The sequence below is a fragment of the Bactrocera neohumeralis genome, chromosome 2 (genome assembly GCF_024586455.1).
Source record: "Bactrocera neohumeralis isolate Rockhampton chromosome 2, APGP_CSIRO_Bneo_wtdbg2-racon-allhic-juicebox.fasta_v2, whole genome shotgun sequence".
Lineage (NCBI taxonomy): Eukaryota > Metazoa > Arthropoda > Insecta > Diptera > Tephritidae > Bactrocera > Bactrocera neohumeralis.
The window spans coordinates 56,174,054-56,233,037 of NC_065919.1; the positions used below are offsets into that span (position 1 = coordinate 56,174,054).

At 33.9% G+C, this 58,984-nt stretch overlaps 4 protein-coding genes across 13 annotated transcripts in view; 3 read left to right on the plus strand and 1 right to left on the minus strand.

The window, feature by feature from the left end:
* The first annotated feature begins 587 nt into the window (after positions 1 to 587).
* LOC126753623 (signal transducer and transcription activator-like) lies at positions 588 to 9,008 on the plus strand. The gene is made up of 12 exons (XM_050465223.1): positions 588 to 803; positions 4,578 to 5,224; positions 5,288 to 5,373; positions 6,112 to 6,238; positions 6,300 to 6,417; positions 6,891 to 7,110; positions 7,173 to 7,430; positions 7,514 to 7,699; positions 8,003 to 8,087; positions 8,146 to 8,225; positions 8,296 to 8,326; positions 8,509 to 9,008. Exons 2-12 carry the CDS (start codon positions 4,644 to 4,646, stop codon positions 8,618 to 8,620), a joined length of 1,884 nt encoding a protein of 627 aa, XP_050321180.1. The 5' UTR covers positions 588 to 803; positions 4,578 to 4,643; the 3' UTR covers positions 8,621 to 9,008.
* A 3,443-nt stretch (positions 9,009 to 12,451) lies between these two features.
* Positions 12,452 to 41,142, plus strand: LOC126753578 (signal transducer and transcription activator-like). 9 transcript variants are annotated; one of them, XR_007666172.1, is made up of 13 exons: positions 12,452 to 12,814; positions 25,670 to 26,372; positions 26,949 to 27,866; positions 27,943 to 28,028; positions 29,346 to 29,490; positions 29,562 to 29,679; positions 29,750 to 29,969; positions 30,059 to 30,322; positions 30,381 to 30,566; positions 30,730 to 30,850; positions 32,962 to 33,099; positions 35,522 to 36,136; positions 38,548 to 41,142. XR_007666172.1 is itself a non-coding variant. In XM_050465144.1 (11 exons), the coding sequence occupies exons 2-11, from the start codon at positions 26,248 to 26,250 to the stop codon at positions 34,359 to 34,361; spliced, it is 2,214 nt and encodes a 737-aa protein (XP_050321101.1). In that variant the 5' UTR covers positions 12,452 to 12,814; positions 25,670 to 26,247; the 3' UTR covers positions 34,362 to 35,613. The 9 variants fall into 9 exon arrangements, 1 of the variants encoding a protein (XP_050321101.1); XR_007666194.1 differs by lacking the exon at positions 32,962 to 33,099 and adding an exon at positions 33,725 to 33,805; XR_007666178.1 differs by lacking the exon at positions 38,548 to 41,142 and adding an exon at positions 33,725 to 33,805 and having other exon boundaries at positions 34,331 to 35,613.
* Positions 41,143 to 49,551: 8,409 nt separating this feature from the next.
* LOC126753625 (fatty-acid amide hydrolase 2) overlaps positions 49,552 to 58,984 on the plus strand; it is a 62,013-nt gene continuing 52,580 nt past the window's right edge. The window contains exons 1-2 of one of the 2 annotated variants that reach the window (XM_050465239.1): positions 49,552 to 49,728; positions 49,886 to 49,928. In XM_050465239.1, the coding sequence (XP_050321196.1) occupies position 49,728; positions 49,886 to 49,928 (44 nt within the window). In that variant the 5' untranslated portion in view covers positions 49,552 to 49,727. The remainder of the gene's footprint in view (positions 49,729 to 49,885; positions 49,929 to 58,984) is intronic. The other variant, XM_050465251.1, reaches the window with a different exon arrangement.
* LOC126768089 (succinate--hydroxymethylglutarate CoA-transferase-like) overlaps positions 57,550 to 58,984 on the minus strand; it is a 1,800-nt gene continuing 365 nt past the window's right edge. The window contains exon 2 of the mRNA XM_050485979.1: positions 57,550 to 58,981. Within this exon, the coding sequence (XP_050341936.1) occupies positions 57,717 to 58,981 (1,265 nt within the window). The 3' untranslated portion in view covers positions 57,550 to 57,716. The remainder of the gene's footprint in view (positions 58,982 to 58,984) is intronic.

Consider the following 58,984-nt stretch of genomic DNA (forward strand, 5'->3'; position numbering starts at 1 on the left):
GGAAAGAAACTACCGCTGATCTCCGGGAGCACCTCTCAAAATAGACGTTTTGCGGTGGCCACTATATCTCTGACCTGGATCCTCTGAAAAAACGAAACAGATTTCGTTAAAGTAATGTTAAATCTAGAAAATGGTGGTTCCCTCAAAAAAAATCGATTTGTGACCAAAATTTCGGTCTTAAATTGTTTATAAAAAAAATATTTATCGGTATGAAAAATGTTTGGATTAATTACTAAAAAATATATTTAAGAAGCTCGTGTTAAAATTTGAGACTAATCGGTTTAGGAGTTTTCGAATAATGTTGGTCAAAGATTTTTGAAACATCATTTTGAGAAAAACGCGTTTAAAGTTTTAAATGCACTTCCAAGCACTCTGAAACGTCTTTTTAAATTTTAAGAAAATAATATAAAAAAATCGAGTTTTTGAAAATTCTAACTATATATAACGCCGTAACCTTTCGATAGAAAAAATACTCACTATTTATGTACATAAATGCACATATTTTCCTGTTGAGTGTAGCATTACATTTCAATGCTACCCTGGCATATTCTTACTGCTAGCCGCAAGTGCTTAGCATTTTATTATTATTTATTTAGAGCCGGCAGTGGCAATCGCACAGTGATTATCGGACGTTGATTCAGTGAATAAAGAGCGCTAATTTAGCGCGCAATAGTTTAAAAAAATATATAAATTTTAATAAATTTTTTTGTGCTAGCTAATCACAACAACTACTTAGTAAACAATCTTAATATCGTTTAAATAAAAATAAACTCGTTCATATTAGTTATTGGTAGTGTTACAAAGTGAGTTGACTACTGTGGGGTATTTATGTATGAACGTATGAATGTAAATAATTGCAATGTAGTTTATGCTTATAGTATAGTCAAAACCTGAATCGTAGAAGTGCGATGCATTCAATTTTATGGTATGTGCATACATGCATATAAATGAATAGATTATTATTTGCAACAAATGGCTGTAATCATGAGATCCGTACGATGTTTCCCGTTCATTCTTATCGCTTAAAAAAATAAGTGCACAATTAAATTATACATGTACGCGTTATTAATAATCCAAAAATAGTGAAAATAAAAACAAATTATTTTTTAGACATATGTACGTACATATATGTATATGTACATATGTACATGTTTAAAAGCTATTAAAAGGTATATGCATTAATTAAAGTTGTTTTACGATAGATTGAAAGTAATCGCCAGCGACTTTAAGCAATGTTGCATACATACATATGTATATACATATCACATATCACCACCTAAAATGCAAAACAACGTATCATGAAAAAAATAACTGGTAATCGCTGTCAGATATAATAACCAATATATAACTATTTTATAACCAAAATTCTGTTTGAATATGAGTGTTTGATAACCAATTTATAACCAAAACTCAAATTTTATTTCAATAGGAGTGGTTTCTATTATAACGTTTTTCCTTCGCGCGTAAACTTATGAAAAGTGATGTTACGTTATTTTGCATTTTAGGTGACGATATATTGTTCGAATGCACGTATGTATGTACATGTATGTATATATATATTAAAATGAATCAGCTTATACTTATTATATGTACAATTGTCTCCAATATTTATTATGTCTAGCAATAACAATATATAACCGAAATATAAAGTGATTTTTAATAATTTTTAAATCATATTAAAGTTCCAATCGTAAATATGCATGCAAGTATTATTATACGTATGTACATATCTTACATATTTAGGCGTGGGCAAGCTTGTTATAAACATTAACCTTACGTAGACATATCTAACTGGACAGATAAACAAATGAGGATTGCACCACGATCTAATGTCTTTTGTGCCCAAGAGTCTCACTGGATGCAAAACTTACAAATATTTATAAACATTTCATGTTCTTATCGTGTGTGCTGTGCATGTGTGTGTATGTGCTCACTAACAATACACACATATGTAAGTAGACTCATTTTCCTGTGAAATTCGCAAGAAATCTACAGCAACAGTCACACATATATTTTTAATGATTGTCTAGAATATTTTTATGACGTGTTTTTATTGTTTAAGAATATTTTTTGGCTCTTTAGATTATTTTTTTATCAAATCAATATTATAACATAATTAATGGATTTTAAAATAAGGAGTGCTTAATTAAAATAATAAAAAAATCATTTGTGTGTTAAGTTTGTCCTGAAGTTTGTATATCCAGAAGAAAACGTTGGAGGTTCTATAAAAAATATATACATATGTATACATAAATGAGCAACGCGACGAGTTTAGTCGATTTAACCATATTCGTCTGCAGTGGCGTAGCTACAACTTCGGGCGCCCGGGGCCAAGGATGTTCTGCCGCCCCCCTTTATTTACCTACCTACAAGTTTCATGAGGTGGTTCGAACAAAAGTGAATTTTTACAAAATATCTTCGATATTAAGTATATAAAATTTAGGAACTAGAAGCAAGAAGACGCAAATTCTGAAGTTCCAAAATTCTCACAATACGGTTTTTGAGGAAATTGGTAGTAAATTTAAAAGACATCTTATTAAAAGCCATAGAAAAAACCCATTTCCACAATTTGCAGGAATTTTTGCCCGAATTGGAGTTTTTAAATACCATTTTTGAAAATTTGCAGAAATAAAAGTATTTGTTACATTCAAAGCATAGGGTAACTGTGAGAGTGACACGTCGCTAAACAAAGCTAGAAAAGTGCATCTTTAAGTTCTATCACTATTTTTAAGAAAGATATAAGCCAAAAGATATAAGTAAGACAAATTCAAAGACTGAAGAGTATTCGAGTAAAAATTAATATTTTTCATTGTTATTCAGATTATTACATTGTGAGTGTACAATTCTTTACCTTTTATAATAAATTTTGTAAACAAATTTGTGGAAGTATTTTTCTGAATATTAAAAAACAGCGAAGATCGTTTTGCCGCCCCCCAAGGCGTTGCGCCCGGGGCGACTCCTATTACTTTCCAAACAAACATATAGCTTCCATACAAACTGAACGATCAAAAGAAAGTACTTGTATGAGAAAACCTTTTTGTTTGACAAGATATCTTCACGAAAATTTACAAGGATTATTGTCCAAGGCAATCCTATACTATCCGAACAAATTGTTTTTATTTCACAAGATATCTTCACGACATTTGGCAAGGCTTATGGGCCAAGCTAACATTACAATTTCCGAAGAAAGTGTTCAGATCGGATCATCAACCTATATCATGTAGCGTTTATGTAAACTAAACTATCAAAATACGATTCTTACATCCTATGGAGTACATAGTATATGAAGAACTCTTTCATTGGACAAGATATTCTCACGAAATTTTAAATTTTTAAATCGACCCACCGTCGATTTTGCAATTACTTTCGATGAAATAAATTACAATTCAAGAAATTTAAATTCGATTTCTGTTTGTACAATAAATTTCATAAATTGAAAATATTTGTTTCGGCTGATATGATTGTATGTCAATTTTCAAAATCTAACAAAACAAAAATGCGTCAAAAGCATCAATCGACAAAATTTTGGGTTAACCCCACCACTAAGAAGTTGATTATCGCGACGATTATTAATATTCGTGTGCTATAACATATGGACATTTAATTAGTTATTTGTTAATGTTAATAATCTTTGACATTTATTCAAAGCATTCAATGCGAACGAAGCCGCAGGAAAAGCTAATTTCTATAAAAATGAGCAGACAAAGATCTTTACCAATTATGCTATCAATAAACACTTGACTTCCCCGACTTCTTTAGCTGATAAACAACCATAACAGAATCTTCGTCGAGCTTTAAAGTCCATTTAATTTATTGATTTGAACCTCTACATTTGGTTGCTTAAAATTGTGTTTCTTTTCCTCGTTTCTAAGCGCAAAAAGTCGTTGCTTTCTTGTTACGTTACGAAGGCGGTTCAATAGTTACTTAACCTCACCACCCGCGCCGATTCGATTGTGACACAAACAGTAATTTAATATCGTATGGTACATTCTGACTTCTACTGATTTCGTGCGGAAATGGGAATGACCGCTAAGCAGTTTGTTCTAAAATTATCGTTCATAGTTTGTGGTTCAGTTTTGCTCCCTTTCCTCGATGTACACAACTTTTGTGATTAAAAAACACAATAAATAAAAAACAAACAAACCTTGAAAACTAATAAACATTGGGCCACATGTAATCTTTTGTAACGCTTTTTACTATTAAACGCCGAAACTTAACTTGAACCCACGATCCCTTGAATGGGAACAGCACTAGGTTGTGCAACACAGAATTAAGAGATAGTATTGTATTATAACACTAATAACCTTTGTGGTCATTTCAAGTAACCACAAATATTCCCAAAAACACAATTTTTTTTTAGCTAGAAAACAGTATTAAAAAAAATATATACATATCTTATGTCAGCTATTTGTACATCATGGTTTAAGCTATTTTTGTTATCAAACATTTTTTTGAAGCGTAAAAAATAAGTTATCTCGACACTTTTATTCCTAAAAAGTATATGAATGTGAAGTAAAATGCAATAGATTAGAAATTTCCGAATTTCACGAGCTCAATTGTTTACACGATTTTTACAGTTTTACATTCTGAGGTTATCGAATTCTTGTTTGCAAACGCTAGGGCTAAACTTCTAAAAAGCCACTATGGACGTAAATATGAGCATGTCACCTGGAAATGGTGTGATGTTGCCGCCATTGACGGACGATGATTTAATGCCGTTATATACAAGTTTACAAAATTTAGCCGATGGCATCGCACAAATGCGCGTATCACTTTTGGCATTTCAAAACGATCAAATCATCGCCAACGATTTTTTTAATGGCTACCAAGGCGGTTTGGAACCACTGGATATTCCCTCAACAGGCACATTATCGTTAACAGAGCGCAAAAATGTTTTAATTATGAATGTGGGTAATCTACTTAGAGAATATGGTGTCATTCAGGACAAGCTGATCGTTGCATTGAAAGTTTGGCAACGAAAACAGGCCTTGGCTGGCAATGGTGCGCCGTTCCCTACCAATTTAGATGGTATACAATTTGTTGTGGAGTCCTTAATGGATCGCATGGCAGACATTACATTATTTATAAGTAATCTGCTGCATTTTGGAGATGACCCAACACTTAATGAGTTCTTGACACATGCACAGACCTTACATAACATACTCATTTTTTCAACATTCATCGTCGAAAAGCAACCACCACAGGTGAAGAAAAAGGGTTCCAAGTAAGTAAATATGTATGTGGTTAAACAATGAATAACAAATATACTATTTCATGGTACTTTCAGACTTCAGGCAACTGTGCGCTGGTTGATCGGTGATAAATTGGGCATCAATTTGAGCAACCCAGTTGTAAAATGTGAAATACTCTCAGGTAAAATTTTTATGTGTGTTTTTTACGTAGAGTTAATATCGGTAGATATGATTAAAGATCTTATATCCGATAACTATTTTAGCGGTGTGAGATAGCTTCTGTCGTAGATCTTACAAAACATACATATATACATACTTTTGGCTAGATAAAGGATACATTTCTTCTTATTTCTTTGTTCTTTTAACATTTCGACATAATTCTTAATTATATTTACAAATTCTAAATATTTAGTTTGGCTGAGACCAAGATAGAAAGTCATGAGTTCGATGACTTTTAAGATTTTGATAATAGAATATAATTCTTCCCATTCTCTATCCATTTTAATTCGATATCATCAGTTTGGTAGAACTCTTTATGACTACTAAAAACACACTTATCTAGGAGTTATACATATTGTAGATTCTAGCCAATTTACCTACATAGAGATAAACAGATGAGGATTACACTGCGACCTAAGGTCTAGTGTGCCCAAATTTACATACATAGGTATATAGACTTTCAGCATCTTTAGTATCAAAAATTTAACATCACAAACGGTCCGATCTATCAAACTTCCAAAGTAAACAATGTACTTTTCCTTGTAAACAATATCTTTTTCTGTCAAACTAAATTCAAAAAAGAAACCAAAAAAAACTGTCGTAATTTCCTTTTCAATAATTTTGTATTCAGTATACTGCATATTTAAATATTTACGCATGAACTTGAAGTAATGAATCTCCCATTTCACAATATTTTCAGAGGCTCTAGCAAAACGACTTACTATTGAGAATATTCATATGCCACCAGAATGCAATGGCAAAATGACAGGAAATGAGTGCCAAATGGAATTCGATGCCAGTAATAGGAGTTTTTCAGCAAATTTTTCGTACGAACATAATACAGAATATTAGTTTTCTATGTTAAATTACTATATGTGTTTATTACAGAAATCTTATAATCCACGACAACAAACGCTCCGAGAAGAAGGGTTCCGAAATTGTTGCAGACGGCAAATACGCTTTGCTCTTTTACACAACCGCGGTATATAAGGGATATGCGATAAATGTAAGTTTGCCCAAAGCATAAATTATATTTGAAATGATGCATTTTCGGAATTATTAAGACTTTACGAATATGTTTCGAGATCAAGAAGGGTCGTAAGATCATCCATCCAACTCAAGTGACGACACAATCGTTTAAAATGTGAAAATTTACCATTAGAGAGGTAGGAGAGGTTCGATCGATTTCTTAAACAGCGACCTACGCGCTTTGCTTGATGTTTATGCATATGAAGACGTCATTTCGAGATCTGTACCTAATAATCTTAATTATTTGCACTCGAACATATATGAGATATAAACATAAAACGCCAACAGACATCTTACTACTTGGGAAACTTGAACAAAACAGCCTACTTTGACGAGAATAGTATAGCTAAAGAGAATATGATTTTTCTTTTCACTTAAGTTTTATAAAACTGTGTATGATTTTCATTCGCAAAAGTTACTTTTGTATTTGCATCTTCATTTTATATTTAGTGCTGGGCGCTCAGTCTACCCATGGTTGTTGTGGTGCACGATAATCAAGCACCACAGGGTTGGGCCACAATTACCTGGGATAATGCGTTCTCCGAAATCGAACGTGAACCATTCAAAGTGCCAGAGCGAGTACATTATATGAAACTGTTGGAGACATTAAATTTGCGATTCGCCTACTATACAGGTCGTCAATTGACTGCAGAAAATTTGGAAGTTCTTCGTAAGTTGAAATAATCGAAATGCACATAATTTTTTAAAATTAAACCTCATTTTAATTGGCAGACAAAAAACTCGTAGGCGAAGCTGTTCAGCCTAACGAGTATATAAGTTATTCACAATTCTGCAAAGATAAGTTGCCTGACTGTGGCTTTACGTTTTGGGATTGGTTCTATGGCATAATGAAATTGACAAAGCTGTATTTCCAGCAAATATGGAAGGATGGACATATTGTCGGATTTATAAGTAAGTTTAAAACCAAGGAAATATTATCGCAACAAGCCATGGGGACTTTCCTACTTCGCTTCTCGGATAGTCAAAAAGGTAATAACGCTTTCATATAAATCCATACATACAGGCATACATACAAATATATTGAATGCGTAATTTGAAATCATAAATTTTAGGTGGCATAACTATTGCCTATCGTGACTACTGTGGGAACATAATATATTTGGCGCCGTGGAATTGCGCTAACTTGCAAATACGTTCCTTGGCTGATAGTATACGAGATTTGGATGTTTTAAAGGTCGTATATCCCACCATGATGCCCAGTAATATTGCTTTCTCTAGTTCACCCACAACGCTAAATGGTAATTATGCGGATTCTGCATACTATGTAGATATGATTATGCAATATTTGGATCTAAAAAAACTAAATGTAACGTTACAATAAAAAAATACTCAATTTATTCGACTTACGTCGTGCAAAAAGTTATAGTCGCCATAGGTACAAGCCTTATATATTTTTCCATCATTTGTCACAGTTCTGACTTCTTTTGGGCAGGCTGTCTGAACCAATTTCTTACTACAACTATACCTTTTTTAATAAGAAAAAATATATAAGACATATGTACATATGTATATGTATATTGAATTTAAATTGTTTTTCATAGTTTCGGCAACATCTAAAGATGGTTATGTAGGCCATGGAATAAAAGTGCAAATTACCACCCCTCCCACTTCTAATGGCCATCAAACGTAAGTACTTTATATAAATCCGAAAAGTACATAAACGAATTCCTTAATTTTACCCTAGTTCGCCTCAACTTTCTGAAGCTACTGTTGCAGACAATGCCAGCATGCAGAATATGCAGAGTTTCCCAATCGAACAACTTGGTAAAATATTTCATTATCAAAAATGATATATAAAATGTATAATAAAATGTATACTATTAAACTATTACAGAAAATGATTTAAATTTCTTCAATCATCAAACGTGAGTTGATTATACCATTTTCTATCATCTAACCAAGATTGCATGTGTTTTGATAACCACACTTGAATAAGATCCCGAAAACATTCCCATACAGGAAAATTTTATGTATCAATATGAAAAAAACATATTTTTACTTTTTAATTTAACTATTTGCAAATACTTTTATGTGTTACTGTCAATAGTTTCAATCGCAATGAATGGCAGGGCTTGGATATCTCAGAATCAACAGCATCGACAGATGACTTTTCCTTAAGCGAAATTATGTCTTCTGGATCATCAATGATTGGAGTTTGAGCTCCAAATAAGGTTCTTCATATATCTATGTACATATATGTATATACAAGTACACAGATATTATCAAATAGATAGATATTAGAAATTGTTAACAGTTTTTAATCACTTTTTCATGAGTAATTTTGCAAAACACTATTTATGAAAAATACTTGTATAGTAGTTAGTTTTAAATCTTATACATATAAAAAGTTTCTATATATTTTATAACATTAATATTTGTACATTTTATAGTTTTTTATATTATTATCGTATATGTTTAAAAAATATATCGATTATACATACTTGTGTAGTAGCCAGTTTTGTAGTTATATTCTTTTTTTTTTTATAAATGTTTATTAACTTGTATATTTATGTATTATATAATTAATAAAAAGTATAATCAATTGTATTAACTCGCTTATTTAATCCATCATTTAATGATTAAACATCATTTGGGATTTAGGACGGTTCTTTTACATTCTAAGTGTGAAATTAAAAACAAAAGTTTGCAAAGTTACATCCTTCTAAGGTGAACTCACTCAGTTCAATGAGCTTAATTAGTTTATTTCAAACCAGCTAGAAATGATCGGAGTACTATCAATTATTTCTACATGTTCTTTGACCTACCAAAGGCAAAAGTTACCAACATTTTGGGTAAAATTCATATTTTTTTACTCTCAGGTCATTGTATGGATAATATTTCCTAGCGATTTTGTTTTAGGTTACGAAGAAGACCGGAATCACTGCCCTAGTGGAATACCTTTTGGTTTGTGCTGTCGCATGTAAATCGTAAAATATTAAATTTTTTTCAAATATATCTTAACCCAAATGATACAATCCTCTTTTTATTTCGCAAAAAAGGCCTTTTCAGGCAATGACATCAAAATTCAACGTAATAGTAAAGTATTTAAAGTTTTTAACGCATTACCTGTGCACATGATGTGATTTAGTGTAAATGGCTAAGACGTTTTTTTCAAACTTGAAACTATCTCACAATCTGAAGAAACATTAACTTCCAAATAGTGTGTAGATATGCAGCTTTCATTTTAATGAAGAAAGACACAGTACAACAAATACACAAATGGTTATAAACTTTTCAAAATTCACTATTTTCTCTCATCTCTACCACGAGCATCGGAAGCAAATGTTTGACATTTGAAATGGCGGCGGAAACTTGACAAAGCGGCTTGACAGAGTTACCAGTATTTTGAAAAATATAGTAAGTTGTTCCCATTCTCTATCTAAATATTTGGTAATAGATTGTTAATCGTTGATTTTTGTTACCAATTGCTTAATTTTAGTGTAGCGAAAGAATTAATAACGTTAAAATTTATAGAACAAATATTTTATATATATGTACTTAAAATATACCATAAAAAATATTATTGTATTCGAACTAACTAGGTATGAATCACAACTCAACTGATCTGGCAGCACTAGTTTCCGCCGCCACTTCAAATGTCACGTAAGTTTCCGATCAGCTTGGAAAAAATTGAAAATTTGTAATTTCAACATTTAATAGCAAAAACAAAACTTTGCAAATTATTGAAACTTATACTACATACACAGATATGTACAGATTTGCTAGCAAATATCATTTATAAAATTAATAAGTTATATGTGCTTGGACGTGTTAATCCTAACCTCTGGAATAATATTATATATTTTTAATTGCTCCCGACATATTTTCCGAAAGACAACTTCGTTTGTTGTAAAGTCAGTCTTAACAAAGAGTAACTAATTTAAATGACACCAGTATTCTTGGAAATAAAATATTATTATATATTCGAAAGTCCTTTGATTCGATATAAGATGTGTAATTATTTTACAATAATTTCGACATTCAAAGGCAAATAATTCCATATTGAGGATAAATTCGCAAAATAAAAAAAACGAAGACTAGTTGTCTATGTAAGCTTACTGAGTAAAAAAAAAACGACTCTGTGTTGGATGAATTTTGATTTTTAATATTATATGATATAAAATATACACAATTTTGATATTTTTTTGTTGTTCTTCTTTTATGCGAATTCCGTATTAACCCGCAAACTTTGAGGCATTAACTTTTGTTGATTTAAAACTAACGTCAAGTCGAGTTTTTTTACGAAAAAACCCAATTAAAAATTTTGAAATTTCCAAAAGATATGATGATTTATTGTCTCCGGTTTTCTTTAAAGCAGTGTGGCAGTGATTTTCTACAGAAAGCAAGGCAGTTAAAACAGAAAGGAAATACATAACTAAACTCAATAATTTTTTGATTTAATCATTTCCTTCTGTTTGAATTTAATTTCAATCTAATATACATAAATAGTATTAGAAAAGTAATTGAAAACTTAATTGTTGCTATTCCAACAAGAACACTCAAAAAAATTAATTCAAAATTGGTCTATAAATGAACGTATGTATGTATACATACATATATGTATGTTTATGGACCCTTTATATGTAGTACATATATAAACCTCAACAAACTTAACAAATATCAAGAAATATTTATGGTTTGCTTGCATGTTTGTATGTATGTATGTACATATGTCTTCTATGTATTTAAAGCTAATATTTGCGCTCTAACCTTTTTCCTGTGAAATCAACAATCAATTATTTTGTTGTATTTTTTTGTTTTGTTTAGCGCCATTGCTCGTTTCACATTGGTTCGTTTCCAATATTTTCATTTCATTGCGAAATTTATTTTTCAATACCCGGTTTGCCCACAATTCTTGTCTATCATTTCCATCCATTTATTACGGTTGATTTTCTTGTGCTGTTATTTTCTTGCTGTGTGAGACTAGTTCTCTAACTATTTATTACTAGACATAGAGACATATTAATGTTATCCGCTAATTTATGCACAATACAAATGCACAGCGTACATGTGGTGCTTAGTGCAAGTTTTGTGTTAAAGTGGGCGGTGAACAGTCTAGAGAATTGCACTCCAAAGCGCAATTAATTAATAAACATACATGTCTGTATATGCGTATTAAGACTTTTTTCTGTGAAATATAAAATAGAAACCAAGAAGTCCCCACCCTCGTTCAATAAATTCAAATGTTGACGGGTCCATAAGGAATTGAAGCTCGAAAGATTGAATAACTAATACTGTAATTGGATAAAAAGAAGTGTTTAAGGTGTAGACCAAGCGCTTTTTTTTACATTTCAGATGTTGAAAAGACAATGTAAAAGATTTCGATGTACTATGAAAATAATAGGAAGCTGCTCATATGTCAGAATCGCTGATATTGGACCACCAAGAATGATAGAATAGAATGTATTCTATCATTCTTGTTGGACCACTAAAGCATATACTTAGTTGCCATGCTGATCGGTCAAAATCAAGTCCTTGTATAGAACACTGGTTATTATCCAAGGAAGCAGCGCTATAATCTCCGAAAATTTATTCAGATCGGACCACTGTAGGATGTAGCTGCCACACTGGCGGAGCACAATTAAGATAAAATATGTTTTAATTGCCTTCCATGCTATAAGAAATGCACCAGTGAAGGTTATTTTATCTTTGGTATGGCTAAAGTAAATGATTTTATGCCATTAAATAGCAAAGTGCTATATTAATACCCTTCACATAGCTTATTTTACTATATTACCATATCGACTCGTTTTATATGAATAAGTCTTTATAAAAACTGTAGGAATACAACATTTATTATGTATATAAGTTGAATTTCAATTTATTAAATTGAAGATTGGATTTTATTGCTAGTAAGAAATGAAATGCTTATTGAATTTGTTGTAAATGAATGCTAAAAATCTGAGTATTTTTGGAGGAATTATTGTGAACGGTATTTTTATTAAAAATATGGAACGTGGCAACATTCTTTAATTGGCCATTCACAATAAACTAGTGTAAAAGATATCGATTGCGTTTGCAAGTATTTTCGTTGGCTCGAAAATTAATTTATTAAATTATATTCAAGTGCATTATACTTTCAACAGAGTCTAGCAAACATATTATAAACCGGTAGTGAGTGTTATTTGGAAGGGTTTTAATGTGGTGCATAAGTCTGAAATTGCATTCCTTGAAAGCTGATCAACGTGTTGCGCTTTTCCTTTGTGTGTTAAACAAAAAATCCTTGAAAAAGCATTTGCCGTAGGCAAGGGCACGTAGAATCATAAGCGCACCCCAATCATACATGAAGGAATTGTAAGATAAGAAGCCACTGATAAAACAACCCACAAAACGAGTTGCAGTGAAAAGTGTAGGTGAGTTGACAAACAAAATGTATTAAGGTTGCCATTTCCGCGGAATTTGTTAAGACGGATTAAAGCAATTTTAAAATATATATCTGTCTATCTATTTACGTTTTAAATATAAAAAGTTACATATTCTTGAGTGTTTTTTATAAATTTACAAAATATTCCTCACAAAGAGTAGCATTGAATGCACTAAATTGTGCAGAACAAGTAGAGTCTAATCCAATTTTCAAGTATTTTATCAAAACTGAATGGATAAATTCAGCGAAATTTTCAATAATTTGAAGTGGTTTCCATGACGACGGCATTTTGAAACAATTATTGATTATTAAGTTGGTTGCAGCCTACGTCACGGCTTTCAATTTTCATCAACAAGTAGATTGTGTGAAAGCAAGTTCTTGATCATCTACCTCCAGGTTAATTTGTTATGGACACATTTATAATATTGAAACTAACATTAATATGGCCACATTAGTATACATCGAAATACAACCGTGTGCATAAAAATAACTACATATGACGCCGATAGCAGAGCAGAACGAAAAAAGACTTCGGCTATTTCATGTGTCGTGAATTTTGTTCTCGAGTTAATTTTTATTAGTGAATTTTAATGCAACTTTGTTTTATGGTAAAGAATTTGAGTGCATAGAAAACAAAATATTTGAAAATACTTATAAATTGAAAACATCGGAATTTAAGTGGCAAATTGATACGCGAATACATATTTAAGAAGATTTTATAGTTGAAAAGGTTAGTGCGAAGAAATGAAGTGAATAAGTATGTTTTAAAAATAAACCAGGTGTTGTTGTACCTATGTATATACATATGTATAATACACACTATTTTTTATGAAAGGTTAGGACAGAGAACGTCTGAAAAAGAAGGTGGGCATTTGAGGCTGTTTGTGTTGATATACAATGGTATACATATTTATAAATATTTTACCCGATATGGCCTCGTCGGAGAGGCCTGATGCAACAGAACCGTGAGCTGAATGCAAGGACAAATAAGAAGCTTTGTGTTTCTACCTTTGTAAATTATCATTGGTGTGTGAACTGTTACTGGTAAATAAGTACATACAATAAAAAGGGTACGAAACAAATTGAACAAAAACTTGGCTATCACTTATCAATATCAATTTTTATTCATAAAGCTACCTTATTCTATTGTGTGTAGACATTTGTGTTATTTTAAATGGTTTAAGTTCATTATCTATTTGCAGAACTATGAATCTCCAAATTGACAGAATGTGTTTTAATAATATGTGATATTTTATTGCGTAACTGAGCTAATCAATATAATACTAGTTAATTTTCATAAATATTGATTTCTATCTCTCATCCATTATAATTTTTTTGTAATCTCTATGCTCAGCAATTACAACTAGTTGACTAGTAAAATCGTCTCAATTTTTTCTGCAGCCGTTTCACACATTTGTACATATATACGTACTACGTTGTAATTTGTCGGGTTTTTCATGACGTTTCATTTTTATTCACTAGCGGTGTTGTTATAGTTGGTATTGTGAGAGTTCTTCCACAATAATTATTTCTTGTTGCAGGCTTAGTTATTTAAACCAAATTGTATCGCTTTCGATAATTTGTTTACAATTTCTTAACCCTAACAGGAATATCTGTAAAAAAATAATGATCTTACTAGCAATTGGATTGTTGACTTCTTCCGTGGGTTTAGGAGTTTTTTCGGTGTATAGGGATAATTATGTTAAAATATACGTATGTATTATTCATATATTTTGCAGACTTTTATATTTATTTTCTGCTTATGAAGTTTTAATTTCCATTCATAATTTTTTGCTCCAAGAACTTCTCCACTCAAACACAATCAAACAAAAATCTCTATTTGGTTGAAATGTGGGTGGGAGCGAGGTGCTGTTTATAACCTAGTCGATTAAATTTGTATTAATTATATGGTTGGCAATGTCGTTACACCCGTTTGCTTTTATACTATAGTAATATATGTATGTATGTATGTATTTTTGTACATATGTATGTGTATGAAGTAGTCTTTCCAAATCGTTTGCTCTTGTATGGCGCGAATATTTAAAACGAACGCGGCCTGCATGAACGTTCACTCTATTGCGTTATTTAATTTACATATTTTGCACATTAACACAATTTCTTGCCGCGCAGTTTCGTAGTTAGATAGTTTAGGATTGCTGTTATTGGCGCTTAATTATAGAACTAGTTTTTTGTTAGCAATTTGTTTCTGCGAAACAAATGAGAATGAATTTAACATTTCTATTCGAATTCATAAACAAAAAATATTTAACAAATATTTTGTGCACTTTAATACTATACTATTAATAATAATACCTTAGTTATCCGACCGGAATTTATACAGAATTCATAGGCCGGAAGGGGAATTAACATTGATAATACAAATTAACCTACCCTAATCTTCTTTATGATATCCTATCATTTAGTACTTATAATCGGTATATTAAAATAGAATAAACGAGAACGTTTGTAAGTATTTAATATTTACTAAAGCAGCGGTAATCTTAAATTACATACTTACATAGTATTTAATTTATAAGTTCCAAGATATTTCCAAATATCTGGTTGATATCACAAAAATCGAATTCAGTCAGAAAGACATCCCTGAAATAATTTGAAGGAATGTTGCTGAGCTGACAGTTTTGGGCGGATAAAAATCCAGGTCTTTTCCGGTTATGTAGACCAGACTGTCGTGGGAACGATGCGCACTTCCATCAATTCGTTTATTTCATAAGTCTATAATTATCGGAATGTAAACGCTAATGTGTGCTAAAGCTAATTTGTGATTAAATGTATTTTTACTATATATAAAGTGTTTATATACTTCCGTGCAAAATATACTGATCAATACATTTGTTTGTGTAAATGGGAGCGGTGGGGTTATCAAAAACATCGGATTCCAATAAAATTGCCGCTTTTGGTATTTTGTGCTATGCGTCAGCATAAACTATTGATTAGCGCTTAATTTGTTAACTAACTTTATGTGTTATAGAATGCATTTACATTTTATATATACATAGTTGCATTCACATAAATAAATATAGTTAGCTTTTATTTATAATTTTTAACACTGCCGAGATTGTCTGAATTTTTCATTTCAATTGGCTTGTTTTAAACAAAACTTTTTTTTATTATAATTTGCTTGCCATACAAACGAAAAAAACCTTCTAATAATATTTTATATTGCATTTATTGTGTTATTGATAATTGAGAAGGAATGCAAGGATTGTTTTTCAATACAATGGAATATTCCTGCAACAGGTGCAATTGCTGTATCTACAGAAATTTCTAGTCATATCAGCTATCCACCAAGTAAACAAATAAACATTGAAGTGCATAGATAAAGCCAAAGAAAATATAGTACGTAATAGTTGTATAAATGCAAGTATACGTTTACATTAAAAGTAACAATACAGTTAAATCTGCTGAATAAAATAAAGCAGAAGTGAGTATGTGCTCTTTTCCTAACCCAAATACTTAAATGTAAGTGTGTATGGACATATATTTATAAATCGTTCTTCATTATCGATTATTTATATTAATCTGCCATAGTAAAAAAAAAATTTAAACAATAATAATTTTGATCGGTCACACGGATTTTTAACCGGCCAAGGACTATCAACTCCGCACCATGCCTCAAAATTACTTCAGGACTGTTTTTTGCCGTTACAACAACAATGCTAAAACATCTCGTATAGTACTCAAAATTAAAAGACAAACTCCCAATATTTATCGCGACAAACATAGACCGGTCGCAGTTTATTACAAATTATTTTATAACCATTTTGCATTCTGTACGCAAAACACAAATAAATATTTATGACAAAGTTAAAATTCTCTTTATTTGTATTTAGAACATATTGTTATATTGTATATTATTTTTGATCTCATGGGAGACCAAAAATATAAGTCAAATTATGGTTATGTTATCAAATTTGCTTATTATTTTGGAAAAAAAAATATCGATGAATTAACAACAAAAAATTTTATGTCAATAAATCAACAGTGAGCTTCATTAAAAAAAAAACCCTAGAGAAAATGGATCTCTGAAAACTCACCATCATGGTGAACGACCCAAGGCCACAACAATAAAAACTTATAAAGCAATTTATGTCAAGAAGAAATCGAGGGAGACGATTACAATTTGCTGGGGAACACATCAGTGTTCCAGTAAAACGTAGGAAAACAATAATTTTCTCTGTGGATTCAAAATTTAATTTAAAAAACGCAGGCGGAATGGGATGTGCCACTTTCGTGGACGTTGCAACATGATATACTTCAAAACTAGTGTCAAATTGGTTCGTAGCAAAATATTAATGTCTTAAAGTGGCTCAATCACCGGACCTAAATCCTATTGGGAATCTCTTTGAGATAATAAATAGAAGGATTAATAGATAAGGTATGAATGGAGACAAAAATAAATTGTTCGATCTGCAAAACAAACATAGTTGAGCATTCGACAGAAAGTTATTAACAATCTTATAGCTTGCATACCAAATAGATGGAATGGAGTAATTAAAATTAAAGGTTAATAAAATAACGAATAACAATCAATATGTTTTGTCGCACTGAAAATTGGATACGTTTAATTTTCGTATGAAATGGCATGGAGCAAATAATTTCTATGATTTTGTATGTTTTCCTGAAATAAATAGTTATTCTTCAAATTTGAGAGATTTTTGCGAGAAAAGGAGATAATAAAGTAATTCGTTGATATAATGCCAATACGTCTTGTCCGACACTGTATGTTCCTATATCGGTTTTATATGCAGGAGAAAATTAAATAACTGTGTATATTTCTTTATTTCATTTTATATTTACATTTAAATATACAATTAAAATATATAAAATATTTTTAATTTTCTTTTTAAATTTTATTACAAATTTACCGAATGTTAGGACCACTATTGACTTGAATAAATTCCATGTTCACTTCCGATATTTATCAGTGGCTAATTTGTTATTTCAATGAGCTCTGTTTACTCTTAAAATTTGCGTATTTGTAAACTTTATTATTTTGCAAATCATTCGTTCAACGCTTCCAGTATACTGCCATGCATACACCACATATGTTAATATATTTCCCTTATTGTTTATAACCAATGGTTGAATGGGTGTCATCGAATAATGCAAAGTTAGCTTTTCTTTTCCCCCCATTTTGGATGGGTATCGATGTTAAAGACCAGTTAATAATTGACAGCTGTTTGTGTATGCAGCATAAAAGATTCTGCTCGCCGGTTGACATTCTTGGAAATTCGTCTGCAGTGGAATTTCACAAATCATATTTTAGCAAATTGGCAAACACATGTGAATAAATTTGCAACCGATATCTATATGTATGTACCATATATGTATGTATATATGTTGATGTATTCAAAAGTGCAATTATGCATTTACATATTGTATATATACACATCTTTAATGTATGTATATAGTAAATAACTTAGAAAATTAAAAGAATATAACAAATGTTAATATTATATTATATTAAAGCTAAAGTGAATGTCCAAAATAAAATATACCTTCAACAGTCGTATATCAATTTATATCTACTAGGTACATATATAGTACATAAAATATAGGATTTCCGTTTTAAACTCTTAAGCTAATACCTCACTGTGTCCAGTTTGTCCAATTTACAAAACAAATAAATAATTATTTTAATTTTCATTAAAATAACAAATGCCGAGATAAAAATCAAACTTCAATAAACACCCAAAATATTGCACTAAACAATGCAAGACTTAAACAGCGGTAAACTGTTGGAAAACATTTGATCATCAAAAAGTCCGCCGGGAATATTCTTGACACACTTCTTCATTAAATTAATGGTGTCCAATTACAGCAGACCAGTGCTTCAGAAGGCTTATGTCCTGCATGCAACGAGTCTCCGCATGACACTGACCACCTCTTTGCATGCCCCACAAACCCCACCCATCTAACACCCTTCTCCCTTTGGTCCGACCCCGTCGAAACAGCACGTTTCTTGGGCCTACCGTTAGATGACATCGACGACAACACAAATGACATTTACCATCCCAACGGGGATTAGATTTCCGTTGAAACAACAACAACAAGGCTTATGACTGTTTCAACGTTCGCCATCTCTAAAAATCTCACAAAATTATCAATTTTCGGTTTAGATTTTGAAATTTTATTCTATTTCTCATGGGCAAATAGTTACTTACATCAATCATTTCCAAAATTAAGCCTCAAGGTCAATTCATTTGATTCTTATGTGGCCAACACATGTTTTTGTCTATATAATGGGTTGTCAAAAAAGTCTTGCGGTATTTTTATTGAATTTTTTTTATTGAAATTGAATTTTTGATGACTCATGCCCAGCTCTTGACCGATGCTACGGCTGCTACTATGCCGGTTTCTTTCGACCAATTCAGCGATTTTATCGCAATTTTCGACGACAGGCCTTCCGGAGTGTGGCGCATCTTCGACCACCTCTACACCACAACGAAAGCGTTGAAACCATCGTTGTGCGGTGGAAATGGAAACTGTATCGGGTCCATAAACTGCACAAATTTTATTGGCGGCTTGAGATGCATTTTTGCCTTTATCGTAGTAGTACTGTAAAATATGCCGTATTTTCTCTTTATTTTTCTTCATGTTTGCGACGCTATAACTCACGAACGACTTAAAAGAAACGAAAATCAATCAAACACGTGTTAGCGCGTGAAATGAGCTTTCCAAAAAGGTATAAACTAGAATTACGCGCTTTCTAGCGAAAATACCGCAAGACTTTTTTGACAACTTATTATTATATTATATTAAAATTTAAAATTTTTTATTAGATTAATTTTTATTTTATACTATAGCCACAGTATATATAAATAGAAAATACATTTTAAATGTAATTTGATTTATTTTTCCTTCTAAATATGAGTGCTAGATATTATTTTCTGTTCAATTAAATTCTCTGAAACTTCTTGTGATTTTCTGATATACTTAAAAACATTGATTTCTTTCAGCAGAGCAACGCTTGTCATATTTTGTTCAGAACAGGCTCAACAATATTGATTCTGCGAAATTTAGTTTTCCCTTTCTCCTTCAATTTTGCACGCCATAATTTAAAAATTAAAAATAAATTTTATATACAAAGTAAATTCCCCATTACGAACAGCCCTTACAGCTTTTTTTTTGAGCGATCGATAGATTGTGAAGGCTCCAACGTGAAAAAATAGTTTTACAGTCAAATGTCCATGCAATATTGAATGTACGTATGCTGGTCCCACTAATGCCTATAGTTGTGTCTATCTCACGATAGATCAAATGACTATCTGTCTATATTAGTTTGTGCACAGCATCAATAGTTTGCAGAGCAATAACTGATTTTGGAAGACCTTCATGAAATCCATCGTGGAATGACCTCCGACCTCGACTGAGTTCACCACACCCTCACTAAACACTTGTCCTTGATGGAGTTTTATTGCTAAAAATTTTATTAAGTTTATCGATACACTGTTGATGGGTTCATCCGCGACGAAAGTTGTAAAACATAATCGCGCGAAATAGTTCAAGATTTAATTCTATTTTTTGACAGATGAGATGAATATTTTAAGTTACTGTAAATAACACAAATAGCGTATGTCAAAACGTTCTGAGTACGTATAAAATTGCCAGACTGCACCAGTAGGGTTGCTAAATCCTGAAATGTAAAAAGCAACCTACGTATAACCAAAAACCTCCCATAACCGGACAAATTTCATGAACACAACTTTTACATTAATATTTTCATACTTTCCTAAATACAAATAATTTTGTAAAATATACAAGATTTAATAAATTACAACTTATTTTTTTTGTGACCGTAAGAATACATTTCAAATATAAGTTTTTGCCGCGAGGCAGCTCCAATAGCCTGACAAAATCACTGCGACGATGGGGGTCCGGTTATGAGGAATTTCACTGTATTTTCTTCTTTATGAATAATATATAATTTTGGTATTATATAATGTGTAAAATACATACGAAATACATTCGAATGTGATAATGCTGATATTTTACTTTTTTTTTGAGACTTCGAGTAATGGAAGGAAATTTGACTTCTATTGCCAATTCAAGAGTTTGAGTTATGAAAGTTCAACTGCATTTTCCTAACTATTTTACTTTTATACTAAAATTCCCAAGGCAGTTGGCTCGTCAAAGACCGTATTGGACACACATTTACAATAGTTCCGACCAAGGACTACCAACTCGGCATTATTCCTTAAAATCATAATTTTTATATTCTTTGTTTCTTGATTCTATCATCCGCTAAAAGTATTTTTCAAATTACTGCAAGTGTTGTGGTCTTACTTAGAATTTTGGCTAGCGTTATCAAATATGCAAACATTTATTTCCACACACACTGCGAATAATACGCTTTTGATACCACTATCAAATGATTACTCATCTTAACATTTCTTCTTAACGGCCTATCACGTCAAAACTGCTCATTTGGACTACTAATTAGATGACGTCGATGACCGAAGTTCTTAACACCAACCAGTGTTGACGTCGTCGCTTTAAAAAAATTGGTTTGAGATTAGTGATTAAACTGTACAACAATACATTTTTTTTATTGTTTGTATAACAGTTAGAATCATGATTCATATACATATAATAATATTTCTTTTTGCTGCCTCAGCAACTGTTGACAACACAATTGCCATTTTTGGGTTAACCCTGAAATTGCAAAATATTGAGATAATGCATTTATTCATTCCATGTCATTTTTATTAGGCGCCATGAACTCATTTCACTTTTCTTCTTCAATTGAGGATTTTTTGTTTGCTTGCTACATTACGATTACAGAGACGTTACCAATATACCTACATACATATGTATGTATGTATCTGTAATCTTATCTACAATACAAATTTACTTAGCGTTAAGTTTGAGCAGTGAAAACGCTCTTTAACAGGTTTGAGCCGTCGGTTAAAAGGCGGAAATAAAACGAAAAATGCAACGCATGTAGCGGTCTGCTTAAGTCACAGTTGACCTACCTGTTGGCTTAGAAAATTACCTTAACTTTTCCCCCAACCCAAATGCTTAAACGTCTGCTCGGATTGCGTTCATTTGAAACCACTGCTTTGTGTATGCTTGTATGCTTCGGGAGATCCTTATCGCTTCGGGCCACTTACATGCATACAAACACACAATTGTAAATATAATCGTTTGAGATTCGTGCAGCCTACAAAATTTCTTGGTTTCTCTATCTTCGTTTTCAAACGCACACATACGCACTCATATTCATATAATATATTTATATATTTGTGTGTTTTTGTTTTGCTTGTCCGCTTCATTGGTCTTACCGGTCAAATTGTATTTACTTGTTTGTTGTTGTTGAGAAGGTTATTTATATTTTTAGTCACGTCTCTTATTGTGTTTATTGTATTTGTTGCTTTGCCTGTTGTTTCCCTTCGAAATTGTTTTACTTTCAAGGCTTAGACACGGTGCGTATGACTTTCCAGCTCAAACGACGTTTTCTCGAGAAATCGTATAAATTCTATTCCGTGTGGCTTTTCTTGATTTGCATTCATTATCGGTCGTTATGTTGCAGCGTAAAGTGTTTGCTTTCAACAATTTTCTCAATGCTTAGCGCTTGGATCGCGAAATTGTGCACAAAAAATGTTGAAATATAATTTTGAACCAATTAAAAATTAATGTGTTATAAATTAAAAACCGAAAATGCTTTTGTGTGTGTGTTATGCATAATACGATTATATGTATGTATGCTTGTATGTGTGTGTGCATATTAATTGCTAAACAAAACAAACGCGAAACACAAAAAAGAACGCGAAATATTTTTAAGAGAGTTTTTCTTAATCTAAATCTTTATCAGAATATACATACATATGTATGTATCGCGGTGTTTGTGCGCATTTAATGCATATTATATGTAGTATAGTGACTACGAATGCGAATACGTGGGGCTAGACAAACAGCGCGCTGTAACGATAAGCGAGTGCAAATTTTAAATTACTCATATAATTGTGTTGTCATCTCTATAAATTTTCAAGCAACAAAAGTAAATGAAGCTTTTGTTTAATATCATCAAATTATAACAATATATTGTTGCTGTTCGTGATTTCGGTATAAATGCAGATGGTTAGTCATGATTTATTTAATATAATTAGAAAACAATATACGAATGTATGTGCGCGAAAGTTTCAATTAAAGTCGATAGTGAAGTAAACCAAGAAAAAAAGTTTCCATACAATTACTTTATTTTGATCGTTCAATTTGTATGCCCGCTCTGTGCTGTCTCATTGCGATGCTTTGGATAATAATCTATGCCGAACTTGGTGAAGATATCTTGTCAAATATCAAATGTTTCCATGCATGGGCTAAATTTTAATTGATCAGTTTGTATGGCAGCCATATGCACGCTACAGCGGTGCGGTACCGACAAATGAGCAGCTTCTTGAGGAGAACAGTTTGTTTGCAAATTTTCATTGATAGCTCAAAAACTGAGGGACTATTTCGCGTATGGACGCAGATAATCACGATCATCATTTATATATGTACATATGTACAGGGTATACCAAAAGGAATGATGTGATGTTAAAATGAAATGAAAAACTAAAATTTGTTCTAAATTGCTTCTTCTTCTTCTTTTTTTTTTTTTGCTATGCATATAATTTTAAGTCATTTATGATTTGACCACCAAAAAGGTGGGCCGAATGGCCACCACTGCTCCGTAGCGGCAGTATTATGACGAGTTGACAGTCCTTGACCGGATAAAAATTCGCATCCGTTGCGGTTACGCAGACCCGACGGTCGTGGGAACGGTCCTGCTATTGATGGTAATAGCATTTCCTGCCTGATTTCGTAACAATTAAGGTTCGATGATGCAACCATATCACAATTCGCACCAAACATTGTGTTTCTTGAACCACTCGAGGATTTGACTCATCACATTTCTTTTCATGACCACAAACTGTGACTAAGGCAATGCTCCCCTCGGTTATGTTCTGGTTTGCCAGCCTGCTGGGGATGCGACGTCGTCAACCAAATACATATTTATGTAGATATAATCGATTAAGCAAAAATAATGTTTAAATACTCTATTTTTTGGTCTAAAGGATTAATTCTGTATTGTGATCAATTTTGATTTAATTTTTTAGGTTTTGTCATCATTGAGAAAGGTGGGCGGAAAATTGTAACAAGTCAAGTTTTATAGAAAACTAAATTAATGTTTTAAGACAACCTACTTTCTCAATAAAGAAGAATGCTTAAAAATGTTTTTTTTATTAATATTTTCAATGTTTCCAAAGCACTGCCGAAGCGGCATGATAAGCTTTTAGTTAGTCAGTATGTTTTATTATATATGTATGCATGTATGTGCTTTAATCTATGTACAAAATTCAATAGAAAGCAAGTTCAAAATCAACGTTACTAAAAAATTAAATCACTCACCAACCGGCCATTTTAACATTCAATTGATCTTTTTTTCATAACGGGAGTATACGATTTTATGCAATCGTTTCTAAGCGACAATAAAACAGAGTGTCATTTCTTATAAAAAATACGAATTTATAAATATATAATGAATTTCACAGAATTCAAAACCACAACATTGATTTCAAATGAAACTGTTATACAAGGTGCGTTCCAAAGTAAAAAGGACTTAAAAAACAGAACAAATTGTTTTTTCGGCAAAATGAATTTATTTTATTCAAAATAGTTTCCTTCTGCTTCAATATAGCTTTTTGCACGGTCCAAAAACATGTCGAACGAGTGTTTTAGCTCGTTGGTCGGTATGGCCGCCAGTATGCCGGTGCAAGCCATTTGAATGGCCTCTACCTCTGCATAACGCTTTCCTTTGATGGGCAAATGCATTTTTCCGAAAAGAAAGAAGTCGCACGGTGCCATATCAGGTGAATACGGGGAGCTGTTAATGGTTAAAATGTGATTTTTGTTCAAATAATCGGTCACAAGCGTCGAATCGAATGTTGGATTCTGAGCAATTTTTGGTCATCAGTCAATTTGTGCGAAACAAACCGTTCACATACCTTTCGCCAGCCCAAATGTTCGTTCAAAATGCGATAAGTCGATGTTTTGGAGATGTTCAATTCCATTTCCATGAATTTCAATGATGGTTTCGGCTGATTTTTGATGAATTCACACACTGCTTCGATGGAATTTCCGATGATCACGCATTTTGATTGGCCCACATGTTGATCGTCATTTATGTCCTCACGACCACTTTGAAAACGTTGAAACCACTCGTGCACTCTGCTACGGGATTGGTAATCATCGCCATAAACTTGTTTCATCAATTGAAACGTTTCGGTTAAAGTTTCACCAATTTTAAAACAAAATTTTTATGTTGGCTCTTTGTTCGAAGCTCATTTTCGCACGATAACACAAACATACTGACACTTAAAACGCAATAACTTCACTTCCAATCAATGAAATGTCATGAAATTCTCACTGAACAATCGATACTTTGGAACGCACCTCTTGTATATTAGAACATTTTTTAGGTTATAATAAGTTTTAAACAACCAGTAACTACCTACCTTCTTTATCGGCGTTGTACTGTATTTCTAGTGGAAGAGAAATTAAACATTTAGCAGCAATTAATATTTAATATATATTTTTTTTTTAATTTTGCAATTAAAGTAAACACACAAGATCAAACAAACTAAATTTATTTGAATAAGAATGTTTCCATTTCCGAACATCAAATAACAAGTTTGAACATCGTACATATGTGCATGCATATACATACATACATAAATTGCATTTGTTTAATATTGTCCAATTCACTAAATTCTAATTGAAAATATTTGTATACGCTTTGCTAATTTGCCACATTTCGCTTCTTTCCTCATTCATTTTTTAGTTTTTCATTCTAAAAAACAAAACGCAAGCACTAAAATTGGACTACAAAAAAAAGAAACAATAAACCAAATTATAAATTCAAAACGAAACGTTTCATCCACTCATCAACACTTTGGGGCACGTCAAATTTAATTTTCTAACATTTTCGGATTGTGAAGTGCGTCCATTGGATTGGGTTTGGTTAATCATACATTGCCGTGCAGGGACATCGCACATCACTCCCACTACAATCACCACTACCATCACCACCACAACCACTGCTATTACTACTACTCCAACCACAGCCAATAGTGCCCATATAGGTGATTTAATCACCATACATATATACGTAATTAGGTTGCAGGACATCATCGTCATCTCAGCGCTTTGTTTTGCATATTTGTGGTAGCGCATGTTGTAAATTGACCGAAACAAATAAGCAGCCATAAGTAAGCTTCAATAAAAATTGCTTACACAAACCTAACCTGCAAAGAAAAAAAGATTAATATTTAAATTTGCAAATTGGGAGTCGCTTATATCGATCATAAACAAGCAAATTGCTAATTACACACACACGCACACACAGTGCTGCTCACCACAATGAGTTTGTGGAAGAGTATCGTACGCTCTCCGGAGCTTGAAAAGCGCATGTCTCAGTACTACGATGTCAAGGGCCTCGCCGAGATACGCGTGCAATTTGCATCGTGGATTGAAGAGTTCATAATGTAAGTAAAAAAAAAACAACAAAAACGAAAAGCACTATAGACAAATAGGCTGCAGTGGCAGGAGAAATGTGTGTGCTGGGCGCTTAAGCCAACCGCCTTACAAAATCTAGCAAAACTTAGCATTTATTTATACATATTTGTCCCAACAATTGTATTAGCATAATTAAACTTAATGCTAGCTCACAACGGCTGCATAAATTAATAAATGAGTATATGTGTTTTTGTGTGTATGTATGTGCGTGTGTGTCTGTGTGTTTAATATGTATGTCTACTATTTGCGTAATAATAACCTCTTTGTTTGAGTCCTCCGTACACGTACTCGTCGTACTATAAATATGTACAATGCATGGGAAAGCATTTAGAGCCTTCCAGAAAAGGTTCGCTCCGACCGAGTTAGCTGTCTTTAGATTTAATGTGCCAACAGATATTTAGCTTAAATTAGACTGGTTTATATCTTAATAAAGTTGACTTTTAAAGTATATTTATTACATATACATTTGTTGTATGCGTTTCAATAATAAAATATACATACTTACATAGAACATTGGTAAACTAAACCACGCTTGTGTCTTACAGGTCCCATCACCAATTGCCAACTAACCAGAAAATCTTCGAACAATTAGTCAACGCATTCTACGACGGACTGAAACAGAAACTCATTACATTGGATGGTGATAATTTGTTAAAGTTTAAAATTCGTGAAATTTGCGCGCATCTCGCACGAACAACACCCCTTGAACTATACACGTACTTTCGTAACGGTTTACTTCGTGAAATTCAGGCGTTGAAGGAAGGAATGCCACAAAATCCCTACATGTATAATACAGCACTTGTTGGTGGCCATGTGAATGGAATCGGCGGCATGAATGCAGGTAATCCCTATTTGAGCGGTGTCGGCGTCGGCGTTGGCGTTGGCGTTAGCCACATCGACGATGTGAATATGGCCGAAGATGCGTACGCATTGCCGGCGCGCATACAGAAATTAGCCGTCGATGTTGAGAATATGCGTTTGGCCATACATAATTTCCAAGGTGAACAGGATTCGGTATACAATTATTTTAGTGATTTCAACCAAACACGTGCAATGATGTCGGCACAAGATATACAGGAACGTGAAAATCAATTTAAGGAACAGTATCTCATTTTGTCCGAACGCAAGAAGGTTGTTGTCACCGATTTGCGACGCGTTATCAACGAATACGATATGATACAAGAGCAAGTGATAATGGCTTTGAAAATGTGGCAACGCAATCAGGCTTTGGCTGGCAATGGTGCGCCATTCCACGACAATTTAGATGAGATACAACGTTGTATAGAGATGTTGGTGGATATGATTACTAAAATTCAATTATACGTTACTAATCTGCTCGCGATGGGCGAAGATCCGATTCTGACAGATTTGCTAAATCATGTTCGTTCTACACAAAAAATTCTGGTGTTGTCGGCTTTTATAGTGGAACGCCAGCCGCCACAAGTGATGAAAACACATACGAGGTTAGTCGATATACAAGCGTATACCTACATATACATATATTGTATACAAATTTTCATTTCGTCTGTCTCATTTCAGATTTGCCGCCGCTGTACGATGGTTGATTGGCCCACAGCTGGAGATATACAGAACTAATCCAACTATAGAATGCGTTATACTCTCAGGTATAAAGAAAACTTAAATGTTTTCATTGAAGAACAAAAAAATATGTATTTATCGTGTCGTACGACAACCACTTTTACTTTACAATATGCAAATCAAGCGCTAATGAAGATATGGTCGAAATTCCGTTAGATGACATCGACGACAACACAACTGACACTTTCCATCCTAACGGGGATTAGATTTCCGTTAAAACAGCAACAACAACATATGGTCGAAATTTCGCAAGTAAACGACTATCGCTCCGACCTTTGTTGCTTCTTTTCTGCAAGGATCGAGAATCTCTTCCCACTGTATCTTCAATGACCATATTCACGTTTTGGACGAAGAAGTACAGTTCCGGTCAAGAAACATAATGAGTTCCTTTTCTTGTAATCTCCTAGAAACATTAAGGACATCCCCATGATGGTCAGACCGATATTTTTATCCGACCAAGGACTGTCAAATCGGAAGAATTCAAGGGGTTTTTTCTTAATTACGTTGACGACATCGAACAGTACTCCGACCGGACTTCGGACGCAGCTCACTTTAGCCACGTATTCACAGCGGAGCCATTAACACCTTCATCGACACTCTGTCAGTGAATAGCGTATTTGCCTTGCCACCCAACCGCCACACCAACAAACATATGGTCGAAATCTGTTCCTACTTACGGCAGCCAAGTCTGTGTAACCGGAACGGACCCGGATTTTAATCCGGTTAAGAATTGTTAATTTGGCAGCATTCCTAAAAAATTCTGCAAATACTGGTCGAAATCGGACCATAACTTTTAAAGCCTTCAGATACCGATTACTAGGTCCTCTGTGCTTAGGCCCGACTTTTGTTTACCGAGAATATGAGAACTCTTAACGGTATTTTCAAATCGGATATGGTCAATACTTAGTCCTCATATATATGGTACTTATAAGAATTTTATACCGTATATATCGGTCAATATAATCTTCGACATACTATAGTTTGGTGGTGAAAATGTTGTTGTAGCGTGGATACTAGCTACTGAACCTACTGTTGTGGTAATTATGTTGGTGAAATCGGTCCACGAATTATGTGCCTTAGCCCGCATTTACTACGTGTAATTATTTAGTGCTATTCTAGTCGACTTTTTGTCGAATATATAGGTTAATATAATATGTGAGTTATGTATATTAAAAAACGGGGTCGAAAAATATTCTCAAGCAATTAATCGGTACTTTGAGCCTTGCAAATTGAGAGAATACAAAATGTTCAGTTACATACGAAGTGGCTCTTTCTTACTTCTTAAGAATTATTTTAAAGTTTATATTTTACATTAACAAGCTAATGTTTGACCTTTTTTTCAGAGGCCCAAGCTCAACGGCACGCCGCTCATAACAGCATTACGGACATGCAAACCGCCGCTCCGCCGCAATCTTCTGGTGAAATTTTAAACAACGTCAGCTCTATGGAATTCCAACAGGCCACCCGAGTATTCTCAGCCAGTTTTAGGTAAATTTCAATTTTTTTCACAAAATATTTACAATATTTGTTTACTGAAAAAAATCGACACTTCTTTTCAGAAATATGCAATTGAAAAAAATTAAGCGGGCCGAAAAAAAAGGCACCGAGAGTGTTATGGACGAGAAGTTCTCTTTACTCTTCTACACAACTGTCGTTTTCAACGAATTCAAGATAAGTGTAAGTGCTAATGAAGTTATTTTTATTTAAATTATTTATAATTTATATTTTTGTCACTTCTCGTTTTCAGTGCTGGACACTTTCTTTGCCAGTTGTTGTGATTGTGCACGGCAATCAGGAGCCACAGTCCTGGGCCACAATCACTTGGGATAATGCATTTTCCGATATTACGCGTGAACCCTTCCAAGTGCCAGAGAAAGTACGCTGGCAGCAATTATCTGTGGCTTTGGATACGAAGTTTGGTTCGGCGACAGGAAGAAATTTAACCGAAGATAACTTGAACTTTCTATGTGAGTTATTACGAGTATACTCTCATTACGATTATTTAGTACAAGCACGATTCATTAATAATTTTTATTTTGGTTTTTCGAATTTTTAGATGAGAAACTTTTCCGCAACGAAGCTGGCGAGCATAATGAGTTCATAACTTGGGCTCAGTTCTGCAAAGAACCTCTACCAGATCGAGCATTTACCTTCTGGGACTGGTTCTTTGCAATAATGAAATTGACCAAAGATCATTTATTGAATCTGTGGAAAGAGGGTCTTATTGTTGGTTTCATAAACAAGCGCAAGACTTTGGAAGAAATTTTACCTATGCAACAATATGGCACATTTTTACTGCGCTTCTCCGACAGTGAATTGGGTATGTGACATGTTGTATTTATTAACACACCTAAGTTTATTACGTCGTCTCTAATTAGGTGGTATAACTGTGGCTTTTGTCGACGATCAGGGTAATAAACTTATGCTGGCACCTTGGACGTCACGTGATTTAAATATACGTTGTTTGGCGGACCGCATACACGATTTGAACGTTTTGCGTACTGTCTTTCCAAAGAATCTGGCACGTGATGAGGCGTTTGGAAACTTCTACTCACACCACGTCGGTAAGTGTTAACATCAACACATTGATAAATGTGATAACCTCCGCTTATTTGCTCGCGAAAATATGATTTATGGAAATAATTCGGTGCATCGTATTAAGCGCCGTGTTTACCACTTTTTGTTCTGTACATTAATGTGTGCTTATTAAATAAACATTGCTTTTAGCAGAACAAACAACACGTGATGGCTATGTTCCGAATACAATAAGGGCACACGTGCCGGCCATAGAGGGCGGTTCCGTGGTGGGCACTCCTCAGCATCAACCGCAAGATATATCAATACCGAAGTAAGTTGTTGTTGTTGTTTGTTAGAAAAATTAATTTTACTTTAATTTTCGAAATTGAATTATGTAATACTTTTTTTCAATTATTACTTACTAATTTTTTTGTAATTATAAATTTAATGGGCTGCTTATACTATTCTTTTATCTGACTAAAGTATTATATTTTTGTTTAATTTTGGCTAACGATCCTTTGAAATTATTTGTTCTCTTCTATGTGCCAATATTGTTGTCAAGTCATATGTGTTGAGGTTTCCCCTTGTAAGTTCCTGAAAGCGATTCTGTTCGGAGGGTTAGCACTGACTTTGGACCTGTTTAAAATTGAAATATTCTAGATTAATATATTCAGATTTATACAATCATTGTTGTGCGAGATTTAACAGCATAGAAATGGCACACACCTTGTATCCTCGTATTGCTATCTGCAAAATGTTTCTCTTTAAATCAAAAAGTGGCTCATAGTTTGCTCAAAAAGTTTATGATCTCTTTCCGTTGGAGATATAATATCTAATTTATTTTATTTAGCATGCCAAGTTACGGAACACTTTGTATTTCCTGCGATTTTTAAGCCCTGAAAAGAGAAAATCAAGTTAGCCATGAAGTTGGTAGCACCTAGTAGGAAAAGTCGGAAACCCGTCTTCGTGTACTAGTCACATAGTTTTTAATTAAATTAGATTAGATCGAATAGGTTTTGAGATACCGATATGATTTTTTGCACATGTCCTTTTCCTTCCAAGTAGTTGCACATCTGTCGCAAACACCGTTATCGGACGACTATAAGATATAGTTGCCATACAAACTGAACCATCAAAATCAAGTTCTTCTTAGAAACAGTTTTTTATTTGACAAGCTTTCTTTCTTATATTTGGCAGTGATTACTGTCTAAAGTAACGGCACAATATACGAAGAAATTGTTCAGATCAGACCACTGTAGCACATAGCTGTCATACAAATTGGGCGATTAAAATCAATTTCTTTTATGGAAACATATTTATTTGTGCAGCTTATTATAGTTTCGGTGTAAGCGAAGTAAGATTTTTCTTGCTAATGTTAAAAGTACGTTTAAAACATTGATAATGTCTTTGAGTGGCGGTCTCAGTTAGTATTTTTCTTAGAAAAAGTTTTGAAAAATATTTTATAGATAAAAAAAAAAAGGTTATGGATCAGTAGTTATGAATATATATGAAGAATGTGCACGTAAAATTTTAAGTAACTTCACACTGAACTAAATTTGAGAGAAAATACTGTTACAGTAAAGCAACGCATAACCTCCAAATTTATTGATATCAAGATGTGAGGCACTTCATTAGCATTCCTCAACTACTTGCAGTTAGTTCAGTTTTCAAGCGGTAAAACGAATGCCATGGCACAAATAAGAGATCATATCTCGTCAAGATGTAGGCACACATTTCAAAACCATATACATATTTATTTATAAACAAATTGAGATGTTACCCCACATATGACTTTGACAGCATTTTGACATATTTTATGCAAAATTGAAGTTATTTTGTGTATTATGTTTCTTTTTCTTTTTGATTTTAACTTGGCAAACAAACTTAATTTGTATATTTGTATTTTGCTTAAACCTTTGAACACTATCTCTATAAATGAACCTTGCTTTTAGCTCTATTTGAAAACTAGATCGCAATACTTTGAAAATTAACTCTCACCTGTTGAATTAATTAATGGTTTTTTTTTTAAATGATGACCGGAAATCAAGCTTTTTTGCATAAATCACTAATGGTGCGCTGTTTGCATTGGGTTGTTTCATTTAATCAATGCTAAATGAGGTCAATCAGCGCAGTTGACTTGCGACTGTGCCGATTTTTTGGAAAATGTTGATATGTTTAACAGAAATAACAAAACCTAGCCTATTTGTGTATAAAGTATATGATTTATTTCAATATAACTGAACACAATTTTGTCTTTTATTTTTCTCCCGATTCTTCTGGCTGTCCGACAACTATACTTTCGACAACAAAACAAATCAAAAAACAACTGCGCGCATCTTAAACCTTTTGCCACTACACACACACGCTTAACCTCACGCGTCCTCCCTGTGTGTGATGAAATCAATGTTTTCTTAAACACACACAAACATACAAACTCGATAGTTATATCGAAGATCTTGGCATCGATTGGAATTGCATCTGAAATGGGTGGGCTGTATGTAATTGGTATAATGAATGGTCAAATATTTAGTGGAGTGTGTGCAACATGTCATGCAACAGTTGCTCAAGACTTTTAAGCAGGTATTTTTTCTTAACATTTCGTTTTCATTGATTTGGTTATAACTTGTTTTTTTTTTTCTAATTGAAAGTGTTGCACTACTTGTCTTGAAATGTGGTATAATGTGCTGTTATGTTTTTTTCCATTATTATTATTATTACTTTTTTTGTACGTTGATAAACAAAGCAAATTGATGCGTGCGTTCTCACAGCCATTCAGCCATTAGCCATATAGCCAATCAATGCAAGTCACCATTCAAAACTTCTCATTACCACATCTATTACCAACTACTAACTAATTTCTTACTTAAATTATACAATTTCCGCATTTATTTTGGGTAACTTATTGTAGTTTTAATTTAATGGCAATCATTGGATGCTTTTTAAGTGATAAAAAAATAGAAGTAGATAGTTTAACGAATAACGGTGAAAACGGTGTCGTGCTGCAATGAACAAACATGTGTACAGTGCTAATTCACCACGCCCGTCAACACATAAATACTATTTCTTTTTAATTGCAAATAATTTATATAATAATTGTAGCATAATGTTAAGCGCTTTTCTACTTCCGATTTCGATATTAAGTTTTTTTTTTTTTCAAATACCACAAGCTTAAGCAACTTAAGTACACTTTCTTCACTTCTTCTAGGTACTTTATGCAATTATGATGTCTAAGTTTTTAACAATTTCTTAAAAAAAAAAATCACTAATTCATGGATATGTGACTTACGTACGTACATACTTACAGTCTGTGTTGTTGTGCATTTAAGTAGTAGCCAAAAAATTAAAATTATTCGATACTAAGCTCATGCTGTTGCTCATTCATCCAACACAAAGTGTTGCTGCTGTCCATTTATTGTTTTTTTTTATTGACCAGCAAACAACATGTTAATTCTTGGCCAAGAAATAATATTGTCGCTGTTGCGCCGGTTTTCACTCATGCTCATAAACATTTTGTTGTCATTTGTCTAATGTTGAACTGCATTTTCGCTGCTACCGTTGGTTTGAAAGTAAAAAAATAAAACTCAAAGAAAAAGTATTGCCATCTATATCAAACTAACCACCACACCCTGACTAATTATAAGCTGCCCTAGCTGTTTAGCTATGGAAGCTGCTACTCCAATGACTACTTATATAGTAAATACAATACATATTAAAAAAAATTCTATAACTAATATATTGAAAGCTTATTACTAATTTTCATTTCATAAATAACTCAAACAATGAAGATTAACTTTTGCTTGCATTTATTTAGATCGCAGAGTAACACCCTAACGCATCTTTGAGTACGCACACACATTAATACTATCACCTACTTGTAAAAGAAATGAAAAGCATTGTAACGAACCAAAATGAACCGATTCGAAACATGTTTTGGCAAATACAATATAACTTATAAATACTTCACAACTCAAAATATGCGTAGGATTGGGATTTTATGCGCATGCCAAGTAATTACTAAGCTATGAAACAAAAAAATACTAAGCTATGAAAAAAGCAACGATACAAAGTAATGAATGTGAAAAAGACTTAAAAAATGTATAAATGAAAGAAAAAGTTATATGTGCTGCATTTGCATTTTTCGCTGAAGAAAAAAAATAAAAAATATTAAAAAAATAAATAAAAAATTTGAAATAACATTTAAAGTCGTTCAAAGTGTCGATACGCGTTATTACAACCAAAGAAAAACAAAAAAAAAATTAGCAGAAATCACGCTTCAAGTCGATTGTCACAATTCTGAATTCTGCAGTGACATTTTTTTGCAGAGAAAAAAATAATAAAAAAAAAACAAATAAAATTCATTACAAATATTCGCAATTAATGTGTGTACTTGCATGCTCAATGTCCTTGCGCATCCGCAGCCGAAACTATAGTGATAATATGTAGTTGTATTGATTGAGCCACTTAAACGTTTGTTGTAAAAGCCGTGTATTCAAAGGTGTCTATAATAGGTGTTTAAATAGATGTGCTTTGCATGTTCAGAACACTGCGTCTGTTTAGCTGTTGCATGTCAATGGTGTGTTATTGCTTGCCATTTACCTTAACTGTCCACATAGCAGCAGTCTAAACGTATAAGCGAGTCTAGGCAGCGTTTTGTAGGCCACCAATGCTGTGCTAAAGTAAAAATAATAATAATATAATAATGTAGATGTAACAACGAAGCGGAATCACCTAATGGCACTTGGCTTTATTTTTCTCTATCAAAAATTGCATGCTAAAAAGCCGCCAAAATTTCATATTTTTCATTTAATTTCATTTCAACGCACTCGCTTTAAATCCTATTTTTGTGTGTGCGTTGCTATTAATCAGTAATCAATCTTTTTCCGTACAGTACATACTATACTTAACGAGTATTTATTAATATTTATATATATATATTGTATATTTTGTGTATTGTTCTATTTAATGTCTATAAATTTTGTTTTTGTGTATTTTTCTCTCTCAGTTTTAGTGATTTTGATTCAATAATTTATGATGGATGCGGATAGATACACACACACGCAGTGATATACATATATACACACGTTAACAAATTGATTGAAAGGAAAAAGGAAAAAAAAATTAATAACAATAAAAAACAACAACAACATAATTTATACGATAAAATACATTTTAACTATTTGCCATCATATAAAGCGTATAATTGCTTAGAAACTGCCGCTTTTCTATGAACTTTATGACTTTTACAAACAACAAAAACACGGATTTGCATATATTCACATAAAACGGAAGTGAGAGTCAGAGTTCCTCAGTAAAGTAGGCCAGTGTATTAGTTGTTAGCAATCATTAACCGTACACACATCTGTCCACACAATTAACTACCGTTATTAAATTGTCGAGCAATATTTTCAAAACTACGGGGCTGTGTATATTTAAAAATTGCTGTCTCTGAGCGACTTGTAAGCCATCGTTAAACACACAAAAGCAGTAAAGCAAAATGCCACTAATGGTTTGAAGGAAGCATGTTCAAAACGAGAGAAAACAAAAACACAAAGAGAACGCGTTATTGAAATATTCTACGAAGGGATACTTTGCTGTTTTATCAGTTTGTGAGTGTATGGTATGTACATATTTATTTTTAATTTACACTTTTATTGATTTTTTTTTCAACTTTTTATTTCTTATAAAAATATTTTCTCATACGGCGTTCTAAGTTAATATTTAATTAAGTATTCTACAATAGATCCGCATCCAATTATCTTTATTTGATAGAAGAAATATTTAAATTATATAAAATAGTAGTTTAAGATTAAAATTACAGTTTTTCAATTTCCGTTAGTCAATAAAATCAACAGGAAAAAATATAAATAGCCTATTGCTTGGATAAGAAAGCCCAAAGGATAAAGTTTGACATAACATTAGTAGTGCACACCTAAGGGGAAACGCCTAAAAAAAGTCGATTTTTAGAAATTAAAAAAAAAAAAAAAAAACGACTGCATAGATTGCTCAGACATTTTCAGGGTATATTAATGATTAATTGAGCCCGATAGGGTTGCACTCCCACCTATATTAATATATGATTCAAGAATACGCAGAGAAAAAAAAATTAAATATTTTTTGAGTATATCTATGTGATTGATATCTCCGTCGGTGCTTAAAAAGGTGCTGCTGCAGTGAATCCGGCCTTCTTCGTGGATGAAACCTAAAAATAAAACAATTTCGTTAAACTACAAGAAATCTTTAAACAATAGGCTATGATCAAAAAAAGGAAATTAAATATTTATTAAATTTTTGATCAGATCAAAAAACGGATTCAGTCATTGCATGAAATTTCATGTTGTCCGATTCTTCGAGTTATCACTGTAGCAAATTCGAAAAATGACTGAACCGGATTGAAGTAAGTGGCTACCCTTTAAATGGCTGTAATTCAAAAACTATTTGAGATATTGATTTGAAATTTTTGTACCGAAATATGTTATAAACTATCGAATTATAAAAAAAATCGATTTTTTCAAAATTTCACACTAGGTGTATTGTTATAAACTATCGAATTATAAAAAAAATCGATTTTTTCAGAATTTCACACTGTTGGGTTCCTCCGCTTTCAATCGCTGCCTTCATTTAAAAATTTCCGAATTATTTTTATAATGTATTATTGTCCTGTTATTGTTATTATGTATTATAGTCCTGACCACTATTATATTTTTGTTTAATTTATTATATGGCTATAGCGATATTATTATCCCAAAAAGGCACACAAAAGAAATATCATTTTAATAAATATTAAAAACATAAAAGTGTGTGTTGATGATAACTCAGTTCGGTTAGTGGCCTTGAAGGGGAAATTTGCGCTAACATATAACCTGACATTTGCACAACTCTGTTTTCTTGGGTGAAAAAATACTTTCATCCTTTTTTTTAAGTTACATCCACCAAGTGTGCTGTAATCATGGCAGCAGCGGAAGACGTTTTTTAGCGCAGTCCGATATCGCGTTTAACAGGAAAAATATTTTTTTTCAGAATTTTTACTGTGTATTTGTGCATTCTTAAAATATGTATAATTGTACCTTTAAAATTAAAACAATTGTTTCAAAACTTTTTTTTTAATTCCCAAATCGACTTTTTTAGACCGTCACCTTAGGTTCAACACCTTAAAGTCGAAAAATTAATAAAAGAAGATATTTGAATTTTAATTTTTGACAGCAATATGTCATTAGAGCCATTCTTGCTGCTAAAACTGATCAAAAAAGTGTAAAACAAAGCTTGGTAGCGTCGAAGTTACTCCAATGAGGCAGACTATCTTATTCTTATTGCATTCAATTGCAAAGATAGCGAGCAGAGAAATGACGAATCGAAGACAGCTCATATATATGAAAAGAATACTACTTTAGTAGAAGATCAGTGGAAATATTTTTAATATTCCGTTTCTAATCGTTTGAAAATAAAAATCTTTAAATAAAAAACATAATGGAAAATCATGTTTTTAAACCAAATAAATTTTCAATAGATTTTGCACTTAAACTAATCTATAATGTAATTGACGTGCTACAAATGAAATATGTTGACCTGAAATACAATATTACGGTGGCTGTCTTAAATATATAACATTAATTAAAATATAAAGTATATTAAATCTAAAAGATAAAGTACGAATTTACACACACACGAATTTAGCGAAAGTGCTGAGCCAATTTTAAATTGATGTTATACACGTGCATTTTTATCTAACTAAATGTTATTTAAATAAATTTTTAAATGCTCATAGCAAAAAAAAAGCAAAGCACAACTATTTACCTTTATATAGTTTTTAGGGTGTGTATATACTACATAAAGCAGATATGTATGTAATTGTTAAATAGTTCTTTTTTAACTATCAAATATTATTAAATATATGTATGTATTGGATCTATGTACTATTATAAATGGTATAAATGTAGTAAATTGTTTCTGTATGCAATTTTTTGCATTTAAATTTCGTTTTTATCAAATTTTTGACAATTTTCATTTAAACTTTTTAATTTCTATTTGCAGTGTACACTTTCATGTCGCTAGTCGATGCTGAATATGATATGATATTTACATTAACCGTTATGCATGCTGTACCGCCTTGAAATTTTATATTTAGTCTATATCTTCTCTCCAAAAACATACAAAAAAAATATTTTTTTTAAATTTTTTTAATGTACACTAAATTTCTTACACTCTTCGAAACACTTGTAACTACCGTTAGTGGTAAATAACTTATAGTAAGTGTAATAGTTTTATACTCGCCGTTGCCTTATATAATTATATTAAATTTTCATTTTTTTGTGTTCTGTAAATCTATTTTTAATAGTCAAATGAACTTTTCAATGTTGCGGATGCTTGAATACTTGAATTCTCTTTATCACTGGTACTTGTTGTTTTGTGGTTAACTGAATGTAATTGCAAAAAAAAAAAAATTTAAATAAATAATTATAAATATATGCATGCCAATTGGTGAAAATATAAAGAGTCCACAGCATAAAATTAAATGTTGAATTGAATCAGTGAGGATATTTTTTTATGAAAGTAAAAAATACAAACGAAACATTATAGAAAATGAGAAAGTAAAGAAAATCACTAACTGGTTACTAACCGGTCGCTATGTTGAATGTTTGACGATAAGTGTGTATACTACTTAGTCGTAAGTGTAACTAATTTAAGTAACTTTAAGTTATTGATTTATACGCGTTTTTACAGCAGCATAAACCTAACTGTGCTCTACTTGCGAGTCCAAAAACGATACACGACTTGTCGCAAACTGTATATTGCTACGTTAGTTGCGAGTCGCCAAATTATTTTACTTTGTGTATGTATATGTCTATATTATTTTTTAGTTGCGTATTAAACGATTTTATTCTGTATTTTTATTTTTGTATTAAAAAAAATTAGTTTAAATTAATTCGGCCCAAAGTATTTCTTCAAAATTTCACATTTCTTTTAAAGAGTAGTATTTGAATTTTTTTCTCATTTTTATATTGCTATTATTTATATATTTAATATACTTTTTAGTTTTTTTTTCAACTTTTTGTATGGTTCCATTGTAGTCGTCATACTGTGACGTGGCCGCATGTGCCGTTACTTGAACTTTTTACTGGAAATTTTTCAAAATTTTCTTTGACACTTCACGCATATATAGCAAAGTAGTACTTATCTTATTTATAAGCAAATAATTCGTCGCTAATTTTTTATGTTCTCAATAAACAAAAAAAAAAAAGAAGGAGAGGAATAAATCCTACATTTGTATGTGCATTAATTGCTTTAAATTTAATTGTTGAATACAATAATTTGTGATTCTTATTTTACAAAATTTATGATACATAATTATAATTGGCTTCCATTTCATGTCTCTACCAATTAGCTTCTTAAGTTAATTTCATGTTAAGTTTTCATTTTTGTAAAGTACTAAGCTAAATGTGAGCGTTATGCAGGAGAAGTTTTATTAATAAGCATTTTGAGAAAATAATAATAATATTTGAAAATATTTGCATTAAATGTGGTGAATTTTGAAACGATTTTCGTGAACAAAAACGTGTTTATTACTAAGATTAGAGAGTAAAGTTTTAAAAAGGATATACGTAAATATACATTTATTAAGTACAGTTAGCGATATCAATATGCGCAATTGCATTTTGGCAGAAAAAGTAAGAAAAATGTATTCAATTTGAGGTTATGTTTTAAAAAAAAGTTGAATTTGAGGTTTTGTTCAAAAAACAAAAAAACATATTAATGTTACAACCAAAAAAACAACAAAATTTTTTGAGGTTATATCCAAAAAAATTAGTTTGAGGTTATACCCAAAAAAATTAATTTGATCTTATGACTAAAAAAGTTGAATTTGAGGTTATGACTCAAAGATAAAATTTGAACTTACGACCAATAAAAAATAATTTGGTGTTATACCCAAAAAAATTAATTTGAGGTTATGACTAATTAATTTCAAGAATGTCATTGCCTGTTTTTGCAGAATATTTAATGTCCTCACAACAACAATAAGTGAATAACAGCTGTCACTCACTCTAATTTGAATTGTTTTACACAAAACTCTCTTTCACCCGCAAACGTGTTGATGGCATTAAGAAAATTCTATGAAAAACCGAGTGAACGAGTTCAGTTATGCTATTTAAGAACCTTTGTCTTTTATAATAAAGAAATAATGCAATTATCCACAACTTGAATACACACACGTCCATTTAGAGCGCATATTAATATCGCCAACTGTATATTTACAGAGAGCAAACACTATTTATCGCATACAAAGTCAAGTCTTTGTATTTGTATGTACGTTTATGCATAGAAATACACATTTTACAAAAATAAATATTACTACTATACACACATATTTAACTAAATAATAATAAAGAATACATTGAATAAATAAATAAATAAAAAAGTAAGTGCAAAAAGCAGCGAGTGTTGTAATTGAAAATTTATTTACATGTAAACTGATATCTAGTTCTTAAGCACCAAAAAGATTGAGTAAATGTATGTAAACTAAATATATCGAATGTTGACATGTCTGTGGCTTTTTATTAATTATTATACACACACACACAACACAACTTTTCAACTTGAAAAACTGAATTAATGCAGGATTTTAGAAAATCTCATACAGAAAAAATGAGAAAATTACTAGCATAAAGCAAACTGCAATTCTTACGAGAAAATCTGAAAGACTAACCATTGATTATGCAGATTGAAGTTTTTTGCTACACAGCTCAAGCCCTTGAATTTTCAAACTCAAACACTAACACTTTGTATTCATGTACTAAATATATTATTGTCCGATTTGCTACTAACTTTCTACTATTTGAAAAAATAAATGCGTAAACAAAAAGTACGGCGAAGAATAAGATGAAGCAGAAATTTTATTAACTACAAAATATATATTTTTTAAATGACTCGTCCTTTTACTATTGCAGCATTCACAATAATGCACCGTGAATTCTATACAAACATACATAACGAACACATATATACATATTTAATAATATTAATTATTAATTAATAAAAAGGAAGAATATACATCGAATAAATGAAATTACAATTTATTGCGCAGAAGAAAGCGAAAAAACTAAAAACAAAAGTAAAACTAAAACTAAATATCATCGCACAAGTGCACATATGTAGACATTTTTTTGATGGTGAACTGTATGTAACTGCAAATTTATTTACAGCAACAATGAATAATAATATTAAAAATAAAAATTGAATTAAATATGTGTCATTGACGTTTCTATAATTCGTTTATGGTCATATAAACGACTCAAGTCAACTGGTTATTTTAACAATAAACGTAAAATAATTACAAAAAAATGTGACAAATGCGTGCTTTTCTGTTTTTTATTTTGCAATGGAATTGATTTGGTATGGAAATTCACCTTTAGAAGTTTTGGATACAGTATAGGACTTGATGGTAACGTTGGATATAGTGAGCAAAATATTTCCCAGAAATAGATTCGACGATCACTGCTAATCTGCACAATTTCCACAAAGATTGCATTACTGCCTTAGACAACAACTCTATTTGAATGAAAGCAGTTTTCCATGCAAGTACTTGATTCCGATCGTGCAGTTTGTATGGCAGCGGTACGCTATAGTTCACCGCTCCAAAAAATTTCTTCAGAGATTGTATTCATCTCATTGGCGAAAGACAATGCTTATGCGGTTATAGCCGAGTTTGCAACAGCGCGCCAGTCGTTCTTCCTTTGCGCTGTTTGATGCCAATTGGAGATTCCAAGTGTAGCCAGGTACTTCTCCACCTGGTCTTTCCAACGGAGTGGAGGTCTTCCTCTTCCATTCGAACGACATGCGTTCGATTTCGAGGCTGACATTTTGTTTGTTCGAAGTTATGACTGTCAACAGTAACGTGGGAGCCAAGTCGCGAGTGCAACGACTATTTCTTTGATCACGGGAGAGGTTTCGTCTTACCTGACCCATTTAATTCGCTTCCTTATCCAGCCTGGAGAAAGCAGAACTAACGGCGCGGTTATAGAGGTCAATGGTATCAATATAATCGGCCAACAGTTGTGCACTCTAGAACACTTATAGAAGATTGTACCTTCTCTATTTAGCTCTGCAGCTCGTATTTTTTCTTCAGCAATAGGATAAAGAAGTCACGATATAGAGTCCTCTTGTCTGATACCTCGTTTGGTATCGAACGGTTCAGTGAGGACCTTCTCGATTCTGGCGAGCTTTTGGTGTTGCTCAAGTCAGCTGTGTAGCTGTATTAATTTTATGGGTATTCCAAATTCCAATAAAGGCATGTCCTTTTCGTGCTGTCCAAAGCAGCTTTGAAATCGACGAAGAGCCGTTGTGTGTCGATCATCTTTTCACAGGTGTTTTCTAAGATTTGGCGCATGGTGAATATATGGTCAGTTGTTGATTTTCCACGCTTAGAGCCACACTGATAAGGTTCAAACAGTTTGTTGTGTTAGGCTTTAATCACTTCGTACGCTCGATAGAACCTTATAAGCGATGTAGAGGAGGTTTATACCACGGTAGTTAAACTCCCATCCTCGGATATGCTTTCGTCCGACCATATTCTACAAAGAAACTGATACATGCCCCTAATCCGTTCTTCGCCGCTCTATTTGAATAGCTCGGCTATCGTCAAATGAAAAAATTTTCCATAAAAGTGCTTGATTCCGATCGTTCAGTTTGTATGACAGCTATATGATGTAATGATCTGATATCGACGGTTCCGAGGAATGAGCAACTTTTTGGGAAGGAAAGGGCGCGTGCAAAATTTCAGATCGATAGCTTAAAAACTGACTGATATAGTAAAAAACCATCGAATATTATTGCATTAAACATGCACCGTTTTGTTCAATAAAATGTTGCCATTTTGCAAATAATTTCACATTGCCACTTTCACAGAATGGCTATCACTTGATGCCATGTCGGGTCTGTAAGGTAAATACATAAGAATTTCATAACTAAACTCCCTAATCTTCTGGGACCTCACTATCGATATGTGTAGCCTGCCGTTAGCTGAAGGGCACACAATTCCTCTCCTATTGGCCAAAGCTCGAAGCTTCAGGACGATTGCTTCCTCCAGATGGTCTAATCGTTAACAATACAGCTTCGAATTAAGATTTTATTGAGTTTAGCTCATAATACATGCCTCCGCAGCAATCCCACCAAACATAGAAAACCCGTCCTGATCGTCAATTCTGACATTGTCGTAAGCAACCTACATTTTTCGGTGATAGCGATCGATTTTGTTGCGTTTCGGTAGCAAACGCCTCAATACGGCCAAATGGAACTTATTGTCCGTCTGCCCCTTCGGAAAAAACAATGAGCACCATCTTGATTTTTGAGCGGCTTTGGCGCGGGTTTTTTTTTCGGCTCGTTTTTTTCCCTTCATTCCAATGATTGTTGACTTGTTTGCATGTTGAACTTATAAACCCATGTCTCGTCAGCAGTTATAATGCTCTCCATAAATGTGAGATCGGAATTCGCGCGATCAATATTTGAAGACAATTCGCGAATGATAAGAACGCGTTTTAAACCCAAAATATATACCAAATCACTCGAACAGACTCGCGAGAGATGTCGAGCTCTCTTGCCATTTTTCTAACACTTGCCTAACGACTTTGAAGCGCCATATCCTGCAAGTTTTAATATTTTCAGTTAAAGAGGTCGAAGGTCGTCCAGAACGAGGCATGTCTACACCGGGTGCTTTTTCGTCACATTATAAGCATTTTGCTCATCTGGCATGCAAACGGGTTCGACCGGAACTGAAACTTTAAACGCGTTTTTATCGAAACTGTCTTTCAAAACGATACCCACAATTTCTTAGGTTCTACTGGACCGATTTTTAATAGCTGAAAAGAGTCTTCTTTATAATTTGTCTATGTATGTCTGAAACTATATCAATATCCCTGGCGATATGGCGACTTATCGTTTCTTCCGTAGTATCGGATATTGCGACAATATTCTATATTAAACATTTTTTCTTTGATTGCGTTGTAGGTTTTAAATAGTATGTGTGGTCACGTGCCAATTTTTTGAGATCTCATCAACTGCTTATTTTTAAAATTTTGAACTTTTTTTATTTTTTCCCGTGTTTTGTAATATTAATAAATAATTCATAAAAAATTGGATAATAAAAACATTAATTGCCTTTTTTACGATACTTATTACTTGAAATGCATGCTTCTAGACTAGAATATATGCCTAAGTTTTTGCAACACATATTCTCTGGATAATTGATATCAAAGAGAGGTGAATTTAACAGGCCAACCAGAGTCAGATATGAAAACCCACTGATTCTTGAAGGAGACTAGGATTAGTGGCTTGATCTCGAACTTTTGATGAGCTCGGCGCACATTCGTGCCAAAATCATCGCTATACCGCCCGGGTTAGTCAAACAACTAATTGAAAACACATGAAAAATGGCACAGTTTGCCAAGGCCAATATACGCAGCGTGGATGTTGTACCAAAAAAGAAATTTAAATTTCTTAAATACTAAATAAATTAACATACATATGTTAAATATAAAGGATTTATTTTCAAAAAGGCGCGACCCCAATAAAATGTCCAAACATAAGTGCTTAACTAACAGTCATATTTGCTCACCAAACACGACGACTTCGATTGCCACAGCTGCCGCTTGTACAGTACTTAAATTGAATCGGGGTTTTCCGGGTAAGGACTGTCCTTTCACCGATCTAACCGTTTTTTTGGATCGGTAAGTAATAAACAACTCAATTTAAGTCTTATTTGTTAAAGGTAACCTGATTGTTTTAGCATATTTGTGAATGTCCTCGGAGTTGGACTAGGTAGTTAAGAGGAGTAGTAAATGAGTAGGATCTCCTGTCGTTGTATTTATGAAATAACAACATATTAGGACATGTATTTTACCATTACCCTAATCTCTTCGGGAAATTCAAGCCAATAAATCATGGTGTAGCTGCTGTGAAAGGAAGATCGACACAGACCACCTCTTCACCGGTTTTAACGCCGCCTTCGATAGCACGAAAAGAAAATTCCTCTATGCCGCTATGTCTGAACTTGTTATCTCCGCAAAACTAATACGGCTATGTAAGCTGACGTTGAGCAACAACAAAAGCTCTGTCAGGATCGGAAAACCCTCTCCAAGCCATTTGATACCAAGCGAGGTTTCAGACAGGGACTTCCTTCCGAGTGATTTCTTCAAACTATTGCTGGAGAAAATATTGCGTACCGTAGAGCTAAATAGAGAAGATACAATATTCTATAAGAGAGTACAACTGCTGGCGTATGCTGCTCTTATTCATATAATTGGCCTCAACAACCGCGCCGTTAGTTCTGCTTTCTCCAGACTGGATAAGGAAGTGAAACAAAGTTAGTTCTGCTTTCTCCAGACTGGATAAGGAAGTGAAACAAATGGGTTTGGTATTGAACGAGGGCAAGACGCAATACATCCTGCCATCAAGCAAACAGTCTTCGCACTCGCGACTTGCTTTCCACGTCACTGTTGACAGTCACAACTTTGAAGTCGTAGATAATTTTGTCTATCTTGAAACCAGCATCAATGCCAACAACAATATCAGCTTTGAAATCCAACCTAGAATCGCTCTTGCCAACAGGTACTACTTCCGACTGAGTAGGCAATTAAAAAGTAAAATCCTCTCTCGACGAACAAAGACGAAATTCGACAAGTTCCTCATCATTCCCGTCCTGCTATATGGTGCGGAGACATGCACAATAACATCACCTGATGAATCGCGCTTAGGGGTATTCGAGTTCGTTTTACGGAAGATTTATTGTCCTTTGCGCATTGGCACCGGATGGAATGATGAGCTTTACGAGATTTACGGCGACGTTGACATAGTTCAGCGAATCAAGAGTAGCGTCATGTTGTCCGAATGTAAGAAAACACTCCAGCTTTGAAGGATTTTGATTCAGTATCTGCCGGTGGAAGCAGCGGAAGACCTCCACTCCGTTGGAGAGATCAGGTGGAGAAGGACCTGCCTTCACTTGGTATCTCGAATTGGCGCCAAATAGCGAAAAGAAGAAACGACTGGCGCTACTGTTGTTAACTCGGCTATAGCCGAGTAAAAGCTGCTACGAGATCGGAATTTCGTAGAATTCGCTTGCAATGCTCTCTTTTAGGTAAACTAGGCTTATCTCATGAAATAGATGAGTTCAGCTTAGAGATTGCACTGATGTATACCAACCCATTTTACAAAATAGGTGTGAAAATTTATAACGGAAATTTTCAATATAACAAAAAGAGGATTAACTAATAAATCACCACAGAAACATCAAACTTTCCTAGGTGAATCACATCTACAAATCTGTTGGAGTATTTAAAGATTAATTTCACCCGAACTCAGTAATCAACATTATATATGTACATATATAGTATGGATATATGTATACGAACGAAACTAACCTACCAAATATGTACATACGATTTAGTAAATATAACACTAAAGGTGATTTAAATAGTCCAAGGGCTAGGCATTCTAGACAATTATTTCTACGTAAACTCGTTTATATTCATCGTCATCGTCTCGAATAGTTTTGAAATTATAGCATAATGTAAATAATTGCTAATTGTGCATATTATTTGTGAAATAAACATGACGTTTGTAAACTTGTAGTTGAAATAAATAAATAATAGTTAATTGAGATATGTAAATAATTGCGATCCGGTATTGTTACATAATGACGGCTTATACATATATATTCGGCTAGGCGGTTTTATAACCATGTTTGTAAGATTCTCGATCTATTATGAGGCACTCTCGTGTGACCTAAGGTGTAACCTGAGAGAAGCTCATATTCTTTTTTTTCTCCTTCTTTACTGACGTAGAAACCGCTTACGCGGTTATAGTCGAGTTAACAACAGCGCGTCAGTCGTTTCTTCTTTTTGCAATGTGGCGCTAATTGGAGATTCCATGCGAAGCCAGGTCGTTCTCCACCTGGTACTGCGTCGAATACTTTCAGAGCCGGAGTATTTTCGTCCATTCTCACGATATGATCTAGCCAGCATAGCCGCTGTCTTTTAATTCGCTGAACTGTGTCAACGTCGTCATACATATGTATGAATTATACAGCTCATCGTTCCATCGAATACGATATTCGCCGTGGCCAACGCGCAAAAAAGCATACATTTTCCGCAGAACCTTTCTCTCGAAAACTCGTAACGTCGACTCATCGGTTGTTGACATCGTCCAAGCCTCTGCACCATATAGCAGGACGGGAATTATGAGTGACTTATAGACCAAAAAAAACCAAACTCTATCTTCTTCTTCTTCTTAATTGGCGTAGACACCGCTTACGCGATTATAGCCGAAGTTAACAACAGCGCGCCACCTGTTTCTCAAGAGCTACGTGGCGCCAATTGGATATTCCAGCGCCAGGTCATTCCACTTTGGTGGTTCCAACGTTTACTCTGGTTCCAAGATAGACGAAATCGAATACAACTTCAAGTTATGACTCCGTCATTCAGACAACATGACCTAGCCAAGTCGTAGTGCGACGACTGTCTTTTTGATTCGCTGAACTATGTCAATGTCGTCGTATATCTCGAACAGCTCATTTTCCATCGAATGCGATATCCCGTTGCCAATGCGCAAAGGACCAAAATCTTTCGCAGAATTTTTCTCTCGAAAACTCGTAACGTCGACTCATCGGTTGTCATCGAGGCCTCTGACCATATCAGGATAATCGTGAGCGACTTATAGAGTTTAGCTTTTGTTAGTCAAGAGATGGACTTTACTCTTCAATTGCCTACTTAGTTCGAATTATTTTCTCCAAGAGTAGATTGAAGAAGTCGCATGAAATTAAATCGCCTTGTCTGAAACCTCCTTTCCGATCCTGATGGAGCTTTGGAATTGCTGAACGTCAGTTAACATAGCCGTATTAGTTATGCGGGATTGTGAAGTCTACTTTTTGTGGATTGGGTAGAGCACACTTCAATATCAATCGTTGCATGCATGCTCCTTATTAGTTCTTTGCCGCCGCGAGAAAACTGCCGCCTAGGTGTGATCTAAATCGACTACCCGGAAATGGGAAAACTGTAACAGGGACCTACTATGCAAAATAATAGAGCCATGTGAAAAGGAACTTTCTCAACATAAAAACGCATTGGATTACACCTTTGTGGGGCCACAGTCAAATCGGTTAAAATAGGCATACAAACTGCTGCCACCCTACTTGGATATCCATATTTGGTCCCATCAGAATTTTTTCAAATCTGTCATATCCATATCCACACTCGTCTGTTTACCATGTTCAATCTAGGAGCTGCAATTTAACTGAGCAAAAAATTGTGGATTATGCTTGGAAATCGTCCCTTAGGTTTTAAAATTGGGATTTATTGGTGCTGCCACAGCGAAGGCAGTGGAGATTATGGCAATCATATTTGCATGTTTTTTTCGGAAGACTAATAATAGAAAATCTTTTGAATCTTCTGTATGAGCAACCCTGTAGAAACGTATGGAAATCAACAGTTTGTAAAATGAAGCGATTTTCAATATGTTTACAGCCTGCCATATGATTCGGTCCTAGTTGGCACCTCTTTTTTCTACTTATTAATAATAAACTATTAATTTTCGCGCATTCGCAGAGCGAACACCACAAACGCCCGCTGCCGCTGTCGCTGTCGCCACCAACATGTGTCGCCGCCACACCTTTCCGCCCCCAATGACTATTGTAAACATTCGCAACAACAATGTAAACATAAACATCGTTGACATCGTCTTCGTTGCTGCGTTCGGCCAAGCGAATTGAATGGAAAGTGAGCGTCAGCGAGAGAAAAGGGCGCTTCTATTCACTGGCATTGACATTTGAGTGTCGGAAAGGAAAATAAAGCAACAACACAGACGTAATAAACAGTAAAATTTCATGGCTTTAAATTTCTGCTCTTTGCCGGCAGTTGTCGTGCCTTCGAAGTGTTATTTATGTTTGTTTGTATGTGTGTGTGTGTGTGAATTTTGGTTTGGTTGTGCAATTATGGCGATGCCAGTGCAAGGCAAGGCAGGCGGCGTAGAAACTCGCAGATGCAATCTATGTAGTTTCATTTCGATTTCAGCCACGGCACAGTTCGGCGCACAGTTTGAAACGTTTCGTATACAAAGCATAATCGTGAATTGAGCCGCGCTTTTGAACGCTGTGACGGTGTTATTTGATTAAGTACATTAGTTGGTGGTGCTATTAGTGGATTAGAAGAAAGTCGACCGCTCGATCGAAAAGTAAGTTTTACCTAAAATATACTGCGTGTTGTTTCCTTTGAGTTGTTCGTGTCTTTCATTTATGTTTTGTGTTTTTATTGACTTTCATTGGTTTGATTTGCTCACATCTTGTGCCACAACAATACAACAACAAATATGGTCATTTCGCTGCCATCAGTGCTTAAATCGATACTGACATTCGCTGATCAGTTTTTATTTTTGTAAGTAAATCTTTTTTATAATATTTTTGTTTCGTTTATTTTATGTTTAGTGTATCAATCCAATTGGATTTATAAGAACTTTCTTTAAATGACTTTAAAATTGTGTTCTAAAGCTTTTAATATCACTTTTTACGATTTTTGTAAATACAAGAATAAAAAGAAGAAGAAGAGATAAGACTGACTGATATTTAGCGTAAAATGACACAAACAAAAATGAGTAGATCGTCGGTTATTCATCGACAAGAAGTTTTAGATTTCTACAGGGTGATCCATTTCGAGGTTCCCTACTTTTTGAAATAAAAAACACAGAAACACATTAAAATTTAATGGAGTAGGTTTATTATCATTCGAAGGAACATTCTTTGGCAATTATTTTTTGAAGATTATTTCTTTCCAATGTTGACCGCGATTACGTCTCAGATAGTCCTTCGATGACTCGTTCGAGCATTTCTACTGGTAACTGGCGAATGACACACGTGATATTTTGCTCCAAGCCCGGAGTCTCCGCATAGACATCAGGTTTTACAATACAGACATATCCCTACAGGAAAAGTCCAACGTTGTGATATCACACGATCTTGATGGTCAATCGATCGGCCTAAAACGTAAAATTATCTGCTCATCGAAGTGTTCAATAAATATATTGATTGATGCGATGTGTGGGAATTGGCACCGTCTTGTTGAAACCAAATGTCCCTGAGATCACGAGCTTCAAATTCACGTTCTTAGTCGGTATCATTTTTATCGAAGAATTGGAATGATATTACGAGCTTCAAAGTCACCAAGCTGTATTTTTTGAAGAAATATGGAATGATGATTCCACTGGTCCACAAACTACACCAAGCGCTAAGTCGTTCCATACGTCAGTCCGAGTTGCTGCGAACGGCGCCGACCTGTTTGACACAGCTCACGCATTAGCTGTCAAAAAAAGGACTATTGAAAAAAGTACCTCTACTTGGATCACCCGTTTTATGACATGCTAAACCTAAGCCCTATTTACTCGTTCACGATCTCGACGAACAACATACACACGACTATGTCAACAAGTTGAAATTGAGTTTTTAATGAAGATATAACTTTTTAAAGAAATGATGAACTGATTTAGCAATTCTTTTCGTCCATGTTTCTTAAAGATTATTTTTTGAAGAGATACAAGGTCTGTCGCAAAAGAAACAGGACTGTTAAAAAAAAACAACAAAAAATTAATATTTTTCAAAAGTTATATTTTTTTATTCAAAGCAGTTTCCTTGTGCTTCGATACAGCGTTTAGCCCGGTCAATTAGCTTTTCAAATGAGTGTTTAAGGTCATTTTTCGGAATGCTCTTGAGAATATCGGTCGTCGCCTTTTGGATAGCTGAAATGTCCTGAAACCAGAGTCCTTTCATGGGCAAATGAAGTTTTCCAAATAGGTAAAAATCACAGGGTGCCAGATCAGGTGAGTTGGGTGAGTGATTAATGGTTAATATGGAGTTTTTTGTCAAAAAATCAGTGACAAGCGTCGGTCGATGACACTGTGCATTATCGGGCAACAGGCGTCGAGACCCTGCCTCAGGGTATTGTGGTCGAGCACGACGAATGCGTGGCAAAAGACGCTTCATAACACCAAGGTAAAACACAGCATTAATCGTTTGGCCAGGTAGGACGAACTCTCGGTGTACTATACCCTCGGAATCGTAAAAACAAATCAGCATTGTTTTTATTTTTGACTTCTGAAGACGACCGACTTCTGATCGTCACAGAGGTCCTCACGACCTTCTTGGAATCGCTTAAACCACTCATGCACATTACTACGGGATAGGCACTGATCACCATAAACTTTTTTCATCATTTGAAATGTTTCAGTAAACGTTTTCCCAAGTTTAAAATAAAATTTAATATTTGCTCTTTGTTCAAAATGCATTTTACGACTGATGACCAAAAGCTGCTGTCACTTTTTGATTGATAACATCGATTGTCAACAAGAGATCAAACTTTTTATTTCATATACCGACCAATAGGTGGCGCCACCAGAAACAGTTATATTTAAAAAGTTCTGTTTCTTTTGCGACATACCTTGTATATCAATATTGTCATATATCTCATACAGCCCATCGTTCCATCGAATGCGATATTCGCCGTGGCCAACACGCAAAGGACCATAAATCTTTCGCAGAACTTTTCTCTCGAAAACACGCAACGTCGACTCATCAGTTGTTGACATCGTTCAGGCCTCTGCACCATACAGCAGGACGGGAATTATGAGTGTCATCAAAAGGGGGGTCTCTCATCCGAGGCTGGTTATAACTATTCACTGGGGGTGTTGTTTTACGTGGCGGGTCCCAAACCTTGCGCACAACCCTAAGTAGGTGATATTTCGCCTTCTCACTTTAGCTCGCCTTCAAACGGATGTTCTTAGGCTACCCAGAGGATACTTGGTCGAAGACCGGAAGTCGTGAGCTGCTTGAGTCATATGTAAAAGAATCGTTTCTGGCCACTCCCAAGTAAATGGCGATCAGAGAACTTTCCTCACTTGCGTGAACTTCTACACATGACTCCATTCTCCCACCCAGTCACCCACTTTAGCACTATTCTTATGGGACCATTTAGAAGTAAGATATTGGATATTGTTCGGGGGATGCCAAAAAGTCGGGCCCCCTTGCCGGAAGTGCACACCATGGGCACTAACATTGGATTTTTGTTTTAAAGTTTTTAAAAAAGAATGGATCTAAAAAACGATTCCATATAAAAAGCATTATAAAATCATTACAAATTATTGGAAAGATTTTGTACAACAGCCACCAAAGTAATAAGAAAGTCATTTAATAAGTTTTAAAAATAATATTTGCCACCTAATTTAAATACAGATTAATATGGGTATAAAACTTAATTAATCCCGAAAGAAGGCGTTTTGGTTAAATTAACCAGCATTTAATCGACAGATATTGAGAAAACCACCACGGCCTGTTTTTTTTGAGATTTTTAGGATTTTTTTCTACTACCAGTAAACAGATATACTTAGCTTTTAGTTTATTATCAATTATTAACATATCTTTCGACAGTGTAAATATTAATATTAAGCTGAAATAACATGAGTTACAGCGCTCTCAATGTCTTACTACTGTTTCTGGTGATGTTAAGAAAGAAATTTGGAAAAAAAAATGAATTCGACTTTTTAACCCATCACATGAGATGAACCCCTTAAGGGTTGCCATTCTAGTTAAAGTTCTATATACAAAAAAAAAAAAAAACGGCTGTGAGCAATGAAATAGTACTGTACAGTCGTTAGACAAATTTTTATATATATTTCACACTACATAAGATATTGATAAAAATTACTTTTAATTTGAAAATAAATACCTTTATTCCGTAGAACAGATCTTTAGCATTGCGAGCAATAAAATAGCAGTGAACTTGGTAAAAAAAAGGATTTCTATTTGTTTTCCTTTTTTTAAACGAGGATTAAAAATATTGTGTTTATATGCTTCAATAGGACGCGAGAAGCATTGCAGTGAGGAAAAGAGAACATACATATATTAGAACCTTACATAGACCGTCCAAACCTTCAAAAAAAGTAGAAAAATTAGTCAGATATTCAGCAGCATTGATCCAAAATGCAATAACGTATAAAAAACAAGAGGAAAACAGAGATCCCAAAAGGATTCCTCCAGAGGTTACAGCAAAATATCAGATATGCCAAAACTTAAAACCAATAATGGCTGCTCTTGACATCCGGAACGAGTTTAGCGGGGGTGTTCATATTGTGAGAAGAAGGTTACAAGATAATAATTTGTATACTCGTATCTATCGTAAGACTGCTTTATTAAAAATAAATCTTAGATTTGCACAGTAACATCTGACCTAGACAATAGAAAAATGTGGGAACTTACTTTAAATTGAAGAGACGAAAATAATTTGTTTAGCTGAAAGGGGTTTCGATAGTATTTGCGACGTTCCCATAATATAGAGTATGATCCATATGACCCATAGAGGGTCAATTAATGGTATGGTGATGTTTATCGTACAGATAATGTCCAGGCAATCTAGTAAAAGCTTTTATTAACACAGCATCAAAACAACCTTTAAATGTCGTTGACTTTATATACATATGTACATACATAAATTGTATTTTAGTAAGAGATTTCGCAAAGCTTTCACAGAGCTTTCTGTTAAAAAGTCGTAAAGTCATTTGAACTCTACAATTTTCCAAAATTACACTGCCTGAACTAGACAAAACAGCTATCACTGAGCTTTCTTAGAGCTTTCAGTGAACTGTCTGCTTTCTTGCAATAGAAATAAATATCCAGAACCACTAGTAACAGCTTTCATTAAAATAGCGGCAGTTCACCAAAGTAGACTTTAAATGGCGTTGACTAAAGATATATTTTTTTAGAATGTTTTCAGATCAAGGGAATTGAGTTTATGAACCATTCAGCACTATCTCCTGACCTTAATTCCATTGAAAACTTTTCGTCTTATATAAAGAAATGAGTTTGGAGGGCTAAACCCATAAACAACAACGAGCTGTGATTCGTTATTAAGGGTGGAAACACTGTGGAGTCTATGAAGAGATAAGATAAGATAAGGATATAATGTACTATAAAAAATAAGGAGTTATAAAATCCATAGTCAAGTCGTCATAGCATTTCGTTAGTATATATAATATTATGGTGTCGTTTGGAAAATTTTCAATGGTATAATGTTTAAGAGACCGCTTAATAATTACTTCTGTAGCTTAGAAGATTGTTTGAAGTGAGGTCATCGTTGAGAAAAAGTTCTTAAAATTTTTGGGTAATTTATTTTTGAGTCTGCGAGTTGAAGTTGGCGGCAAGTACTACATTTATTTCCCAAATTGATTCTTTTTTTGCAAACGCCCCCTGAAGTTTCCGTTTTTGCTCTAAAACAGTTACTCAATGTAAACAAGTTCTTTATTTTCAAGTTAAAGCATGCCTAAATCATTTGTGTTCATGTATTTTATATGACAATTTCTTAAATTTATTGCATTAAACAAATAAACATACAACTTTGAAAAAATTACATTCTAATTAAAAATCTTGCAGTCTACAAAAAAGGTAATTTTCCATAAAACAACTTCTTTAAAAGTTCGACGTAGTTACAGTTATGTACTGAGTATACTTTTAGTAATATTTATGTATAATAATTATAAATTCTCTGTTGCTCATACGACAGTGTACAATGTTCACTACACTTGTTGTTATATAACCTCTACGCATATACTCTAGAATTGTGGTTTTATGGAAAAAGACCTTTTTTGTAAAATCCAAAATTTCGTACTAGTAAATCCTCTTTTTAAAGATGTGGGTGTATTTGCTTTAGAATTACAAATTTTAATGGAAAATATAAAAAAAAACCCTATATGTAAAATAATAGGTGCTTTTTTTTAGATATGTGGTTTTCAAGAAGAAATAATTTCACGTTATGAACAAGAAAGTCTTTGTTATAAATTATATTGGTAAGGGTAAGGGTTTGCTATTTTGTTTTCAAAATGATTTCGGGCAAGTGAAAGCCGCGGCTGGCTCAAATAAATTCCAATCGAGGGGCCAAATTTTCTACTACTTTTTGTAACAATTGGGATCGTCAATAACGCGACGAAAGTCCACTTCCAAGGCGTCAATGATATCGGGCTTATCTGCGTAAACAAGCGACTACACATAACCCCACAAAAAATACTCCATCGGTGTTAAATCATACGATATCGGAGGCCACACCCTAAGCCCCTGACTTGAGATAATGCGCTCACCAAAAGTTTCTTTCAATAAATTGATTGTTTCGTAGGCTATAGCGTCGTCTTGTTTGAACCAAAGGCCGTCCACATCAACGTTCTCCAATTCAGACACGAAAACGTTATTAATAATCGCTTTATGGCGTTCCCCACTGACCGTAACGCCATCATAACAAATACCATAACTTGGTGAGCTGAGTGAGTTTCATCGCTGAACAAAATTGATGGTCATTTGGCTGCAATTTTAGCACGATCACGATTTTGTAAGTGCTCAAATCAAGATCATTCCGCAAAATCTTTTATAACGTGGTTGAGTACAGTTCCAATTGCAAGCGATGGCAGAGGAATTCACTCAGGTCTTCTTCGATTCTCTGCTCCACAGCAGCTATAACGTATTCGGGGTGCACTTTACGGCTTTTTCGAGGATGGGCATTATGGAACGTGGAACGTGGAGCGACACCTACTCATGCCAGTCGATTATGTCGACCGAATAGTTGTCAAAAAGACCAACTTCGAAAAAATATTACCTCATTGAAAACTACACGATTAAAAATGCACCCTTTGTATGAGAGAAGTTTAAATTGAAAATAAAGAGCGTGTTTTCTTCGGAAATTTCAAATGGCGCTTGCAGAAAGAAAGCAAGTAAGGAAGGGAACACTTTCTACTCTTTGAACCTGCAAGAATCAAAGCCAGGGAAATACCTTAAGATGTAATACGTCAATCAGAGGGTCGGAATCAAAACTGATATGTATCTCATACACTGACCAACATATTCAACAAAAAGTTTGTTAGAAAACCAAAATTCATTATACATACATATGTAGTATATGGGAATTGGGGATAGTATCTACTCGATTTCATCAAAAATTGCCAATATTAAATACTATTAATATGCCAAATAATAACAAAATGTTCTTTGAGATTCATTAAGGTGCCTCAGATGCCATACTCATATGGAGTAAAGTCATCTGGATGTTATAGGTTTTTTTATCATCATCTTGAATATTTTATATGGGAGCTAGGCCTATTTTATCCATTTTAGGTACAAGGATACACTGTTATTAGTAAAACAAGTTCTTTGCAGTGAGAGGTCAACTGTAGATACTGGGGTCCAAATAATCAGTACCTAGGGGCTTGAACAGTTTTTGTTTGATTAAGGCAGGGGCGGATCTACGGGGGAGGGGAAACTAAGTTGAGTTGCAAGTAAAAAAATGTATAGTTCCCAAATAAGAATGTAGTAGAAGAATGTTATGCACCAAATTTGGTTAAAATCGGTTGAGCAGGTCTTAAGATATGAAATTTAACCTAAGAGTGGTCGTTGCCGCACTCATCATCCAATTTTTACAAAGACCAGTATAAAGATCAGTCATACAATCTCGGGTGTAAAATTTAATGTCTCTGGCGTGTTTATCGGTAAGGATTTTTAGAGGAGTTGTCCTAAGTTTAGTGGTCTAGGAGATATGTACATTAAACCTATTAGAGGGCGAGGCAACGACCACTTTTTCATCATTTTCAAAATGCAGGTGGCTCTATTTTAATTTCGTTCTTAGTTATTTCCTTTAATAGCGTTTTGTGGGCGTGGCCGTGTTCCCTTTACGCCCAGCTTCGAACTCCGCTTTACTTTTTTGTCAAGGGACATGCATACCTAGTGTCATCAAGATAACTTAATTTTTATTCAAGTTACAGCTTGCACGGACGGACGGACAGACAGACAGTCAGGATTTCTACTCGTCTCATCATCCTGATCATTTATATATATATTTACATATAACCCTATATCCACCTCCCCTAATTATAGGTGATTCGTACAACCGTTAGGTGAATAAAATTATTATACTCTGTAGCAACATGTTGCAAGGGTATACAAAAATCAAAACCCATGAAATAACGGACACCGCAATATATGTACATATGCATTTTTAAAGATTTTTAATTTATAAATTCTTAAACCTATTTCACATCACCTTTATATGTTTAAGGTCTAACATTTCTAGTCACACTTATTAAACTATAAATGCACTTTGGGTGAACTGCGTTAATATCACAAGTCCAGGAGTATGTAGGCATATTTATTCTATAACTTTCTTATCTCTAAGTTCGGCAATTCGTTCAGCACTGTAACCCAAGAGCTGTGATAACACTTCATCTGTATGTTGCCCCATCAGGGGGGGAGCTGTGCGTGCATCATTTTTAGACTCACTGAAGACGACAGGTGGTCCGACCACTTTTACGCTGCCGTCGCTGGGATGTGGCAAAGTTTTTACCAAACCAATCGCCTGAATATGCTCGTCCTCGAATACTTCGCGTATATTGTTCACGGGACCCACCGGAAACGAGGCACCTTCGAATTGTTGCATCCAACTCTTCGACGTCTTTGTTGCCAAGATATCCGCAAGCAACGCTATCAATTCTGTACGATTGCAAACACGATCCTTATTAGTTTTGAATTTGGCATTCGTCGCCATCTCGGTAATTTCGAGTAACTGACATAATTCGCGGAACTGAGCATCACTGCCAGTACCTATGGTTAGATAACCATCAGCGGTTTTGAAGCTCTGATATGGTACGATACTCGAATGTGCAGTGCCCCAGCGATGTGCCTCCATGCCAGCATTCAAAAAATTACTAGCCACATTGATTAGGAGCGACACACCGGTGGACAGCAGATTGACGTCGATTTTTTGACCATGCCCCGTACGTTCGCGCTGCAGTAAAGCAGCCAAAATGGCGCCATGGGCATACAAACCGGTCGCTGCATCGGTAACTGCCACGCCCACCTTGCATGGCGGACCATCGCGTTCACCGGTTATATGCAGTAGGCCGCCAATCGATGAGGCAATCACATCGTAACCCGGACGTTTTGCGTACGGACCCACCGAACCATAACCGGTCATTGAACAATAGATGAGCTGCGGTGCGACTTTGCGCATTTGCTCATAATCCAAACCGTACTCAGCCAACTTGCCCGGCACATAGTTCTCCACCAGGACATCACATTTACGCGCTAGCTCATAAATGATATCCTTGCCACGCTTCAAATCGATTGCGGCACTCTTCTTATTACGATTAATCGCCAGGAAATAAGCGGAATCTTTGCTGTGCTCCAAAAATGGCGGTCCCCATTTGCGCGCCTCATCGCCACCATAAAATGGGCGTTCAATCTTGATGACTTCGGCGCCCATATCAGCCAACACCATGGTGCAGTAGGGGCCCGAAATGATGCGCGTCATATCGAGAATGCGTAGGCCCTTAAGCGGGTGTTCGGCAGTAACCGTCGGCGCGCCGCTCTCGCCACTAGTTGCAAAATGTTGACATCCTATGACGTGTTTGTTGACTT

Bases quoted from the DNA above. Each gene is read 5' to 3' on its own strand.
- LOC126753623 (XM_050465223.1), top strand. From the start codon at position 4,644: ATGGACGTAAATATGAGCATGTCACCTGGAAATGGTGTGATGTTGCCG. The intron at 5,374-6,111 runs GTAAAATTTTTA...CAATATTTTCAG, and splicing joins AAAATGTGAAATACTCTCAG to AGGCTCTAGCAAAACGACTT. The intron at 7,700-8,002 runs GTAATTATGCGG...TGTTTTTCATAG, and splicing joins TTCACCCACAACGCTAAATG to TTTCGGCAACATCTAAAGAT.
- LOC126753578 (XM_050465144.1), top strand. From the start codon at position 26,248: ATGAGTTTGTGGAAGAGTATCGTACGCTCTCCGGAGCTTGAAAAGCGC. The intron at 27,867-27,942 runs GTTAGTCGATAT...GTCTCATTTCAG, and splicing joins GTGATGAAAACACATACGAG to ATTTGCCGCCGCTGTACGAT. The intron at 30,323-30,380 runs GTATGTGACATG...GTCTCTAATTAG, and splicing joins CTTCTCCGACAGTGAATTGG to GTGGTATAACTGTGGCTTTT.